At 38.7% G+C, this 72,089-nt stretch overlaps 2 protein-coding genes and 1 pseudogene across 2 annotated transcripts; all 3 read right to left on the bottom strand.

The window, feature by feature from the left end:
* Window positions 1-21,561: 21,561 nt before the first annotated feature.
* On the bottom strand, window positions 21,562-22,803 carry LOC149837856 (WD repeat-containing protein LWD2 pseudogene; annotated as a pseudogene).
* Window positions 22,804-30,605: 7,802 nt separating this feature from the next.
* Window positions 30,606-58,993, bottom strand: LOC149837855 (Cyclophilin-like peptidyl-prolyl cis-trans isomerase family protein). Its single transcript, XM_090006228.1, has 6 exons — window positions 58,813-58,993; window positions 58,389-58,484; window positions 58,247-58,308; window positions 58,041-58,174; window positions 55,436-55,520; window positions 30,606-30,952 (listed from the first exon to the last, which is right to left on the bottom strand). The coding sequence occupies exons 1-6, from the start codon at window positions 58,882-58,884 to the stop codon at window positions 30,907-30,909; spliced, it is 495 nt and encodes a 164-aa protein (XP_089862354.1). The 5' UTR covers window positions 58,885-58,993; the 3' UTR covers window positions 30,606-30,906.
* A 5,562-nt stretch (window positions 58,994-64,555) lies between these two features.
* LOC149837854 (transcription factor DIVARICATA-like) lies at window positions 64,556-66,210 on the bottom strand. The gene is made up of 2 exons (XM_090006227.1): window positions 65,852-66,210; window positions 64,556-64,984 (listed from the first exon to the last, which is right to left on the bottom strand). Exons 1-2 carry the CDS (start codon window positions 66,193-66,195, stop codon window positions 64,660-64,662), a joined length of 669 nt encoding a protein of 222 aa, XP_089862353.1. The 5' UTR covers window positions 66,196-66,210; the 3' UTR covers window positions 64,556-64,659.
* Window positions 66,211-72,089: the final 5,879 nt, after the last annotated feature.

Genomic DNA, 72,089 nt, shown 5'->3' with positions numbered 1-72,089 from the left:
TTTTTGCTCTTACAGAAGAAGGGTTTGGGGGCTCCTCCCAGCGTGGGTAGCATCGTTCAACTTGATTCGTTGTGGAGCCTGATTTAGAGTTTTTGCCCTTACAGTAGGGGGGTCCGGGGGCTCCCCCCCCCCCCCTGGCGTGGATCCCGCTGCGCGGTCAGCGGGCGGGGGTCCAGGGGGGGGCGCCTCTGACGAGGGCTCGGGGGGCAGCGCCCTCCGGACCAATTTTTTTTTGGCCTTCCAACAGCGATTTTTAGTGTTATCGGACTTTCCTACAACGATTTGTAGTATTTTCGGGTCTCCAACGAGCCCCACAACGATTTATAGTGTTATCCGGCTTTTCAACAGCGATTTGTAGTGTCTTCTGCAAATCGCTATAGCGATTTATAGTGTTTTTGGATCTCACTATAGCGATTTGTAGTGTCTTCCGCAAATCGCTATAGCGATTTATAGTGTTTTTGGATCTCACTATAGGGATTTGTAGTGTCTTCTGCAAATCGCTATAGTGATTTATATTGTTTTTGGATCTCACTATAGCAATTTGTAGTATCTTTCGCAAATCGCTATAGCGATTTATAGTGTTTTTGAATCTCACTATAGCGATTTGTAGCGTCTTCCGCAAATCGCTATAGCGATTTATAGTGTTTTTGAATCTCACTATAGCGATTTGTAGTGTCTATCGCAAATCGCTATAGCGATTTATAGTATTTTTAGATCTTACTATAGCGATTTGTAGTGTCTTCCGCAAATCGCTATAGCGATTTATAGTGTTATTCAGTAAGCAAATCGCTGTAAATCGCTACCCGAATTAAGACCAACTTGTCAGGGCCATATCTCCTTAACCGAAGGTCATATTCCAAATCCGTAAAAAATGGTGTCTTCGTTATTGAGTCTAGTTTATTCCTGTAAATTTTAAGCAATTTCTATTGTCATTTCATTCTCCATTTTAACTAAAAACCAGACCCTTATTATTTTGTGTTATTTGAGTTGCACAACACCATTCTCGCTTGACATCCACATCTTGATTCTGGCATGCTCCCTGTTGGATTTTCCATTGATTTCTTCTAACCTTGCTTGGAACAAACATATGTCTTTCTCACCACGACACCCTGTGCATTTTTTTACCACGACACCCAGGACCCATGCCGGAGGAGAGCCCCGGACCCCCCTCCTGTAAGGGCAAAAACTCTAAATCAGGCTCCACAACAAATCAAGTTGAACGATGCTACCCACGCTAGGAGGAGCCCCCAAACCCTTCTCCTGTAAGGGCAAAAACTCCGAATCAGGCTCCACAACGAATCAAGTTGAACGATGCTATCCACGTTGGGAGGAGCCCTCAAACCCTTCTCCTATAAGGGTAAAAACTCTGAATCAGACTCCACAACTCATCAAGTTGAATGATGCTACCCACGCTGGGAGGAGCCCTCAGACCCCCTTCTCTAAGGGTAAAAACTCTGAATCAGACTCCACAACTCTTCAAGTTGAATGATGCTACCCACGCTGGGAGGAGCCCTCAGACCCCCCTTTTCTGTAAGGGTAAAAACTTTGAATCAGACTCCATAACTCTTCAAGTTGAATGATGCTACCCACGTTGGGAGGAGCCCCCAGACCCCTCTCTTGTAGGGGTAAAAACTCTGAATCAGGATCTACAACTCATTTAGTTGAATGATGCTACCCACGCTGGGATGAGCCCCCAAACCCTCCTCCTGTAAGGGTAAAAACTCTGAATCAGGCTCCACAACAGTCAATGTGCAGGTCAGTCGGTGCTTGATGGAGCAATGTAAGATCTTCTGTTGGATGTGCATAGAAGCAGAAATAGAAGGGAGAGAGAGAGTGAGAGGGTTGATGTTCATGGCCTCCTCCAGGGGAGATTTCTTTCTCAGATAATCCTGCAGTGCAGAGACTGGGTCTTAAATAATCATCTTCGGGGCACTTAAGTCTTTACAACCACTCCTTTTCAAGAATCGTCATTTTTTTTTGGCACCAATGGAGGAGAGGGTACTTAAGTCTTTGCAATCGCATAAAACTCCAATGCTAATTAATGCTGACAAACATGGGGATACGAGACGCACATGCTTACATACGTGGTGCTCTTTGGGACCCCCGAACATGAGATGTAGCTAACTGCCCTGTTTGGGGGGGGACATATAACCTGCTTCGCATAAATTTGTTACAATCGATTGTACCCACAATTGGGTTGGGATCTTATGATGCAAGTTGTTTTGACTCAATCTAACCTCAGAGATGTATTCTGCTTCGTTTAGTTGACCCTTGGATCATGATTTTTTTGACAAAAAAAACATGTTTTTATGAGTTGAAAAGAATTTATCATTCATAACCGTTGATTATTTTTATGGCCGGAAAAAGCTGTATACATCTGGCAATGCAAATGCTGGTTCCCACTAATAAAAACATGTAGATCACGTATATGGTGTTAGATGTGAGAAAAAAAAATGTTTGCTAAGTTAATTATAAATACAATAAACTGTAGCAAACATTAACCCATATATATATATATATATATATATATATATATATATATATATATATATATATATATATATATATAGAGAGAGAGAGAGAGAGAGAGAGAGAGAGTTGCTGCTAACAAAAGTTAGGCAGGCACCTACGGTGAGTGAAAAGGGGTTCTTGAAGAAGTTTTTCACAAATCTGACCCTACAGATGTGTTTGGTATGGTTGATTTCTTAGGAAATGACACTTTGAATCATGTTTTTTGATAAAAAAAAGCATGTTTTTTAAACCTTTAATATTTATGAAAGTTTTAGACTGTTGATTTTCAAACCTTATAAAAACCTACCCAGGTGTAGGAATTAGATAATCTAAGAGTCGGTTCATATACAATCAAGCAATAGAAACACCTGTGCAGAATTGAGAAAAACATGAAAAAAAATCTTTCTCTCTCTCTCTCTCTCTGTGTGTGTGTGTGTGTGTGTTCCTGCAGACGTACTTAACTCTTTATGTCAGTTCGTAACTTTGATTTCTTGTTCATTACTTTTAAATGATGTAACTGTCATCTTGGTTTTTATAAGTTGATCAAACTCTATATACATATTTTCATTTTGTTCTTTTTCATTTTTTGAATATTGTTTGAAAAACTTAATGCTGGTTTCTTTTGTTATGTCAATTAATTATCATTTTAAAAGGTCAGTGAAGGGTGCTTAACGGCAAACTTCTTGAGGAACTCCAAAAAAATCTGAATATGAAAGTAGAATTACACGACTGGAAAGTTCCCGTGAGGAGGCTCAAAGGATACATGATGAACTTCGAAGGTGCAATAACACTATTGAGGACCCTAATAGACAATTATCCAGCTGTAACAACACCCTTTCTTCAGAAAACGGTGAATTCTTAGATGTTTGGAGTGCTCTCCGTGTGGAAGTATGTCTTTTACTTGGATCATCATTTTCCTTTGGAGATCAACAGTTACAATGACTTGGGTTGTCTTAATCTACTTTATATTCTTACACAAGTTGAACCTCGCTTGGATATGACAGGAGAGATTGCTTCTTGACTTGACTAAGGCTCGCAATAATCTACTTAATGAGCAACAATATTTAGAGGTAGTATGCTCCTGATGCTTTAGTTGCAGTGAGACATTTTTTTGTGGAGGCTGCAACAATAATTTTAATGTTGGTTGCGGCAATCTTTAATTCATGGCATATTGAATGTTTCCAACAGTTTCAGCTTATTTTCTGCACAACATTCTAGTTGCAAGTGGTATGTATTCTATCATCCCAAAGTGCCACCCTCTGTTGATAATCTCTATCATGTCCTTTTTATTTCTGCCATGAATATTTATAGTTGATCAGCCTGTGTAACTGAGATCAAGCGAAGCATTTCTTCAGGATATTCTATGGTTGTTGCTTGCTTCACTACATCACTCCATAATTCAATTTTTTGTGCAAGTATCACATCTATTACATGTTTAGGACATAGTCACTAGAGTAGTGGCTTTACAGTAGAGTAGATGGGGCTGGGTTCAGATTCAGCTAACAGCAAAGTCAGTTATAGGAAAAATCATTCCCACCCATATTTTTTTTTCCAAAATCTCAAATTTGTATTTGTTACCGGTATATAAATATGTTGTGTGTCAAACTGTGGACCTGAACTGTTTTTTTTTTTTTCATGACGAAGGAACCCTCACCAAGAACCCAGGCCACTAGCGGGCCTTCCTCCCTGCAAGGTGAAACTCCAGGTTGGGGACACAACCACCCAGCATTATGTGCCCCACCTGTGTAAAAGCAACAGCAGACCCATGTGACAGCGGGATTGGAGCCTGGGCCTTCAGCTTGACACAGGACCCCGTTTACCACATGGGATACTGGTACGGATTCAGAGTAGGGGTGGCAATTTCTGACACGACCCGCCAACCCGACCCGCCAACCCGCCTCTTAGGCGGGTTCGGGTTGGGCTTAAGCCAACCCGTTTAATAAACGGGTCGACCCGTGTAACCCGTTTATTAAACAGGTCGGGTTCGGGTTGGGGGTATGCCAACCCGCCAACCCGTTTAATAAACGGGTTAGGCGGGTGGGTCGACCCGCCAACCCACCAACCCGACCCGCCAACCTGCCAACCCGCCAACCCGACCCGTCAAGCCGCCAACCCGACCCGCCAACCTGCCTACCTGCCAACCCGATCCGTCAACCCGACCCGTCAACCCGCCAACCCGACCCGTCAACCCGCCAACCCGACCCGCCAACCTGCCTACCTGCCAACCCGATCCATCAACCCGTCAACCTGAAAACCTGTTTACCCGACCCAACCCATTTATTAAATGGGTTGGCGGGTCGTGTCGGGTTACCCGTTTATTAAACGGGTCGGGTTCATGTTTGCCACAGCCGACCCGTTTAATAAACGGGTCGGGTTCGGGTTCGGGTTGAGGTATGCTGACACGCCAACCCGCCAACCCGACCCGATTGCCACCCCTAATTCAGAGTGGTTATTGGGTCTCACACATGGAACCCATAAGTAAAAAATGAATCTAGGTATTAAATTTGAAATATGAATATAAGTATTAGATCTAGATTAGTGGGTCAGAGATTCTTTTAAGAATCCAATAAGACGATTATAGCGGGGTCAGCCCTTAACACATAGAGCTCGATAATTACACCAAGAAATCCTTCCTAAAGCAGGCATTAATCTCAACCTTATTCCCTTCTCTTCTGTCACCTAGAGCTGGCCTTAAATGCAGACACTATTAAATCCAAGCCCAAACTCTACTTTACCAGCCAGGATCAAGTTAAAAGACCAAGTAGTCAGACAGTTTTAGTTAATTACATTTTTTAATTTCTTACCAGTCATACAAAATTTTCAAGTGTCTTTGCTGATGAGTAAATGATTACTCGCATATAATAAGGCCTGGATTGAATCTCATTATATACATGTCCAATGTGTTCAACAAGTCAAATTGCCAAGCATCGGCTCTTGGATCTTGTTTTTTTTTTACAAAGGAATAGATCTTTTTGGTCAAACACTTAAGCCGTTGATTTTTTTAATTACCGGAAAAACCTGTTAACACATTGGAATCCGGTGATCGAGGGGCTGATCATCATTAAATAAAACATGTAGATCACTCTACAGTGTCAGACCGAGTCCAAATAACTCACATGTATGAGTTTTGACTCATTGACACCATGCAGACATGCAATTTTGGATTACTGTTGGTCTGTTGGCAGTAGGGGTGTCAACGGGTCGGGTTTGGTTCAGGTGGAAACAAACTTGGATGAGATTTTTGGGTATGGTATCGGGTCCAGACCTGGGTCTAACTGGGTCCAGTATAAGGAAACCATACTCAGACCCTATAAGAACTACATGAACCAAACCCAGACCATACCCTGTAAAACCTTTTTTTTTTTATCATTTTTACATTGAAATTTTGCAGGTCTTAATCGGAACTCGGGTTGGGACCAGGTCTGATATAAAATTTCACAAACTATACCTGGGTCCATGTATTAATCGGATCTTCAGGTCAAGACTCGGGTGTTAATTGGATCTTCTTATTTATCACCCTACCGGACCCTATAAGGTTTGGTTCGGGTCGGGTCCGGGTAAACCAGGCCAGTTGACACCCATAGTTGGCAGCGCTGTAGGCAGATGCCATGCGATGGGATTCTCATGTGGATTCAGATATGATCTAATATCCATTTCATGTACTGATCCTACTCCATGTTCATGCAAAATCATTTGGAGAGTCTGCTTCTTGTTTCTTAATTTATTGAAAATGGGGGCTGATGTTAAAGTGATTGGATTGTCACCTAAATGCTATTAGGGACATAATATGCCAACTTCAGTCCTCATATCCAAATTAATTTGATCTCCACCAGCATTCATGATTCCTTGCATCATCTAAAAGTGTGTCTTCATTACACGGAGAACGATCCCAAGCATTGATTTGTTATCATGAAAACCAAACATTTCCATATACTCCTTGCACTCATAGTGACAAATATCGCGAGATTTATGAAAATCTCGTGTTTTTTAAGCAAATAATACTCTAAAAGTTAAAAATTGCAATTTTTTGCGAGATTTACAAAATATCGTGAGATTAATATTTGTGATGTTTGCGAGATTTTGTAAATCTCGCTATATATCGCCGTATCTTTTGTCTTAGGTTTTCCAAATTTTTTTTGCCTCGATTTTTCTCATCGTTTGCTTTTTGATTTGCTCAGTCTGCAAAAAGGGTTTTACAGAGAGAAGGAGGTCGTGGGCATCGCCCTCCTCTCCATGTACAATAACAAGAACATGGATCCCATCGATGCCGATGAATGCAATGAACCTACGACATCATCGTCCACGCTGCCGATGAATGCAATGAACCTACGACATCATCGTCCACGATGCCGCTGCGGATGATCGCGGTAAGGATGACAGAGATCGAGGCAATGACAACAGTGATGGCCATGTTCAGGATGTCGTTGATGTGCCGATGAAATCCCTGGTTCTAAGAACTCCCTAGAATGCGGATTCTGCTCGGACCAAGAGGTTGCCCCTCAGGAGCCCTTCGAAGTCGCCGATGATGACGATGCCAAATCCGCCTGCGGAGGCTGTTGGGGATTCAGATGTTAGGAGGTCAATCAATGGTGGAGGTTTGGCAAATTTTTATTATGCTCACGATAAGAGCGCGTTGTGGCCTAGCTTGAGGCGGAGGTAATTCCCTGCCTCCTTATGTTTTTATATTTCGGGAGAAGATTGAAGCCCTCTTTTCCATTTTTTTTTTGGTGGTTCAGATCGTGATGGCAAATCATGCGTGTGATTGACGAGAATTAGGGTTTTGGTAGTTTCAGTTCAATGTGTTTTGACATTTGAATTACTAGAGCTCAAATCTGATCCTGGTTTAATTTGATTATTGTTATCTTCTGTGAAATTTGTTTATTGTTAGTATCTTCTTGTGGGTTATTATTGAAAATTGATTAGAATTAGGGTTTTGTGGAATAGGTTGGTACTTCTTAGATATGGCTAGTGGGATTGAAAATAGATTTTATATTTTTTTGCATATAAAATTAATTGTGTAATTAGTTTATTTATTTGAATTTTTAAACATTTTTAAAAAATTTGAGAATTCATTTGATTTTTTAATAATTTTCTCGAGATTTTGCCGAAAAAACTTGAGAAATATTCAGAAAGTTGAAAATCTCCCGAAATTTTGCCGTTAAGAATGGTTTAAGGCAATGTTGTAAAAGGATAAAATACAAACACTAAAAAAGCAAAAATATGATACACCCCCTGAAACTAGTTTGAGGGATGTAACTGTTTTTATATGTACGCACTACGTATATGAGGTGTATCATAATAGCCCTGAAATGCAAGACACTCACTTTTTTTTTTTAGTAATTTTTGTTATTGTTAGATGCACTCTAACTACTTTTGGTTGGTCTTTTTAGTATAGAAGGGTTGTTTTGACCCCCAAACACATTTCTCATATTAGGTGTTTTCTGTAGGGTTTTCTAGAATTAGGGATTTGGGGCTTTCGTGATTTTTGTCTCTAATTCAGTCTATGATCCAATTGGGGAATGGAAAGAATACCATCTCTACGTACCCTTTGTGGATAAAGAAGTTGATCTCTATTCCTCTCTTGCATCATTCTCCAGTTTTAGGTGAGGATTCTTTGTTTTTATGTACAAGAAATCCGAAGTATGGGTCTAAAACTTCCAAGAGTGGTGGATGAGGGAAAAGATGATTTATTAACCTAGTTTTTTAGGTGCTCCTATAAATTATAACTTTTCAGGTCTTTTGAGTTTAGATCGATTGATGGCATCAGGAGCATGAGATAAAACATCTAGAAATGACCCAGAGGAGTGATTCTATGAACAAGCTGGGGAGAAATGACTGTCCTTTTTTATGGAATTGTAGTTCATGACAGAATGTGCTAGTTCAAATGTCATCTTGCAGGTTATGGCAATTTTGTAAAGCGATGCAACTCAGTGGTTCATGTAGATATGGTAGCTAGGGGTGTCAACGGGTTGGGTTTACCCGGACCTGACCCGTACCAAACCCTATAAGAACTGGGTATGGTGATAAATAAGAAGACCCCATTAAGACCCGGGTCCGGACCCGAAGGTCCGATTACTACATGAACCCAGGTATGGTTTGTGAAATTTTATACCAGACCTGGGTCCCACCGAGTTCCGATTAAGACCCACAAATTTTCAATGTAAAAATGATAAAAAAAAATTGTTTTACTGGGTATGGCCCGGGTCTGATTCATGTAGTTCTTATCAGGTCCGGGTATGGTTTCTCTTAGGGTGGGTCCGATTAGACCCGAATCCAAACCCGATACCATGCTCAAAAATCGGGACCAGGTCTAACCAAACCCGACCAGTTGACACCTCTAATGGTAGCTAGTTTTCAAGAAGTAAATAAAAGAAAAAACACAATTATTGCCCGAAGTCATAGCAGATTTTGAAGAAGAAATGCTTGAGAAGGATGAGCCATTATGACCAAAAGATGTACATGCCACTAGCTTTACAAACAAAGGAAGTTTTCGAGCATATGAAGAAGCAAGGGATAGAACCATTATTGAGATGTTAAACTTTACTTGGGAAAATATTGTAAATAGTTTAGTCTTAATGTGTTTAGTACTAAGAGCTTAAAAAATTAAGATATTAGGATATTAGATATTTAATATCCATTCAGATCAGTTTGATTGTTATCTAACGTTGTCCATTTTGTCTGTCACCCTAATAATGTTTTATCATGAATTGCGACCTTATAAGTGTTTTTTTTAGAGAACAATTGTGACCTTAAATGTTATGAATGATGAGATTGTGCACTAGTTATTTATAATTATGTTTTTTGCCTAATTATTTGTGTTCAATTCTTTAGTTGTTCATTATTGTGTATTTGTTTATTGACTTTATCAAATATTTCCTGCATTATTTAGCTTCATCCATAATCATTTCCTTTTTTCTTTTTCTTTTTCTTTTTCTTTTTAAATTCTGTTAAAACCTAAGTTTATGCCGCATACATTTTTTGATACGTACAATACATTATGTTGTGTTACGATACAACACCATTTCTTGGCAATTATGACATGAGTTATGATACATATTTCACAACATTTGGTATAAAGAATTCACTTCTAAGCATGAGCGCCCCTCTTTGTGACCAAATAACTTTTATTATTTTATTATTTCTTTTTTTGTTCTGTGAAAAAATTAACTTCTCCCTAGTATGTCTTAATATTTAACATCTGTTATCAAAATTTGTGTTTTACAAAACTCTCTCTCTCCCTTTTTGTCAATTTTATGGTTTATTTTAACTAACAGTGTGCTCTAGATTATGACAAACTAGTTGATATATGGAGATGCTCATAAATTTATGACAGCCATCACCATACAATTTCCATTCATTAGAAGAAATTTTCAAGTTAACTCCGCCTGTGTAGTTATACACTGCCGGTCCCAAGCCCGGATAAAGGAGGAGGGTTGCGGTAGGCCTGTGACAGCCAGCATAAAAACTTTGTCATATCCTATGAAAATGAACCAATATGAGAATTTCGTTGGGGCGTTCCCTACTGAGCGACGCGCTGTACTCTCTAGGCCCGGAGGCAGTGATAAATGTGCAAGGGTTGCTAGGTCGTCGCCCAGAAGCGACGCGTCACACCGGCGCCCGGGTGTGGTGTCAAATAGGCAAGGGTTCCCTCACTTTGTTGGACGGGTGGGGGTAAAGAAGTTAGTTCAAGACCATAAAATTAGGTTAGCCACTTGGAACATAGGGTCTTTAACTGGTAAGTTGGTAGAGTTAGTAGATGTTATGTGTAGGAGAAAGATTGATATTTTATGTCTTCAAGAGACCAAATGGGTAGGTGAGAAAGCTAAAGTGATAGAACCTTGGGGATATAAGATTTGGTATACAGGAATAAATAGGAATAGGAATGGAGTAGGGATTGTTATGAGTCGTCAGTTTATAGATAATGTAGTTGAGGTCCGTAGGAAGGGTGATAGAATTTTACTTATTAAATTAGTATTAGGTACGGATATTATTAATATTATTAGTGTTTATGCACCTCAAGTAGGTTTAGATGATTCCATTAAGCATCAATTTTGGGAAGATTTAGATGGAGTAGTACAAGAGACATCTTATGGAGAAAAGCTTTTCATCGGCGGTGACCTTAATGGACATGTAGGCATTAGTAGGGATGGATTTGAGAATATCCATGGAGGCTATGGTATAGGAGAAAGAAATGAAAGTGGAGAAAGGATTTTAGATTTTTTTTTGTCCTATGATATGATCTTAGCAAACACTTGGTTTAGGAAGAGGGAGTCTCACCTAGTAACATTTAAAAGTGGGGTTAATACGAGTCAGATAGATTTTTTCCTACTTAGAAAGAGAGATAGGGGTTGTTGCATCGATTGTAAGGTTATACCAGGAGAAAGTGTAGCTACACAACATAGAGTCTTAATTTTAGATCTTAGAATTAGACAATGCCGCAAAAGGGATAGACATAGGATAGATCCTAGAATTAAGTGGTGGGCACTGAAAGGAGCTAAACAAGGAATGTTTGTAGAGCAGGTAGTTAAGGAAGTTGATTGGTGTCTCGAGGAGGATTCAGAATCAATGTGGAATAAGATAGCGGGTGGTATGAGAAAAGTAGCTAAGGAGGTATTGGGTGAGTCTAAAGGCGGTGCACCACTAGGTAAGGATACATCATGGTGGAACGAGGATGTCAAATTAGCTATTAAGGTTAAAAGAGAGTGTTATAGAAATCTAAGTAAGAGTCGTGATAATGAGAATTTGGAGAAGTATATGATAGCAAAGAAGGAAGCTAAAAAAGTTGTTCGAAACGCGAGGGCTAAGGTATATAAGGAGGTTTATGACAAGTTGGATACCAAAGAAGGCGAGAAGGATATTTATAGGCTTGCAAAGATGAGAGATAGGAAATCGAAGGATTTGGGTATGGTTAGATGTATCAAAGATGAAACGCAAAGGGTTTTAGTCAAAGATGAGGAGGTTAAGGAGAGATGGAAAGATTATTTTGATAAGCTATTTAATGATAGTCATGCTCAAGATCTTGGAGACTTCTCCATTCCTTTTCATGAGATAAATCGTGACTTCATGCGCAAGATTCAAAAGAAAGAAATTGCAGAGGCTTTGAAGAAAATGAAATCAAGAAGGGCAGTTGGCCCAGATGGTATACCTATCGAGGCTTGGAAATGCTTGGGAGAGAAAGGTTTAGAATGGTTGACAAATCTTTTTAACTTGATTTGGCGAACAAATAAGATGCCTAATGAGTGGAGGAAGAGTACTTTGGTGCCTTTATATAAGAATAAGGGTGATATACAAGATTGCACAAACTATCGTGGTATAAAACTCATGAGTCATACTATGAAACTTTGGGAGAGGGTGATTGAGTCTAGGTTGAGGAAGGTTGTCATGATATCGGAGAATCAATTTGGTTTTATGCCTGGAAGATCAACTATGGAAGCTATACATCTTCTTAGACAACTTATTGAAAGATATAGAGAGAGGAACAAAGATTTGCATATGGTTTTTATTGATTTAGAGAAGGCATACGATAGAGTACCTAGGGACGTTCTCTGGTGGACAATGATGAAGAAAGGTGTTTCTCTCAAGTACATTAGTATAATTAAAGATATGTATGAAGGAGTAGTAACCAATGTCCGCACTTGTGGAGGGGTGACAACCAATTTCCCGATAACGGTTGGGTTACATCAAGGATCTGCTTTAAGCCCTTTCCTATTTGCAATAGTGATGGATGAGCTTACGAGATCAATTCAAGAAAATGTACCGTGGTGTATGTTGTTTGCTGATGATATTGTTTTGATTGATGAGTCTAGAGCTGGGGTTAATGCTAAGTTAGAATTATGGAGACAGACATTGGAAGCTAGAGGTTTTAAGTTGAGTAAGAGTAAGACTGAATATATGGAATGTCGGTTTAGTAAGCAACGAAGTAGTGATGGGAGTGTAGTGAAGCTTGGTGAGCAAGATATACCGGTGAATGATTATTTCAAATATTTGGGATCCATCATTCAAAAGTATGGAGAAATTGATGGAGATGTAAATCATAGGATAAAGGTTGGGTGGATGAAATGGAAAAGTGCTACTGGAGTGCTGTGCGATCGTAGAATGCCATTGCGGTTGAAGGGAAAGTTTTATAGGACGACTATTAGACCCGCTTTACTATATGGTACGGAATGTTGGGCTGCCAAGAGACATCATATTCAAAAAATGAGTGTAGCTGATATGCGGATGCTTAGATGGATGTGTGGAAATACAATAAAAGATAAGATTCGGAACGAAGAGATACGTAAGAAGGTAGGTGTTGCACCCATTGAAAATAAGATGCGAGAGAATCGTTTACGGTGGTTTGGACATATTCGGCGAAGGCCTAATGATGCTCCAGTTAGAAGGTTGGAGAAATGGGAAAATATATTAGTTAAAAGAGGTCGGGGTAGGCCTAGGAAGACTTGGATGGAGATGATAGGAAAGGATATGAATGCTTTGAACCTCACCGAGGACATGGCGTTGGATAGAAATGATTGGAGGAAAAGGATTCATGTGGAAGACCCAAAATGAATTTCTTTTTTGGTTCATATCGCTGACCCCAATTGTTTTGGGATGAAGGCGTAGTTGTTGTTGTTGTTGTTAGAAGAAATTTTCAAGTTAAAATTTTGTAATGTCACTTGTGTTGATAATTATTCATATTTGTTGTTCTTATAATTTAGGATCAATTACACGCAGTCACTTGAAATAGAAAAAGTTGCAAGTTCAAAACTCTACAACAACAACTACGCCTTCATCCCAAAACAATTGGGGTCGGCGATATGAACCAACAAAGAAAATCATTTTGGGTCTTCCACATGAATCCTTCTCCTCCAATCATTTCTATCCAATGCCATGTCCTCGGTGAGGTTTAAAGCATTCATATCCTTTCCTATCATCTCCATCCAAGTCTTCTTAGGCCTACCCCGACCTCTTTTAACTAATATATTTTCCCATTTCTCCATCCTTCTAACTGGAGCATCATTAGGCCTTCGCCGAATATGTCCAAACCACCATAAAAATATCTCTCTCATCTTATTTTCAATGGGTGCAGCGCCTACCTTCTTACGTATCTCCTCGTTCTGAATCTTATCTTTTATTGTATTTTCACACATCCATCTAAGCATACGCATCTCAGCTACACTCATTTTTTGAATATGATGTCTCTTGGCAGCCCAACATTCTGTACCATATAGTAAAGCGGGCCTAATAATCGTCCTATAAAACTTTTTCTTCAACCGCAATGGCATTCTACGATCGCACAACACTCCAGTTGCACTTTTCCATTTCATCCACCCTACCTTTATCCTGTGATTTACATCTTCATCAATTTCTCCATACTTTTGAATGATAGATCCCAAATATTTGAAACAATCATCCACCGGTATTTATTGCTCACCAAGCTTCACTACACTCCCATCACTACTTCGTTGCTTACTAAACCGACATTCCATATATTTTGTCTTACTCTTACTCAACTTAAAACCTCTTGCTTCCAATGTCTTGCAAGTTCAAAACTCTATTTGGAAAAAAAGTTTGAAGAGGCAACACGACAAAGAAACAATGTCTTGCAAGAGATTGTCCATTTGAAGCAACAGTTGAGAGACAAGGCAGCAACTCTTTTTATTTTCTGAAAACTTTGTTGTTTGTGATGTGTGTCTGCAAAAGTGCAAACTCTGGATGGAGATATGTTACAATGATTAGTTCATTTGTCTTGCCAAATTCTATTTAGATATCTTGTATGACATGCTGCTTAGATCTTGATATTGGTCCATTGATGAACCAACACCTTGTTGGTTGATATCTGGTATTCATGTTTTGCTCAATGCCCACCAGAAAAGGCCTCTGGTCTCTTTTCAATGAGGTTTCTTTCCTACTGAATTGTTTGTCACTGTTATAATTGTTTATATGACTTCATGATCTCACTGTGAAGACTTAAAGCAATTCTTTTAGATACTGGAATGGGTATAAAAAAATGACCTCATCTTAATCTATGTGTACTGTGTCGAAAATATTAGGTGCAATATGATTGAACAAATATTACCGAGGTGGTATCCCATGTGGTAAGCGGGGTCCTGTGTCAAGCTGAAGGCCCAGGATCGAATCCCTCCACCACATGGGGCACCTGTTGTTCTGGTAGGGGGTCCGCTTAACCCCAACTTGCCTTTCAAAAAAACAAAAATGATTGCACAAATATTTGTGCATTAAGCATCTGATCACCCTCCATCTTGGGGATAGGGCCTGTCTTGCACATATATAGACAATTAGAATGAAAAATTCGTTAAGAGTTTTGCATTGGTTGTTGTGAAAGTGTACTTTTGATGCGGAATTTGTGAAAAGTTAAGCAATGCGAGATTTTATTTTAGCATGTGAATTTACATGTATATGTATAAGTGTTTGTATTCATTTTTTTTATTTTTTTTGTATTTGCATGTGAAAAGAGTGGTAACCCTTTTCCCTCTATAACCCTAACCCTTTTCTTGTACTCTTACAATGATTTATGTGACAGTTTTTTTGCTTCATTCCGATGCTCATAGACTTTTTCGGTTAATTTTTTCTCTTCTGATTTTTTCCTTTTTTTGTATATATGAGCAGTTGATAGCTTGTAGTGTTTTTGTTTGGTTGTTATTATATTTATTTTCTTATTGTGGATGTTTTATTTAATTTTTATCGTCGGATTTACCGTTTAGGATTTATTATGTTTAGTTTTTTTTTCATATATATATATATATATATATATATATATATATATATATATATATATATACATATATATATATATATATATTATAGTCAAACTGGGTTAGATAGACCCTTACCTGTTCATTGATCCAATACTTGTGATTTATATACAAAAAATCACCCTTTTATCAATGGTTGTTAATCGGGGGGGGGGGGTTGATCATTCTCCCTCACTATAAGGACGTAACTCAATAGTGGTGATATATCTAGCCATTATTGCTTTATTTCTTGCCACTATAGGCCTATAACAACAAGAATTCTCGCCGACAAGTCATCGAAAAAAATAGCCTTTGTTGAGTAATAACAGTAACATTTATAGCTCACTATTAAAGGGTGAACCAACACCAGGGACGAATCTCGTTGGAACTGAGAACACCAATAGCGGCATGACAATCTTTAATGGTGAGCTAAGCTATAACAGCGAGATCCCTGGCTCATTGCTATAACGGCGAGATCCCTATTTTGTCGTTATAGGCTATAACATAGAAAATTTATTGGTTGTTATAGGCTATAATAGTAAGACAAGGATCTCACCGTTATAGGGTATAAACCTAAAAAAAATAAAAAAATAAAAATAACGGATGTCGCCCTATGTATTCTAGGCCCTACTACAACAAAACATTGTTGAAGAAAAAAAACATATGTAAAAATATAATACATAAAAAACACAAAAACGAGATAGCAATATAAGCATAAGGTAGAAGAGGATATAGAAGGAAAAAAATAGTTGCACTCATGCTTAATATAAGCTACACACTTTAAACAAATCAAAGATAAAAGATCATCTTCCAACATTATAACATAGCTTCAAGGAGAAAGAGGGGTGGGGGGGAGAGAAATAGAGAAGCGAGATAATTAAAAGGATAACACAATGAAAAATCTTTCAATAACTACACATAATACCAAAAACTATAAGGATATGTATGTGAATGTGTGCACATGTGAGTGTATGGCTGGTGAAGTGGCAAAGAAAAAGATTTCATGGAGATCCACGTGAATCCTGCTTCTAAAACATGGCAATGAAAAACCACCAAAAATGTGGCCTTGATCTATCGAAGGTAATGTTGATAGTTCATAGGCTAGATAGTGCAGTTGGAATTTGAAAGATGTTTGCTACATTCCAAAAGATGAAAGTTTGATGTGGCGGACCACTCATTGTTATTGATGAAGCTAATAGTAGCGAGATTCATAGTCGTAGTAGAGTAATAACGGTGAGATTCATGGTTCACTGTTATTGATCAAGCTAATAGTAGGGACAAAAATCTCATCATTATTGATGAAATTAATAACAATGGCAAAAAAAAAATCTCGCTGAAAAAAAGTTTTTGTTATTGATCTTTATCCTTGTAGTGTCTCTCACCAATCTGGGCTAGGGTTGATTGCACACAAACATTCAATTATTAGATGTGATTGGGGTTGATTGTGCACAAACATTGAATAGGAGTTACAAGAGTTATTGTGAGTTGTTGGTTTTTTGAGTAGTTGTTAATTGAACAATACGTTGTCTGGTTAGTGTAGGCAGTTATGATGACTTCTAAAAGGATAGGAGTATTTTACTATAGCATAGATCAACTTATTTGGAGATTTATATTGGTCTCTAAAAATAGCAGCTATAAAGAACTTGTAGCATTGATGCCTCATAAAACCGGATATGTGGAAGAGTCAATGATCCTCCGATATAAGTATTTTCTAAAATTAGATGGCTAAAATATATAAATACATATATTGGATAATGATGATGTAGAATCAATGTTATATAGTGGTGATGTTTACTTAGTTGCTAGTAAAGCTATAAGTGGTAGTAAAGGTAGTAGAAAAGTTATTGTTTGTAAAGCTAAACAAGAAGTTGTTGATTGCAAAGTTACACAAAAAGCAAGCAGAAGTGATAAATAAGTGATTTTTAATGAATTATTTCTTTGTTATTTATATAGTGTTTTTCAATAAACTGCTTAAATGTCTTATGTCTGTTGTGTATATCTTAAATATCTTGCAAAAAGTACTATGTATTCACATGGCAAAAGAAAAACCGGAAATCTCATGTCACTGGCCTCAACGTCACCCTCATACCCACCCCTAAGCAAAGACGCAATTGAGGTAGTTGAGGTATAATTATTAACATCCTAAGTTATGTATATATACAATCAAAATATAGTGAAGTGCTTCTCTTCCGAGAAGAAACATTAATGAATTAATGAATTGTTTGTTTATTTGTTATGTTTGTTATGTTTGTATTTTAACTCATTTAATGTTATTTTGATGATGCAGCACTTAGAAAAAATCCTAATGGGTCATTTAATATATAAAGTTGGATATGGTTTGTGAAATTTCATTCCAGACTCAGGTTTGACCCGAGTTTTTATTAAGATCCATAATTTTTTAATATAAAAAAGATAAAAAATATTATTTTATGATGTATGGACCAGTTCCGGTTTATGTAATCGTTATAGGACCCAGGTATGGTTTTTTATAGTGAACGAAATCGGACCTGATACTAGCACCTCAAAGTCAGATCTGGATTCAGATTCACTGGGTCCAAACCAGACCTGACCCATTGACACCTCAGGCTTGGTAGCAGTGGACATGATTTTAAAGAATAGATCCCATTATGGATCTAGTTCACTCTATTCAAACATCTAGGATCTAATCATTGTACAAGTCAATCTGTTATTGGATCCATTGAAAATATGTAAAATGTACCTATTTCTAGGCAAAAAAGGTAAAATAGGTTAGACATAATTTTTTACCATATTCTAACAGAGATTTAACCATACCCATCTATGTATACATTTTCCCAATAAGATATGGATTTGGATATACAGTATATGGATCTTCAATATGGATTGGATTTAGTTCAACTGACAGAGAATCTCTGACCCATTTATCATTTCTAATACCCAACCTCTAAACCTGCTTTATATCATTTTGGGTTTGTTTAGGTCTAATTCTAAATGTGATGTGTAAAATGACTAATTAAAATTTGACCCATTAAATATGTCAAAATCATACTAAAGACAAGCTCAAATCCAAATCATAATGGGTAGGCTTTTATGCAGTTTTAAAATCGTATTTAGGTATGGATTTGGTGAGGCCTACCTTACTAAACCTAGTTACACCCCTCATAAATAATAGATTTGAAAATATGATGGATATGGTTCAGGTTATGATAGATCCAATACTGGCTCCAACTTTTGAAGGATGGGTTAGGTTTCATATCAGAATCCAACTTGAATCTTGCAATAAAGCTCAGGATCCAATCCAAAAATGGGACCCTATATTCCTTGATCCATGAAAATGGATAAAACAAACAAATTTTTAAGGGGAAAGATAAAACGATTCGGGTTTGGCCCCATTATGAGCCAGAAACCATCAAGGTATGCAGTGTATGCTTATTTGATTTCAACCACGGATCTGGATAGACCCTAACTTTATCTATTCCAATTCTGAACTAGATTCAGATATACACTATCCGGATCTAAATCAAGTAATGTGAATTGAATTCGGTTTGCACTTAGGTTAAAACTCCCACCCATTTTCATCCATAGTAAATAGGGCAAAAAATGGTGTTTGTGATAAGCCCTAAGGGGTCTGGTGCAATGGAAGGGGGTCTCTACATTGGTGGTCAGGATTCCATTCTCATAAGCGCCAAAACCCTTTCATTAATGAGAGCAAGGGATAAGGCAGGTTACTCCCTGAGGGCAAGGGGTGTACCACGAGTTTATACCATCAGAAAGCGATCGTAAGTACGACAGGCTTAGCAAGTGTGATCAGGTCTATGATCCCGAGATGATTTCAGCAACCATGGAAAAAATGGTGATTGTGATGCCTCAAAGCAAGAAAGAATTTTAGGTTTAAAGACAAAAAAGAGTAATTTTAGTTGAGTAAAAAGATAAGCACAGTAAGTTGCAACATTTTTAAGGGTAAAATGTGAATCTCATACCATGAGTTAAATGGAGACTCAGGGTTAAGCTGTCGGTGGTTGATGGTTGGGTGCATTTGCTTGGAGGATTCTTTGGTGGACATTTTGATATTTACACTAAGAATCTGCCCCAAGAACAGAGAATTAGCCACACTGGCTTTGCCTGCCGTACTTATAGTCACTGTCCTGGCAGTGTAAAACTCCATGAGCTTACCCCTTATATTAGATAGAGAGAAAGCTTTAGTGGTTATTTGAAAATTACCCACAAAAAATAGGAAATTTTTTCAAATACTTCTCAAACATTTTCGGTCTAATTCATCGGCACACCAAAAGTTTTAGACTTTGCAAATGCTCACCAAATAGATTAATCAAATGACCCTAATCATAAACTAATGTTGAGTTGTTCTTTCTTTAACCTAACTCATGTTGTAAAGTTATCATTTTACCCCTATAACTAAGAAAATAAAATTATTAGTTTAGCAAAATAAGTTTGATCATGTGAGGGATGTTAACTAAATGTATTTAACAAAAAAATTATTCATTACAATGATACTTAAAGCGTTTGACCTCCCTAACAAAAAGCACAACTCTAACCACTACACCATGAACCTTGTTGTTGATTAATTTTCAATATATATATATATATATATATTGTGATAAGCCAATCAACCCAACAATTACTCGACCCTCTATAACGCAATTGGGTCCATTTGGTTCTTGGATAGTTGATCTCAAACTAAATGAGTTTTCATTTGGACCCAAAAGCCGATGTGGTTATATACAGTTAACAAAAGTTTTACTAATTCATGAATCAAGATCAATTAGTTATTGTTATGATAATAACTATACGAGTTTTAAGGTTTTCATTTAGATCTAACAACTTAGCCCACTTAATTTTGAGCCTAAATAGATTTGGGAAAAGTGGTAGCTGCCTAATACTTTTTTAGCCTATTGCGAGCCTATCACTAGTAAATAGGGGTTTCGGGTTGTTTTCTGCAAATTTGACCTTGCAGATGTGTTCGGCATGGTTGATTTGCTAGAAAATGATACTTGGATCATATTTTTGAAAATTGTAGACTATTGATTTTTAAATATTATAAAAACCTAACTATGTATTATAATAAGAAGATTCAAGAGTCTATTCTTAAAAAATTAAGGATTTAGATCATGTATGTATGATTAGATTTTAGTGGGCTAGAGTTGTAGTTTTTGTTAAGAAGGTCAACTGTTCAAGTATTATTGTAGGTTATAAAGTTTTTGTTAAATACATTCAGTTCAAACTTACTTTGCTCGTCCTTATAAAGTAAGGGTAAACAAGTTATTTTATTTTCCTAGTTCCATCAGTAAAATGGTAACTTCACAACATGAATTAGGTTAACCCAAGAATAACCCAACATTAGTTTATGATTGGGTCATTTGATTAACCCAAGTAAAAACTTTAGTGGACACTTGCAAAGTCTGAAAAGTTTGGTGTGCTGATGAATTAGGCCGAAACATTTGGGGGCATTTGAAATTTTCCTAAAAAAGAATGACCAATTCATCTCTTGTATATCTAGAAAGGGTAATTTTGTTAAAAATATAGCAGTACCTAAAATGAGATGTTGGTGTCCAAATTCTTTGATATTTTGAATTAGAAAATAAAAAACAAAATTCTACAAAGAAAAATTGAGAAATTTATAAATTAATTAGTTAAAAACTAGAAAATTAATTTCTCGTTGATATTTATGTGTTTATCGGCTGGGTAATATTACATGTTTTCATGACACAGTCCCCTCTCTCTCTCTCTCTCTCTCTCTCTCTCTCTCTCTCTCTCTCTCTCTCTCTCTCTCTCTCTCTCTCTTATGACATACACAAGCTAAAAGCATAAAGTATGAGTGGGGAAAAATTATGAGATACTTTGGAAAATGAAGTTTTCCTTAGGAATGCCTCTAAGAAATATTAGTAGATAAATATATATTTTTCTGAGATAATCGGGGAAGAAAACCACCTTGCTAACCGAGTTCATTGGCATGAAACCCCAGGTCCCTCCTCGAGGCAAAGGATGCACAAGAACTCATGACTTCCTGTCAACTGGGTGATGTTCATCTGTCACCAACCCTATCAGACTTGTGAAATTCTTGAGGGTAATATGTAAATATATATAATATATAACAATAAAAAACTAATAATTAAAAAACCCAGCAAAAAATGTTATTATCACGTCGATATTGGGTAAAAAATGAGATTAAAAAATGTCACTTTTGTTGGGCATAATATATATCATCCATTGGAATATCACAAACAAATTGCTATAATTTCAAAATATTGGCAATATTCGTGATCCAAGTTAAAAGGCTCCAAAGTGTTACAATCATATCCACGGCAGCACCATTAGATTTTAATTACATCTAAAATTAGCTCGAATCTGGAAAAAAATGTGAAGGGAAAAAAAGAGAGCCATTTAACTAAAAGAACACATTTTCATATCATTAAATGAAAAAAAAGGAAAGACACTATATTCTTAAAAGTTGCATCTTATTGGATAAAGCTATTGCAATCCAATCCGGCTGTAGGGAAGACCACTGCACTTGGTTTACCTCCGACTCAGAATTATAAAAAAGAATCGGTTTCAGATCATTGTTGTCGAGAATCGGCTGGTTAATGAACGGCAATTCCCATATGAGTGTGCGTGAATCATCTCCGACCGAGCACAGATGGCTTGTGCTATGCGGCGCCCAAGCGACACCATTCACACTTGAGTGATGTCTCTGCAGTTCCGATACGGGATATGTGGGGTATCGGATATCAAGTATGACCACTTTGTTGCTATCCATAAGCACAGCTGCCATGAACTTCAGGTCCAGCTTGTTCCAAGCAAGTCTAAGGATCGGTGAACCGGGTTGCAGGTTCTCGTATATTATGGTCGACCGATCCTTATCTCTAAGATCAAATATCCGAACTGATCCATCACCCGATACGGAAGCAAAAGTTCCGAGTCCCCCCCATGCTACATCATATACTTCCTTGTCATGTGTTATCAGTTGTGCATCTACTAGCTCCCTCTCTACGTCCCAAACAGTGCATGTGGTATCTATGCTAGCCGTCACGATTCGCCGGTTATCGGTCTCGTTCCAATCGAAAGACGTTAAGGGCGACGAGAATTCGCTCTGTTTGCTGTTGCTGAGCAAGCTTTTGAGCTCAATTCGGTCATCAAAGATCTCCCAAACACGAAGGTAATCGCCAGAAGTCGAAACCAGATCGGGTTTGGAGCACTCCTTATCAGGGATGAACATGAGCTTAGTAGGAGGGTAAGGGTGATCGAACACGAGCCGCGGGTCTAGCACGAACTCACCCGAGTCTTGTTCCAGTTCGATGAGCTCAACCTTGTTGCCATACTCTTCCAGGAAGCTTCCAAGTGCAAGCCGGAATTTCTTGTCTTTTCTTATGGACCAGTTCATGCTAAAGATCTGCCATGGGGCTTCATAGGTGTAGACATTCTGTTTCCTTGTTTGGTCTCTGTGGGGATGAGTCTCCATTGCCTATAAACAGAGGAATAGAGACTTGTGAGTATGGGGGTTCTGGTTATAGAGGGAGAGAGAGTTGGTATTTCTAATACTGGCACGCAGGATTGGCAGCAGGTTGTATGGTGGCCGGAGAGAGAGAGAGAGAGAGAGAGAGAGAGAGAGAGAGATGGTATTTCTAACAGGATTGGCAGCAGGTTATATGGTGGTCATAGAGAGAGAGAGATGCAGAGCAGCACAGGTTAGATGAGGGTTGATCATCATGAGCATGTGGAATGGAAGGTGAAGCTATAAGTCAACAGTCTAAGTTGACCACTTGGGGGGAACTACCTCCCTCGTGTCTTTGATGTTAACCCCTATGTCACGGACTTGTGGACACGAGGATGGGTGACGTGGGCTTAATTAGCAAGTTGAATTTTTTTTGGATAGTTTAATGAGAAAACTTTTTACTCACCAACCAGCTGAAAAAAGTGATTTGACATCCTCACCGTTCACAATGTACACAAGAAGCATGAGGTCCTTGTGGGATGAAGCAATGGACGGTCAAGATGTTTGCAATTGACTGGCTTTTGGTTGGTAAAACCCTTGAGGTTTTCCTGCTCACCGGGGAGTACACTTATCTTTAACATTGCGCCAAGAGAAGCCACTTGTGGGTTTAGAACTTGTGACTTCCCATAAACTTGGTGACATTCACATAGCTCCTACCCAAGCGCTTGTGGGCAGCTCAATTTGTTAGCTTTTAATCAATAAAAAGTCATTGTTTATATATTAATGTTTAAAATATATTTTTATTGAACTAATGCTTTCAAATATTAAAATATTATCCATACATGTCAGTGTGCGTGTCTAAGTTTATCTGCTCATGTAATGGGGGGCATGCCACCATAATAGTGTGTTCCTATGACATAGGCACATACCCGAGATGAAAAGGGTCGGCTCTAGAATAGAGGTTTTTGTAATTTTTGGCTGTTCTGGATCTAATTCTGATCCGAACCTCCATGTATTATACCAGGAAGTAGGCTCTTAGAAAAAGAGCATGAACAAAAAGATGCTTGGCACTTACTGCGTCCATTTTTATAATCTTTGGCAGCAGTTATGAACTTGTAAGTTTTTTTTTTCCACAGAGAAAGCTGGGGTTAGGGCAGACCGTTACCAGTTATACAAACATATCATTTGGGATTGGAACTTGCAACGTCCCAACACAAGGTGACCTGCACTAACTGCTCCTGCCAAACAAGAGGAGCCCCCGTTGCTTATGAACTCATGAGTTATGACCACTTAAAAGGTTTGCTTTTATGAGTTTTAGCGCCTTTGATCGTGCTCACTTTCCTTTGTCCATTCATCAGTTTAGTACACCCCCACTCTATTTGTGTGTGTGCTGAAAATATTAAAATAGACTGACAGTTTTAATATTAAATTGGAAACAAAATCTCATGAATGACTTTAAAAGCATTTTATTCTCTTTTTTCTCCCTTCTCCATTAAAGTTTCATCTCTTTTTTTTCCAACATGAGGTGACATGGGGACCACAAAAACTTAACAGATCAGTATATTTTAAGGATAAACCAAATGGAAAATTTCATTTAAAATCTAACTTTTTGGTCATAAATTCCAAAAATGAGCCTCACTTTTCTGAAATTTCAGATACCATACTTGAAAACAGTCAAATAAAGACCTTAGCTTGAAAAAAGTGATTCGTTTTTCGTTTCCTGTATTGTCTTTCAAAATTTGAAAAACACTCATTCATCCTCATGTTTTTGTTATTTTTGTAGTCTTTGTTAGGGATGGCAGTTGACCGGGGTCGGGCTGGGGCAGGGGTGGGGGACAAGGTCTCCACCCCTGCCCCGTTTCAAAATTCTTCCATCCATCCTCGCATGGGTTTTGACTTTAACCTTTGTCCTAGCCTCCATCTCTGTTTCATGTCCTTCATCCCCGGTCCAAACGGGACGAGGCGGAGCCCAGTTTCCCGCCATCCCTAAAGAATGATCGAGGATGGAGCAGGGCGGGGCGGGGCGGGGCGGGAAAAAAAAGTAAGTCTATCCCGCCTTCATCCCCGCAGGGGTTTTGATTTTAACCTCTATCCCCATTTCATGTCCTCCATCCCCGGTCCAAACAGGGCGAGGTGGGTTGGGGGGCTCATTTTCCCCGGTCCACTGCCATCTCTAGTCTTTGTACATATCTTTCATCAATGGTAGGGGACCTGGCCAGCTCTCTAATTGTTTTTTCATTCATCCTAATAGAAAAGAAAAGGCAAACAGTTTGAACTCTTAATGATGAAGGTTATTATTGTAATTTGGCTTATGATTTAACCCGAGCTAAAGGAATCCTTGTTTGGCAGTCCTAGAAAAAATAGAGGCCCCTATTTAAAATTTCATAGGTTAATATTGCAATTTGGCTTATGATTTAACTCGAGTTAAAGGACAATAATAATGTAGGTCCTTGTTTAGCAGTCTTAGAAAAACAGAGATCAAGTGCAATCACATTGCACACTTTGAGTGTGCCGCTGCACCTGACAGCCCTCTATCTGATGTTGAGCCCCACAACTGACAGGCTGACTGCCAAAGATACACCGACACTCAAAGTATGCAATGTGATTGCACTCGATCTGCCCTCCAATGGGCCCAAACCAAAATTACAAGATATCAAACTACGATCACTTAAATTCGTAGACTTCCAAAATCTAGGTTGGCTTATAACGCCAAGAACATATTCACCCCAAGATAGTTTGATAGTAACTACAACTAATTAAAAAAAACAATTGTTTTATAGATAACCGAAAAAATCACCATGAGTTCATTGGTGTAAAATCCCAGGTCTCTTATGCTTGCAAGAGAGGGCATCCAGTTTCGATCTTGTAGCAAGGGAGACACATTTAGATTTCGGACTTGTGAGTCCCTCCAATTAGGGGTGCATACGAGCTGAGCTTGAGGAGCCAAGCTTGAGTTGTTCAAGCTCAGCTCAGCCAGAAATACCATTGCTTGAACTAGGCTCGAGCTCGGATGCGAGCTTTACCGAATTCCAAAAATATATTGGTTTACATTCTTCAAGGGCGGGACAAATTCCAAAAAAAATATATTAATTTACATTTTTCAAGGGGTGGGATTTGAACACTAGGCTAGGTCATATCTTAGTAAATCTAAAGACAACATAAATTCTATAAAATATGTTGCACAGCTGGATTGTCCAAAACAATACACATTCTCACTGGCGGGATTTACACAACTGGATTAGGGATGGCAGTGGAGTGGGGCGGGGGGCGGGGGACAAGGTCTCCAGCCCCGCCCCGCCTCAAGATTTTATCCTCCACCCCCGCCCCGCCTCCCTGGCGGGCATGGATTTTATCCTCCACCCCCGCCTTCATCCCCGTTTCATGTCCTCCATCCCCGGTTCAAACGGGGATGAGGCGGGGAGGGGATATTGCGGGGAAAAGTGGTCGGGGCGGGGTTGGGGCGGGGATCGTGGCAGGGACGGGGCGGGGCGGGGAAAAGTGCACGTCCACCTCCGCCTCCACCCCCGGACGGGGATGGATTTTAACCTTCGTCCCCGCCTCCATCCCCGTTTCATACCCTTCATCCCCGGTCCAAACGGGGCGAGGCGGGGCGGAGCCCCGCTTTCCCCCGGTCCACTGCCATCCCTAAACTGGATGATTGTTAAAATTAAAACGAATTTAGACAGACATGGGATTTAATCCTATCAACTTTTGACAAAAAGGTTGTCTAAAAATAATTTTTATATCACATGACAAACAAAAATATACATACTACATACTACCCAACCAAGTTTTTTGAGCTTTATCGAGTTTAGGAACTTGATCAAGCTCAACTCATTTATTTAAGTCGAGTCTGGTCTTATGTTCAAGCTTGGCTCATTTATCTTCGTGGGCAAGTTCAGGATTGAGCTAAAAGAAGCTGAGCTCGAGATAGCTCAGCTCATTGTTCACCCCTACCTCCAACTTGGTGACCTCCTGGAGTTGCCCCTACTAGAGAGGCAGAGGCCACATGGGTAATAAAAAAATTTATTTTATCTATATAAGCAAAAGTTGGGGCCATTGCCTTTTGAAAATTTTATAATGTTTGGTTTTTCATCAAATTATGCTAAAAATTTAGGTGCCATTTTGAAAACTTTCCTCGGTCAGAAAGGAAAAGCCCGCCATGCAACGAGAGGGTGTTGTGTGTTCTCCCCGGAACACAAATTCGCGTGCTCCGGTGTGTATGGAGGAATATCTTGGGACCCGCAATAATTCACATGACAATGTTGCCAACAATGACTTTATAATAAAATAATATATCAAAAAGATAGATATGCTTTTGACGAAAATGTCCTCCCGTAAGATAGATATGCATTGAATGAAAATGTCCTCCTGCTCCTCGTATATAGATTTGCATGTTCCGCATTTGTTTTTAGCTTGTTACAATACATGGCTGTAACGACCCCAACTCATACCCCTTAAAAATGCAGATTTTTTTTTTAAATAAATGCAGAAATATTATCAAAAATCTGGAGTTTTACAGTTTCACTCTGAATTGGATAATCAAACACACCACAATAGAGCTTACACTTATCACTCATACCAAACCAAACCATTATTCATCAATGGGAGCTCCTGTTACAGCAGATGGCGCATCGTCAAAGGGTAATCCAGAACGTTTAGGGCAACATATTGCGAGGAACTCTTGTTAAAGCAGAGGAGTTTACTCCTTAGGGAAAAAAAGATGATGATTTTAACCCTTTCTCTCTTCTGGCGGGATGATATTTTTGTCCTTTACTCGAAATGTCGTTTCATGGCTCTAATGGCGGGAAAGAGTACTTAAGTCTTTGCAAACAAACCAGACTCTGATGCTAAGTGATGCTGACACACACGAGGAAATGAGCCCCATGTGCTTACATACGTGGCGCTCACTTCGCCATGCAACACCCCTAGTTTTGAAACAAACAAAATTGCTTATTCATTACTAATTTATTGCAAGCATTCTTGCAATAAATGAAGAAATAAAAGACACACCATTGGTGACAAGATATGAGGTATTTGTTTAGGAGAATATCATGTGCTAGGAGGAGTCTTGCATGCTATTAAGTGTCATGATTGTAAATACTTTAAGGATATCATAGCAAGTATGGTAATATGATTTCAACGCTCACAAAACTGACAAATAACTTGTCTTTCTTTGTTGGGGGAAGAGCATACTGACCTTATTATTTTTATTAATAAAATTTAAAAATAAATAAATAAGTGTTCAACTCTTCTAAAACATCATTTTCTACAAAAATTACCTCTTTCACTCCCTCTTTGAGATAAGAAAGTTGTGGTGGGCAACTCTTTTTGAGGTGGTTGCCTGCCAATCATTTGCAACCTTTTCTCTTTTTATTCAACAATAATTCATAGATCTTTATAAATGTAGGTAACTTGTCATGGGTAAAAACAAAATTAATCAAACTCTCGTAATCTCGAGAGAGACCATTCAAAGTGTAGTGAATAATATTTTTATCAAAAACTGATTCACATACAGAATCTGCAAGAAATTTAATTTGGTTTAAATATTCTACCATGCTTTTCTCCTTCATTTTGACCTCTTTGAGGGGTTTTTTCAGTTGAAGGATTCTAAGACTTGATTGAGAAGCACATGATCATTTCAATGTGACCCATGCTTCATGTGAGAAGGATGTGTATGATCTTACCAAGCATGAGCTTTGTAATGATGACACGAATCCAGCTTAGAGAAAATTGATCTGTCCATTTTCACACCATGTACTTGGGATTTAGTTTCATATATTCTCCTTCTCTCATGAACTGACTTGGAGCAGGAAAAAATCTAAGTACTTGATGAGAGATATTGAGAAAACATCACGGATTCTATCTATAACCTTTATAACAAATAGTTGTACCTATCGAGCTTGATCGACACCAACGATGAAAACGTATTCCACTAAATTGCAAGTTTGGGCATGAGAGAAGAGAAACCAGACATTGAGGAAGTTGTGTTGGACGTCATATGAGGATCACAGACTTTGTACACTGAAAAATGGTATGAGCCGTTGGCTCTGATACTTTGAAAAGGAAGAACACACGCACAGCACACTGACAAACACTCATAATTTTAACGTGGTCCGTTCTTAGTATGATCTGCATCCACAAACTCTCTCACACACACACATCAGAGAGGAAGAGGACTCTATTTATATAGGCATATACAAATCCAACGTTGGGTTGAACCTCTCAAGAGTGCATCCAGTTTTGTTAAGCTGATTACAGGCTTGTTCTCCCTTGGAGTCTATGTTGGACGATCCACTGGGCATCTTCTCTCTATTTGGATTCACGTTGGGAGGAGTTGTCATATTGGCAAGTGGCTTCACACTGGGACTTCCCACCTGGATTAATGTTGGAACATATGTCTTCCTTCTTGGAGTCATATTGATGTGACGTTGGATCTGGATTCGGATCACACGGTGGAGCTGGAACTCCTGTTATCTTAACATTTCTCACACGAGAGGCATGGGAAAGATATTTCATATGAAAGCCATGGCGGTTTCCAAAACATGTACTCCTTCATGCAAGAGGGAGTTCCCCCCTGAGCACTCCAACAACTGGTTAGAATTTGGTTCAAAATATGAAAACCTCAACCTAATAAAAACGTTTAGGGCCTGTTTGGATAGACCAAATTATTCGGATAAACAAGATATTAGAAAATTAAAATTCTAGGACTTTTATTTTCTGTTGTTTGGTTATTAAAATGGGATAAATAAAATTCGGGTAGTAGCGTAAAAAGCCATGAAAATAACAATTCCAAGTAGTAGCTGGAATTATAAAAAACTGGAATTTTTTTTAAAGTATTTACCCCAAAAATGCGGGGTCACTTTCTGCCCAACATTCCTCTCTCTCTCTCTCTCTCTCTCTCTCTCTCTCTCTCTCTCTCTCTCTCTCTCTCTCTCTCTGTGTGTGTGTGTGTGCGCGCGCGCACGTGCGTCCCAGATTACTTGCCTTTTCTTCTCTAGCTCCCCCTACTCAGAACATCTTCCTCTACGACACCATCATTCGTAGCTCATACCAACTCTACAGATCACGCCCTTGACTTCGAATTCTACAACTCAATGATCTGTGCGGGTGTCGAGCCCAACAATCACGAGTTCTCCTTACTTCAAATGCATCAGAGAGCAGAGATGTACCATGAAGCTCGATATTCAGTTGTTACTCACAAAATAGGTGTTTCGATGAGGCAGGTGGGGTGCCTAACGAGATTGTGGTGGTTACCATGTTGTCGATTTGTTTAAATGTTTTAAGCCCTGTTGCGACAATTTGGAATGCAAATTGTAGATATGTATGCAAGATGCGGGGATTCAGAATCTGCATACCAAATGTTTGATGAAATACTTGTCAGAAACAAAGTTTGTGGAATACTATTATTTTAGGGTCCTCTTAAAAATGTTGTAATCGAGATTAAGATGTTTGGAAGGATGTTGGATGTAGGTGTGAAGCCCAATTCAATCACCACGGCAAGTCTTCTTCCATCACCTATGCAACTGATCTCCCTAGGCAAAGGACATAGCTTCATGTAATGGAATACCACGATACTGTGTTATAGCATACAGCATGGACTAGAATCAGCAATTCATCTGTCCAAAAGTATGAAAAATGATGGCAGAACACCTGCGTTGAGGGTGAAGATATTCTATAATTTCAAATAAATGGCCAAACAATGGAAAATTTTAATCTGGTACCTCTTTTAGACTTTTGAAGTGCATCCAAACACTACTTATTTTCCATATTAAAAAAAACTAGTTTTAAAAATTCAAAAGACCAGAAAACATAAAAAAATAAATTTCTATATTTGTATCCAAACAGGCCGTTATGGGCAGGATCAATAAGACAACTTTTCCCAGAAGCATCAAATATGCAAGTGCAATTAAAAAAAAACAATTGCAACTAATCACTTCATGTGCAATATGGGACATTTCAAAATCTTCAAGTGATTTTCCCTGTATAAATGCTCATTTCATTGATCTAGCTTTTAAAATATCGTAAGGCATAAACAAGACCAAAGTATCAGTCGCTTATCTGAACTTGATGAACATCAAACTTCAATAAAACCAAACAGCACTTTTCTTTCAATAATCTTGGAAAAGATCACCTCTTGACATTTTCTTCAAAGTCATTTTATACTCTGATTTGGTAGGATATATGGATACAAAGATTGAGAGTAGCAGCTGCCACTGCCACTGCCACTTTATCAGATCAATCTTTCACAGTGGTTCTCAGAATTTTAACATCATGCACAGGCCTGTCGCAGAAGAGACAAAAAATTTAACAGTTGCTATTGCGGCACAAATTAGAACCTTCTACAGGTTCAGATGGTATACACACAATATGTAAGAATTTACTATAGGAACAATAAGCACCACAAAGAAATAATGAGTAGCTTCTCAATGAAAACTTTTTTGTTTTATGAACAAGTCCTTAGATAAAGTGTAAGCTCCCCATCTTTCTTCTTTTAAAGTTCATAGCATGGCCAACCATAATCATCAGAACTTCTGTTGATACTTCATATACCGTTAAGATTTAGTGGTCAGTAAGTCATAAGTTGTTGATATAGAAGATTATCTCAATCATGTCAGCTTGAGATGATTTCACATAACATAGGCTTATTCTTAGTAATTCTAAACAAAGTTTGAGAATCATATATTACAAAAACACAAGCAATCATCTCAAGCATAAATTCAAGGTCTGTCAATTACGAAATCTTCTTCAAACTACTTACTGAAGTTGACATGTAATCCTATAAATTTTAAGAGAATTTTTGAAAAATAATAGAAGCACAAGATAAATGCTATTAGATTCTTCACATGACTATAATAACAAGGGCTCTCTTTCTTATCCAATAGCAGATAGAGAAGGAAACATGGTATGGTTTTAACATCTTGTATCAATTATGAGATTTGAAAACTCTTGAATGGTCATCAGAGAAAAGCCCTGAAGTAGGAGAATACTTCTATCCAAGAACAATAAAATTGCCAGAGAAAAATCTGTTAAGATTGTGTATTTAATATATATATATATATATAGTCTATGTAATTGTATGTAAACCGAAATACCCATGTGGGTATTTCAGTCATTTCACATTGTAATAGTGGTCAGCCCATTAAGGGCTGACCTTGTATTTTCCTTTTATTTTTATTATTCTTTTTTTTGTAACATATGTGACTGAATGGGGGCAGCTCCAAGTAGCTGTTAGGCTGCTCCCAATGGTCACAAATATGACTGTTGGGGGCTAGCCCAACAGCTAGTTGGGCTGCATCCATTCTCCCTCTCTTTGTTGTTATAAATAGAGGTTCTCCCCTTGTATTCACTATGCTTTTCTAAGCATATCACAATATACAAGTGTTAAATTTTACTTGTGTTCTTTGCTCATTAGTGGCTTATGTGTATGTTCTTGACCCATAAGTGTTCCACTGAGATTTTGTATTGTGTTCTTGTAAGCCCATAAGAGGCATTCTATTGTTCTTGTTCTTGTTTCATTACTCAGTATCAGAGCCTTGGTACTCTTGGGTTGTGATTTATTTGTAAAGGCCAAAGAGAGGATTGAAAGATCGGTGAAGTATCAGTTTGTAAGATCGTTGCATTGGAAAGCGTGTCATCAAGCCTCTTCATCAAATTTTTTGTTCTCTCTCTCTCTCCTTGTAAAAATGGAGGATGAAAGAAAAGTTGTCATCTCAATTCATGTGAGACTCAATAATTTTAACTATGTTATATGGGCCATAGTAAAGCATAAAATATGAGAAAAAGGTCTATGGGGTTTGGTTGATGGCACCAAAAGAGAGACCAAATTTAGGTTAACCAAGGTAAAAAATGAAAAGGAATTGGCTCTCCAAGGAGAAGATATGTCTAAGGCCGTTACCAAATATTAGAAAAAATGGAAAGAATAGAGGATGGGTCACTTCAAGATTATTGGGTAGCTCATCAATAGTGTTGATATCAAAAAATGCTCAAGCTTAGCAAAATTTGATTTTGCTAGTCTAAAGGACATAGCTCATATATGCAATGTGCAAAACAAGGTAAGAACCATGACCCAATGAGCATTAGCGAATATTATGCCTTATCTCTTTTTTTGGATGAATTGGCTCTTTTAGAGTCTCAGTGACATTGTCCTCAAGATGTAGAACTCCGTAAAAAACAAATTAAAACATTCTACTAATTTGTGAATGGGCTTAAACCCGAATTTGAAAGGACCAAAGCAGTCGTCTTCTTCATAGAGAAGGAGTACCTACCATAGTGAAAACACTTGAAGAATTGACTATCGAGGAAAATAGGCTAAAGAAAACTCTTACTAAAGATTATGAATATGTGTTTGCTATGTCAAGGCCCAGAAACCACACAAGGGCCAATAAGCCCACTCACTTTGAAAGAAGTATTCAGAATGAAAGAAATTCCAATGACTATGGAAGGAGTCTAAATGATAGAAGAGGTGACCATGAATACAAGAAGAGTAACAAATTAATATGTTATTTTTGCTATGAACTAAGTCATATCAAGCCCTTTTACCTTAAGAGGAGAGAATTTAAGAGATAAAAAGAAGGTAGCTTTCGTGGGACCATCTATTGAAAGAAATGGTGTAGATGACAACTCCAAAAGCGTGGACTCATTGTTTTTGGCACAACTCATGCAAACACTGCAACTAATGTTCAAGAATAAAGTTTCTTCTCTCTCGGGTGCGGTCGTATCCACATGTATTGATCTCGGTAAGACTTCTTGAATTCTTGATTCTAGCGTTTCTCTTCATGACCCCAAATGAGTTCACACTATCTGAATGCTATATTAATCCAAATGATTCTTATGTTTTAACCGCGGATGAAATTTATTTAAAAATCAAAAGTTTTCAAATTTTGCAAAAACATCAAACTTTTTATTTACTCAATGTTAAAATAGTACCAAAATTAAATTTAAACATTTTATCGGTTTCCTAAATTATGGATCATGGGTGCAAAATATCTTTTTCTTCTAATGATTGTTTGATACAGGATCTTCAATCCTAGAAGTCGATTAGGCGAGGCCATAGAAGAGAAGATCCTTGTGTTATGGACAATCTTGAGTTATCAAAACATACTTTTGTAATTTTGTAGAAAAGAAAGATATAGAAAATTGGCACAAGCGACTAAAACATTCTAGTGTGTCAAAATTACATTTGTTTCCATTTCTTGCAAATTATAAAGAAAAGGATTTAGTTTGTGAAGATTGCATTCTTGGTAAAACGAAATCTTTACATTTTGGACATAGTCATTTCATATCAAAAAACCATTTGAGTTAGTGCATTCGGATGTATGGGGACCGGTTCCAGTTATATCCAAAGGAAGAGTATCATATTATGTTATTTTTATGGATGACTATAGTAGACACTCTTGAATATATTTTCTTAAACACAAATCCAAAGTATTGGATTGTTTTCAAAAATTCCATTGTTATGTAAAAACTCAATTTAAAGCCAACATTAAAATCTTTAAATCTGATTTCGGTGGAGAATTGGTATCAAAAGATTTCAAAAATTGTCTTGATTTGCATGGGATTATTCACCAAAAATCTTACCCTTATACTTCTAAAAAAAATGGACTAGCCGAAAGAAAGCATAGGACATATTGTTGAAACTACTAAAACACTTCTTATATCAAGAAATGTTCCAAAAAAAATTGAGTCGAAGTCGCCCTTATAGCGGTTTATTTGATAAATAAAATGCCTTAAAAAACTATCGAAAACATTTCTCCCATTGTGATGCAGAGCAGGACTAGGTCCAGTTTACACCAAATGACCCCAGCAAAGAACCGGGTCTGCACATGGGGATTGACGATCGGATCCTGGTGGTGGACCCGATTCAGATGGTGGTACCAAGGCGCCATAATAGAGCACTCCTGACGAGCCCGGGTCAGAGCTTCTCGGATCCAGTTTCACTGCATAGGCGACCCGGATAACGTTCCGGGTCCGACCCGAGACCCGAGTCCACCCGTAGCTTATAAACCTACTCCTAGGGTTTTGTGCGGGCAAAGAATATTGAATTTGGCAGCAGTCGTCCTTTTCTTCAGCAACTTTTCTCCTTTGAATGTTTATGATTTCCCTTTCTTTACAGTACTCAGTTTTTTTTATTCATCTCATTGTTCATTTTTGAATTCCATTGAAATAAAAGAAAACTGTAGCCCATCATTTTGGGTGATGTTTCCCTTATTGTTGCTCATCGCCCGATCGTGAGGATCGGCCCATCTCATTCAGCCATCAGGTGTTGCGCAACCGACACCCCTCCCACTGCATCAAATGGTATCAGAGCCTCGAGTATCCTCCGTCGCCGGCAGCATGCCACCAAATGTGAGGAACGATCCAGTAACCGGAAAGGAGCAGGAGGACGTCGGTAGGAAAGATCAAATGGTGCAACTGATGGTCATGATGACCAATGTTCAAGAGGGTATGACGTGAGTAAGTAAAGACGTCGCCGGCCTGTCAAAACGAATGGACGAGGTCAAGGCACGGTTGGGAGCGCTTGAGTCCAAGGTGGATGCGCACATGGTGCAACTGAATATGTTAGGCGCGCACGCGATCCATCCTGTTGATGCTACTGCCATCGACCCAGCTCCGGTGACGCTCCAGCAAACATCGCAACGTGAAGTCGTTGAAGAAACCCTGCACAGGGATGCAGGTTGCGGCAGCCCTCCCCATCGGGTACACCCCCTCCAACTTGAGTCTGCAGCGACAGTGGGTCGCCCGTGTTCGGGTACTCTCCAACTGAACCGCCAAGGTGCGCAGCGGGTCCCTGCAACTGCGTCGCAGGCCCGGCTTAAGTTGCAGGACCACAACATTGCGTTGGGTCCTATCCCAGGCCTGGGCTCATGGTCACGCACCCCACGCTGGGTCGGACCTGCAGGGTCCCGGCGTCCCACCGAGACATGCTAGGGACCCGGGTTCTTCTGTCCGACCCGGGAAGGCCGTGATTTTCCCCCTTGAGCCCGCACATGGAAACCATAATATCGTAAACCCATGAGCGGGAGTAGTGGGACCCGAGTTTGCGAGAATAGGGCCCAGGCCCGAATCTCGAGGACCATCCTTTGGGTCCCCGGGAGCAGGTCCGAGTTCTGAACCTACTTACCCAACCTACCCAGCTGGATTTGGTTCGCGGTTCGCCCCGAACCAGACCCAACCTGTTAGTTTTGACCGACAAAATGGATCCTATACCGACCCAAACCCATATCGGACTCAGACGGAGCTCCAGTTTGAATTTGAATTGGGTCAAAACCAGGCCCAAAATCACGTGGATCGTGCATCGAGTTCAAACCAAGCCTTTTATCCCCACAACTCCATCATCGACCAAACCTATCCAAATCTGGGTTCGACGAGTAGTTTAGGAATAGACCCGATCCACATCCAATCGGGCGAATCAACCCAATATTATACCAACCAGACCCTATACCCGAACCCAAACCAACCCATTAACCCAACCCCGATCCAGAACCCAATACCGTATCCGACCCAACACCACTATCCTGGCCCGACCCAAACCCATATGATCCCATTCCTACCCACCTAGAGCCTGAGACCCGACCAGTCTTTCCACCTATAGCAAGACCTCCTGTCATACCAGTGTCACAACGCCGCCCACAGATGGCTCCCGCCCACAGGCAAGCCAGACCGAGGCAGATTCAGCAGGGATCGGCGCGACCGGAGCGCCGACCACAGGTTATCGGAGTTTGTCAACATCAATTATCAGGAGAGCAGTATCGTGGTGAAGGAGATGAGATCGTGATAGAACGAGTACCCCACAGGCATGGTGGAGGCCCGTCAACAGAGAGCACCAAAGCGCCCCTCCACGTACAGGGTGATGCTGGAGCTTCTAGAGTTCGCAGGTCGGTTCGATACGGAGTAGTTCTTCGACTGGTCTTATGTCGTTCAGTTCTTCTTTGAATACCACGATGTCGTAGCATGGTTTTAAAACTCGCCGAGTCAACTCGTTGACTCGGCTGACTCGGCTCGGCCCTCCAACGAGTCAACCCGGCAAGGCAAACTCGGCTTGCCAAGACTCAGGCCTGACTCGGCTTGACTCGGGCGAGTTCTGGGATGTTTGAAATTTGATTTTTTATTTGAGTTGAAACAAACATGGGATGAAGTACGGTTGTTATGTTTTGTCTGTTATGTTCTAAGGGTCTCTCCAATCTTGGACAAGCAATCAGACAGACACTTAGGGTCTCTTGTGAGTGTGTCCTTAGTGGTCCTTGTGTTGGCTGATTTGGTGGACTGATGTGCTCATTGGATTTGTGGTATGTGTGCTCTTGGATCTTCCCTTTGTGTGTGTTAACTTCGTAACAGGTACTAGGTATCACTAACATAGCATAATCAACTATAATATTCATCATGTATTATCCGAAGCATAAAATTAAGGAACTAAGTATATGTTCATAGGGAAAAGAGTTTAAGCTCTATTTGGGAGTGAACAACCAGGATTTTATATGTTGCATCTCTTTCGAGAATTTTTGTCATGCCACTTAATTTCATATTTTTCAACTTACACCATAGTTATTCTTCAATTTACTCCATAGTCCTTTGTCTAAAAAAGAAATTTGAAGGCTATTTAGCAGGCTATCCTAGAGTTTTTGCTACAGCATTAGTTGCTTTTAATGACCTTTGTTCATTTGTGACAACAAAAAGGACACATGGCATGCCATTGTTGTTCAATTTTTCATTAAGAATACTGTATAAGGGGGCATGACACAAGGGTAACTGGTAAGTTGGGAATATTCCTGTGAAATAGTCTGGCAGAGATCAGCCTATGCATTTTTCAATGCTACTGCTCTCTATGAATGGTTTAACTAGAAAATGACAAACCCAAGAAGTAATACAAGCAAAAACCAAGCTAATTTAGTTGATGCCAATTGTTATCAGTTCAAAAGCAACCTAAGAAAGAGTCACATCTCTCTCCCAGTTTCAGTGATTACATTCCTTAACACAACCCAAGGATCTCTTGTTTACTGAAAAACATGGTTTGAGACAAATTATAAATTGTTTTTCTTTTAAAATCAAAAGTTAACAAAACCCGGTCTGAGTCACCGAGTTGACCCACCGAGTCACGAGTCAATAAAGAACGAGTCGAGTCCCGAGTCACAGGTTTTAAAACCTTGTGTCGTAGAACACCGTCGTGTCTCTCTAGCCTCTACTCGGTTGAGAGGCCTAGCACAGACATGGTGGGTTGAACTGTAGAGGTCAAGGGAGCGACAGGGACTAGAGCGCGTACAGACTTGGGAGGAGATGCAAAGGTTGATGCAGTCTAAATTCGTGCCGTCAGATCACACTGAGAGGGCCTACAAGGAGTACCTGACCCTGCGTCAAGGCCTCAGTACTGTGGCAGAGTACACTGTTGAGTTCCATCGTCTTTCCTTACGAGTGCAGATCGAGGAGACCACTCGCCAGCAGGTCACGAGGTATATTTCTGGTCTCCGTTCTGCTATTTTTGATGACTTCAATTGTATCACAGTCGAGTCATTAGATCAGGCAAGCAGTTATGCCATGAATGTGGAAAAGAAATTAAAAAGGAGGCAAGAACATAGAATACCCCATAGTGATCAGTCCAGTCAACCCAAGTCGAGTTTCCCAATCAAGGGAGTGAGTTCCCCTAGGAAGGAAGACTCAAAGTCCACCCCTGGAGTCGACCCTAGCAAACTCGATCAGTCTAGACCCGCGTACCACACCAGATCCAAAGGTAAGCCCAGTGAGTCTACCATTCATTGTTTTAGGGGTCAAGAGTTAGGTCATGTTGCATCCAAGTGTCACACCGTGAGTAAGAACACCCATCTAGCAAAGGGCATTGTTGAGTCCGCATCCGATAGTGAGAGCGAAGGTGAGTCGCCCGTTGAGGGAGATGACGAGATGAAAGTCGTAGAGTTCGATGGCAGCCTTGAAAATTTGTTAACCATACGTCATGTTTTGACCACATCCAGAGAGTCGGCCCCGACAAAATGGTTGTGGCATAATATTTTTAGAACCCGGTGCAACTATGAGGCGCGCGTGTGATGTTATCATGATACCGGGGCGTGCGAGAATATGGTGTCTGAGAGTATTGTGTCCACCTTGAACTTAAAAACAGAAAAATTGTCTCAACCCTATAAAATGGCATGGTTCAAGAAAGGGAACGAGGTACCATCACCCTGCGTTGCTTAGTCCGATTCTCCATGGACCATGGTGTTAAAACGTAAACTGTAATATATATATATATATATATATATATATATATATTATTTAATATTATTATATTTTCTTTTATTATTTTCTTTTTCTATTTTTCTTTATTTTCTTTTTTAGCATCTAGTTCAATAGAAACTAGATATTTGATCCAGTCAAGTTCCTGTTGGAACTTGACTGTGCAAATAGTTGTTGGACTGTAGTCCAACAACTATAATAAATGTTGTTGGACTATAGTCCAACAGCTATAATAATAAATGTTGTTGGACTGTAGTCCAACAGCTATATTAAGAGACGTTGGAATCCAACGTCTCTTTTGGAGAGCTCAAAATGAGCTCTCCTCTCTCTTCCACTTTTTTGTATATATAGGGGTGAACCCCTTCAATGTAAGAAACTATGCTTCTTAAGCATTTTGTTCATGAATAAAGTATTATTTATTTTTCAAGTGTTCTTCCTTTTATACCCTTTCAAGGGTCATGCTTGTAGTGTCTCCAATAGACACTTGTTTGTGAGTTATTTGTGCATTTGTTGAAGACCACCATTTCATTACATGGTATCAAAGCTACGAAATCCTTAGATCTTGAAGTGCTTCCGCCTCGATTTTCGTGCCACATTTACAAAAAGTGTTTCATCACCTTGTTCTTGGCTCAAGAAGATTTGTTTGAAGAAAGGCGAACTTGTGCTACAAAAAATTTTGGTTTTGTATCCTCTCTTATTCCTTTGTCTACTCTTTTTCTTTTCTTTTTCTTTTTCTCTCTCTCTCCTCCTATTTATTCCTCTCTTACCCTTGTAAAAGATGGATGACAATGATAAGATCACCATCATTCATATGAAGCTAAATGATACTAACTATGTAATGTGGGCTTCGATTATGAAGCACCACATTTGGGGAAAAGGTTTATGGGGTATAGTGGATGGTTCCGATTTGGAACCTAAACTATCTCTTACCAAGAAAGAGGGTGATAAAGAGGTTCCTCTAACGGAAGAAGAGAAGAGTAAGGCGTTAGCCACTTATGAAAAGAAATGGAAAGAATGGAGGATAGGGCATGCAAAAATTATGTCATGGCTCATCAATAGCATAGACATTAAAAAATGCTCTAGTCTAGCTAAGTTTGAGCATGCCAATAAGGCTTGGGAATACCTCAAAAACATGTATTCCCTTAAAGATATTGCACATGTATGCAATTTACAAGATAAAGTTCGGACAATGACTCAAAAAGATAAAACTATTCGAGAATATTATAATGAGTTGTCCGGACTTTGGGAAGAGTTGGCTCTTCTTGAGCCCAAATGGCATTGTGCCGAAGACATCGAGCTTCGCCAAAAGCAACTCGATATGGAACATTTCTATCAATTTGTGAATGGTCTAAGGCCGGAGTTTGAATCCACCAAATCGGCCCTTTTACATCGTGGAAAAATTCCTTCTATTGTTGATACTATAGAAGAGCTCACTATGGAGGAAAATAGACTTAGAAAAAGTAATCCAAAAGTTGATGATGACCCAGTTTTAGCTGCATCTAGACCGGGGAATCATACTCGTACTTACAAGCCGCCTCATTTTGGAAGGCAAAACGGCGACTTTGATAAAAGAAAAGTAATTTGTCATCATTGTCATGAACCGGGGCACTATAGGCCTCAATGTGCAAAGTTAAAAAGAAGAGAAGAAAAAAGAGTTGCATCTGTTGAATCTGAGTCAAAAGATCAAGATGCACCTGTGTCTATGGCTCAACTGATGGAAATCCTTCAACCTCTTCTCAAAGGGGTATCCTCCTTAACCGAAGCCTCAACTGGAGCGGCAGTTGCATTTTTCTCCGGTCCAGGTAACTTTCCTTGGCTTTTAGATTTTGGTGCTTCTTTTCATATGACCCCAAATGTTAATAGTCTATCCGAATGTCTTAAAAATAACTCAAGTGTGTCAAAGTTTTTTACAGCCGATGGCACATCTCTTGAAGTAAAAGGAATAGGATGTTTTGAAAATCTTCAAAAATCCAAAAGATGTTTTATCCCAGAAGTTAGATATATCCCTAAACTTAATTTGAATCTCTTATCTGTCTCGCAAATATCTGATTATGGATGTAATATCTCCTTCTCTTCTCATGGTTGTTGGGTACAGGATCGCCAGTCAGGGAAGCTGATTGGGGAAGGCCATAGAGAAGGACTTTATTACATGGACTTTTTGGAATTACCCAAGAATGCATTTTGTTATAATATTCAGAAATTAGAATTGGATTTATGGCACAAAAGGCTTGGTCATCCTCATATGTCTAAAATTCAATATTTTCCAAGTTTGAAAAAATTTTGTAATTCTGAAAATTTTTCTTGTAAAGACTGCATTCTTGGCAAAATGAAAAGGTTACCATTTCTTAGTAGAACTTTTGTTTCCTCACGACCACTTCAGTTAATACATTCGGATGTTTGGGGCCCCGCACCAGTTATTTCCAAAGGTGGTTATACATATTATGTCATTTTTGTTGATGACTTTTCTAGACATACTTGGATTTATTTTCTTAAACATAAATCTGATGTCTTTGCTAACTTCCAAATATTTCATAAAATGGTTAAAAATAAGTTTCAAAATGATATTTCTGTTTTTCGCACTGATTCAGGGGGAGAATTTATGTCCAACGAATTCAAAGACTATCTCAATTTACATGGTATTACACATCAAAGATCATGTCCACACACTCCACAACAGAATGGCCTAGCCGAACGCAAACATCGGCACATTATGGAAACTACTAGGACATTGCTAATTGCAAATCAAGTTCCAAAAAGTTTTTGGGCTGAAGCGGTCCTAACTGCCACCTACCTCATTAATAGGATGCAATCTTCCTCATTAAAGAATACAACTCCAATAGAAAAGCTTGTTAATTTAACTCCAGATTATTCTAGATTAAGAGTCTTTGGATGCAAATGTTTTGTTTTCACCAACAGAAATGACAAACTCTCTCCTCGTGCAATCCCATGTGCCTTTTTAGGATATGCTGATAATCAAAAAGGCTACAGGTGTTTCGATTTTCAAAATGACAAATTATATGTGTCAAGAAATGTATTTTTTTTGGAAAAAGAAAGCTTCTTTGAATTTGAAAAATCCAAGGATGTCACTGAATACTCGTTTTTAATTGATCCAACTTCAAAATCCAATGAATGTGATGTTGGATGTGACCTTGACAATTATCAAAGTCCTATTGTTGTTGAAAATGATGATAATGAAGAGCAAATCCATAGGGATGTTAGTCTACAATATTCAAGACGTAGAGAGCAAAATCTTCCATGTGCATTACAAAAATACTCTGAAGTCTCACCTAGAAGAACGTCTAGAATCTCTAAACCTCCAGAAAAATTTGTGTCTTATGAATCTTTTTCACCCACGTATAGGGTCGCCATTACATTAATACAATCATATGTTGAACCATCATCCTATTCTCAAGCAAAAAATCATATAGAATGGATAGAAGCCATGAAAATAGAATTGGATGCACTAGAAAAGGCCAATACTTGGACGATACAAGATATTCCTCCGGGTAAGAAACCTATAGGTTGTAGGTGGGTATACAAAGTCAAAACCAAAAGTGATGGGACCCTGGAAAGATATAAGGCCCGTTTAGTAGCAAAAGGATATGCCCAAGAGTATGGCATCGATTATGAAGAAACATTTGCTCCTGTGGCCCGTATGACCACTGTTAGAACTTTAATAGCCTTGGCCTCCATTAGAACATGGCCTATCTTTCAATTAGATGTCAAAAATGTTTTCCTGAATGGGAATCTCGTTGAAGAAGTATACATGGAAGCCCCACCTGATATTAGTATCTCTAAGGGTAAAGCTCTTCGTCTAGAAAAAGCTCTTTATGGTCTTAAACAGACTCCAAAAGCCTGGTATGACCGATTTAGTCATGTTATGCTTGATATTTGTTTTCAACCTTGTTTAACTGACACTGCTTTGTTTGTTAAGAAATCTGATGCAAGCATCATTATTCTTCTTCTCTATATGGACGATATGATCATCACCGGAGGCGACAAACAGGGAGTTGCAAATATCAAATCTCTTCTTAAAACTCACTTTGAAATGACTGACTTAGGTTTATTAAGATATTTTTTAGGCATTGAAGTTGCTTATTCCCCTCGAAGGTATTTGATATCTCAATCTAAATTTGCTCTTGATATCGTTTCCAGGTCTGGAATTACAGATGATAAGAAAGTAGACACTCCAGAAGTTGTCAATGTTAAAATGAAAATTGATGATGGAGAACTTCTTGATGATCCTACTCCTTATAGAAAGCTTGTAGGAGCTCTTTCTTATCTTTCCATTACTAGGCCAGATATAACTCATGTGGTTCATACAGTCAGTCAGTTTCAGCATGCTCCCACCTCCGTGCACATGGGAGCGATTTTGCGTATTATTAGATACTTAAAATCCTCTCTTTCACGAGGACTCTTCTTGTCTGCTTCATCTTCATTAAATTTAATTGCATATACTGATGCTGACTGGGGAGGTGATCCCAATAATAGACACTCAACTACTGGGTTTTGTGTGTTCCTAGGTGAAACCTTAATTTCGTGGAGGTGCAAGAAGCAGCAGAAAGTCTCTCTTTCCTCCACCGAAGCTGAATACAGAGTCATGGCAACCACCACTATGGAGGTTGTTTGGCTCAGACGATTGCTAGCGGATATGGGAGCTAAAGCAACGCAAGCTTCAAAGATGTGCTGTGACAACAAAAGTGCGATCTACATTGCAAGCAACCGGACATTCTATGAGCGCACTAAACACATTGAGATGGACTGTCACTATGTCAAAGAGGAATACTTACATAGAACCATTGATCTGCCATATGTTACATCAGAATATCAATTAGCAGACTTCTTCACCAAGCCTCTCGCTGCTCCTAGATTTCACTTCCTCTTAGACAAACTTTCGCTCATTGTACCGTAAGTTTGAGGGGGAGTGTTAAAACGTAAACTGTAATATATATATATATATATATATATATATATATATATATATTATTTAATATTATTATATTTTCTTTTATTATTTTCTTTTTCTATTTTTCTTTATTTTCTTTTTTAGCATCTAGTTCAATAGAAACTAGATATTTGATCCAGTCAAGTTCCTGTTGGAACTTGACTGTGCAAATAGTTGTTGGACTGTAGTCCAACAGCTATAATAAATGTTGTTGGACTATAGTCCAACAGCTATAATAATAAATGTTGTTGGATTGTAGTCCAACAGCTATATTAAGAGACGTTGGAATCCAACGTCTCTTTTGGAGAGCTCAAAATGAGCTCTCCTCTCTCTTCCACTTTTTTGTACATATAGGGGTGAACCCCTTCAATGTAAGAAACTATGCTTCTTAAGCATTTTGTTCATGAATAAAGTATTATTTATTTTTCAAGTGTTCTTCCTTTTATACCCTTTCAAGGGTCATGCTTGTAGTGTCTCCAATAGACAATTGTTTGTGAGTTATTTGTGCATTTGTTGAAGACCACCATTTCATTACACATGGGGGAGCATTACCACGATGAAGTGTGGTGTGATATAGCCCCTATGAGCGCGTGACACATCCTATTGGAACGTCCCTGCAGTTTGACCGTAAGACCATCCATGATGGACGGAGGAACACGTACACATTTGTCTTTAAAGGTCATAAGATAGTTCTTCTTCCCACCAAGGAGACCGGGCTTCCCCGGCTCGCGGGCCTATTTGACCAGTCTTACCTCCTTGAGCTGCCCAAAGATTGGCACCATTCTCCTATATCTACTATGTCTGTGGAGACAACAAGTCGTCAGAGCCGACTTTTTCCCAACCAGGGGAAAATGATGTAGAGCAGGACTGGGTCCAGTTTACACCAAATGCCCCCGGCAAAGAACCGGGTTTGCACATGGGGATTGACGATCGGATCCAGGTGGTGGACCCGATCTAGATGGTGGTACCAAGGCGCCAAAATAGAGCACTCCTGACGAGCCCGAGTCAGAGCTTCTCGGATCCAGTTTCACTGCATAGGCGACCCGAATAACGTTTCGGGTCCGTTATTGGACCCGAGTCCACCCGTAGCTTATAAAACCTACTCCTAGGGTTTTGTGCGGGCAGAGAATATTGAATTTGGCAGCAGCCATCCTTTTCTTCAGCAACTTTTCTCCTTTGAATGTTTCTGATTTCCCTTTCTTTACAGTACTCAGTTTTTTTTTTATTCATCTCATTGTTCATTTTTGAATTCCATTGAAATAAAAGAAAACCACATCCCATCATTTTGGGTGATGTTTCCCCTATTGTTGCCCATCGCCCGATCGTGAGGATCGACCCATCTCATTCAGCCATCAGGTGTTGCGCAGCTGACACCCCTCCCACTGCATCACATTGAAAATTATTTAAAACATCTCTGGATTACAATAGGTTAAGAGTTTTTTTGTTGTAAATGCTTTGTCCTTACCAACAAAAATGACAAACTTTCCGCTAAAGCTATCCCTTGTGTTTTCTTGAGTTATGCCGAAAATAAAAAAGGATATAGATGTTATGAAATTAAAAGGGACAAGCTATATGTCCCAAGAAATGTTACTTTTCTTAAAAACAAAAATGGATTTTATAAAGATAAAGTCCAAGAGCATTGTGATTCTTTCTTTCTTTTTTATTTTGTTGAGCATGATAAGTGGTGAATTGTGATGACATTCATGATGTGCATGGGAGTGACAATGAGGAGACTCATGATGCACATGGGAATGAGAATGGCAATGAAGGTCTTGATAATATAGATCAATCTCATAATGAAATTCAAATCTATACTCGACGTACCGAAGACCATCCTTCATGTGTTTTAGAAAGATATTCTCAAAATCAAGACAGATTTCTCTAGTATTAGAAGATCCATGAGAATTTCAAACGCATCTAGTAGATTTGTATTATATGATTCTTTTGAACCCAAATATAGAACATGTCTAATGGTCATGTAGAATCATCCTCTTATAATAAAGCTAAAAATCACCAAGAATTGATTAGTGCAATAAATAATGAATTAGAAGCTTTAGAAAAGGTACCCAAAGGAAAGAAAACTATAAGATGCAAATGGGTTTATAAGATTAAAACCAAAAGTGATAGGACATTAGAAAGATATACAGTCAAACTAGTAGCCAAAGGCTATAGTCAATAAGATAGAATAGACTATGATGAACCTTTGCTTTGATTACTTGAATGACTATTGTCAGGACCCTTATTTATATAGTATCAATCAAAAAATGGTTCATCTTTCAAATAGATGTAAAAAATGCATTTTTGAATGATAACCTCAATGAGAAAGTTTACATAGAACCCCCACCAGGATTAGGATTAGCACATGAAAAAATTATTCGTTTACGAAAAGCTTTGTATGATCTAAAATAAGATCCTAAGGCTTGGTATGATTAATTCAGTAGCGTGATGACACAACTTGATTTTAAAACTTGTTATACTGACACTGCATTGTTTATGAAGTTTTTTAATGTAGGAATGGTGAAATTACTTCTTTATGTAAATGATACAATTATCACAAAAGGTGATAAGCAGGGAGTTAGTCATATAAAATATGTGCTCAAAGCCAACTTTGATATGACAGAACTTGGCTTTTTACGATACTTTCTTGGAATAGAAGTGACTTACTCACCTCATGGTTATTTGTTGTCTCAAACTAAATATGCAGCAAAGATCATAAATCAATCAGGACTCTCAGATAAAAAACGAGTTGACACTCAAGAGGTCATCAATGCAAAGATAAAGAAAGATGATGAAGAACTTCTGAAGGATCCAACTCCATATAGATAAATGATTAGAGTCTTATATTATCTCTCTATTACTTGTTCTGATGTCTCTCATGTAACTCATTCTATTAGTCAATTTTAGCATGCTGATACTACAGTACATATGAGTGTTATAATGAAGATTAATAGATAAATTAGAAACTCTATAAATTATAGATTATTTTTTTCATCTTCTTCTCTATTAAAAGTTATTGCATATTCTGATTCAGAAAGAGATGAATGATAGATGTTTAACCACGGTTATTGTCTTTTTAGGTTATTCTCAAATTTCGTAGAGATGCAAGAAGCAGCAGAAGGTATATCTTTCTTTCACAGAAGCAGAGTATTGTACCATCGCAACAACTACTTCCGAATTAGTGCGGTTGAAACAACAAGACTTAGGAATTCATATTGCAGAACCCTCAAGACTACGTTGTGACAAGAGCGCAGTATACATCGCAAGCAATCATATATTTCATTAAAGGACCAAACACACTAAAATGGATTGCCACTACACTTGGGAGAAATTTCTAAAGAAGACCATCACGTTGTCATATGTACCATCTGAGTATCGACGGGTAGACTTCTTCACTAAAGCACTCCCGTCACCTAGATTTCACTTCTTCCTTGGCAAGCTCTCGATTGTTACACCATGAGTTTGAAAGGGGGGTGTTAAAATTGTGTATCTAATATATATATAGTCTATGTAATTATAAGTAAACTGAAATACCCATCAGGGGTATTTTGGTCATTTCACATTGTAATAGTGGTCATCCCATTAGGGAATGACATTGTATTTTCCTTTTATTTTTATTCTTCTTTTTTTTGTAACATGTGTGGGCAGCTCCAACTAGCTGTTGGGCTGCTCCCAACGGTCACAAATATGACCGTTGGGGGCTAAGCCCAACAACTAGTTGGGCTGCCCCCATTTTCCTTCTCTTTGTTCTTATAAATAGGGGTTCTCCACTTGTATTTACTATGCTTTTCTAAGCATATCAGCAATATACAAGTGCTATATTTTACTTGTGTTCTTTGCCCATTAGTGGCTTATGTGTATTTGCTTGACCCATAATTGGTCCATTGTGATTTTGTATTGTGTGAAATGAAATGGGGATCTTCGAAACACGAGCTTAGATTAACAAGGGCAAGTGTCAAGAATGACACTAAAGCATAACCCTTAAAAAGGGTATAACTGGAAAGAAAATAAAAATAAAAATGTATTCTTTATTGATATGAAAAACCAATTGCTTAAGAAGCATTGGAATAAAATACAAGAGGGGCTGCACCCCTTTATATATACAGCTGAAAGAGGACTCAATAGAGCTGTTGGACTGTGTCAGTCCAACAGCTCTATTGCTAGTCAAGTCTGGACAGGACTTGACTAGCAACAGTCATTCTAGTTCAAACTAAACTAAATGACATAAAGGCAAAAAATAAAAATAAAGGAAAAAAATTACAGAAAAGAAAGAAATGAAAAATGTATTTATATATATATATATATATAATAATAATATAATATTATTATATATACATATATGTACAGTTTTACATTTTAACACTCCCCCTCAAACTTACGGTACAATGAGCGAAAGTTTGTCTAAGAGAAAGTGAAATCGGGGAGCAGCGAGAGGCTTTGTAAAGAAGTCTGTTAACTGATATTCTGAAGTAACATATGGCAGATCAATTATCCCGTGTAGATATTCCTCTCTGACGTAGTGACAATCCATTTTGATGTGTTTGGTGCGTTCGTGGAATGTTCTGTTACTGGCAATGTAGATCGCACTTTTGTTGTCACAACACATTTGTGAAGCCTTTGTTGTTTCAGCTCCCATGTCAGCAAGCAGTCGTCGGAGCCAAACTACTTCCATGGTCGTGGTTGTCATGGCTCTGTATTCAGCTTCGGTGGATGAGAGAGATATCTTCTGCTGCTTTTTACACCTCCACGAGATCAATGATTCCCCTAAAAAGACACAAAAGCCAATGGTTGAGTGTCTGTTATTGGGATCACCTCCCCAATCAGCATCAGTATATGCAATTAAATCAAGAGAAGAGGAGGAAGATAAGAAAAGTCCTCGTGAAAGAGAGGACTTGATGTATCTGATAATACGCATGACTGCTCCCATATGAACAGAAGTAGGAGCATGTTGAAATTGACTTGCTGTATGAACAGCATGTGCTATATCTGGTCGGGTAATGGATAGATAGGAAAGTGCCCCGACAAGCTGTCTGTAAGGAGTAGGGTCTGCAATAAGTTCTCCATCATCAATCTTCATTTTAACATTAACAACTTCTGGAGTATCATCAATAATACCAGACCTGAAAACAATATCAAAAACAAATTTAGTCTGAGATAATAAATATCTTCTAGGAGAATAAGCAACTTCAATGCCTAAAAAATATCTCAACAAGCCCAAATCAGTCATTTCAAAATGAGATTTAAGAAGTGTTTTGATTGTTTCAACTCCCTATTTATCGCTTCCGGTGATGATCATATCATCCACATAGAGAAGAAGCACAATGATCCCTGCATCAGAATTCTTAATAAACAAAGCAGTGTCAGTTAAACAGAATTGAAAACCAATATCAATCATAACACGACTAAACCTATCATACCAAGCTTTTGGTGCTTGTTTAAGTCCATAAAGAGCTTTTTCTAAGCGAAGGACTTTACCCTTAGGAATACTTAGACTAGGAGGGGGTTCCATATATACTTCTTCAACTAGCTTTCCATTTAAAAAAGCATTTTTGACATCCATTTGAAAAATAGACCATTTTTTGATAGAAGCTAAGGCAATTAAGGTTCGGACAGTAGTCATACGAGCCACCAGAGCAAAGGTTTTTTCATAATCAATCACATATTCTTGGGCATAACCTTTGGCTACTAAACGGGCTTTATATCTTTCAAGAGTACCATCACTCTTGGTTTTAATTTTATAAACCCATCGACATCCTATAGTTTTCTTCCCTGGAGGAAGATCTTGAATATTCCATGTAGAAGCCTTTTCAAGTGCATCTAATTCAGCTTTCATGGCTTCTATCCATTTGATATCATTTTTTGCTTGAAAATATGTGGATGGTTCTTCATATGAGTGAATTAATGCAATAACTGCCCTATATGTGGGTGAGAAAGACTCGTATGATACAAACTTTCTTGGAGGCCTCGAGATTCGGGATGATTGTCTAGTTGTAATGTTAGAATATTTCTCAAGTGCACATGGAGGATTAGACTCTTGTCGCCTGGAATATTGAATACTAGTATCTCTATGAACTTCTTCATTTTCAACATTAAGATCAATAATTCTTTGATCATCATCAAAGTTACAGTCAAGGTCATATTCATCAGATGTTGATGTTAGATCTAGCAAAAAGGAGTACTCAGTGACGTCTTTTAATTTTCTAAAATCAAAGAAGCTCTCCTTTTCAAGAAAGGAAACATTTCTAGACACATATAGTTTATTATTTTTGAAGTCAAAACATCTATAACCTTTCTGGTTTTCAGCATATCTTAAAAAGGCACAGGGAATCGCACGAGGGGAAAGTTTATCATTTTTGTCAGTAAATATGAAACATTTGCACCCAAATATTCTTAGTCTAGAGTAGTCTGGAGAAATGTTCATAAGTTTTTCAATGGGAGTGATATTTTGTAACGAAGAAGATGGCATCCTATTAATGAGATAGGTGGCAGTTAAGGCAGCTTCTGCCCAAAAGTCTTTCGAGACTTGATTTGCTATTAATAAAGTCCTAGTGGTTTCTATAATATGGCGATGTTTTCGTTCTGCCAGTCCATTTTGTTGAGGTGTATAAGGACAAGATCTTTGATGTGTGATGCCATGCAATTTAAGATAATTTTGAAAATTTGTGGATAAAAACTCTCCCCCTGAATCTGTGCGAAAAATAGTAATATCATTTTGAAACTTGTTTTTAACCATATTATGAAAAGTTTGAAAGTATGAAAATACTTCAGACTTATGTTTGAGAAAGTACATCCACGTATGTCGGGAGAAATCATCGACAAAAATAACATAGTAAACAAATCTTCCTTTAGAAATTACTGGTGCAGGACCCCAAACATCCGAGTGTATTAATTCAAGTGGTCTTGAAGAGAAAAAGGTTCTGTTCTGAAATGGTAATCTTTTCATTTTGCCGAGAATACAATCTTTACAATCAAATGATTCAGAGTTACAAATTTTTCCTAGATTTGGAAAATGTTGGATTTTGGCTATATGTGGGTGACCAAGTCTCTTATGCCACAGTTGCAACTCTATTTTTTGAATATTATAACAAAAAGTTTTCTTCGGTATTTCCAAAAAATCCATGTAATAGAGTCCTCCTTCTCTATGGCCTTCCCCAATCAGCTTGCCTGACTGGCGATCATGTACCCAACAACCATGAAAAGAAAAAGAAATATTACACCCATAATCAGGAATTTGAGATACAGATAAAAGATTTAAATTTAATTTGGGAACATGTCTAATTTCTGGAATAAAAAAATTTTTTGTTTTATAAATTTTTTCAAAATTTCCTATTCCTTCTATTTCAAGAGAAGTCCCATCAGCAATAAAGACCTTTGACACACTTGTTTTATTTTTAACACATTTGGATAGACTTTGATTATTTGGGGTCATATGAAAAGATGCACCAGAGTCAAGAAGCCAAGAAATTTTACCTAGATCAGAAAAAGATGAGGTTGCTGCGCCGGTTGAAGCTTCAGATGAGGAAGAGGCACCTTTGATGAGAGGCTGAAGAATCTCCATTAGTTGGGCCAGGGAAACTGGTGCATCCTGATCTTTAGGCTCCGATCCAGCAATTGCAGCTTTTTTTTCTCTCAGCTCCTTAAGTTTGGGACATTGTGGCCTGTAGTGTCCCGGTTCATGACAGTGATGACAAATAACTTTCTTCTTATCATAGTCACCATTTTGTCGGTTAAAGTGAGGAGGCCTATATGATCGAACATGATTCCCTGGTCTAAACACGGCTAAAACGGAATCATCTTCAATTTTTAAAGAACCTTTCCGGAGACGATTTTCTTCCATTGTTAACTCTTCAATAGTTTCAACAATAGAAGAAATTTTTCCCCGGTGAAGTAGGGCCGATTTAGTGGTTTCAAATTCCGGCCTTAATCCAGTGATAAACTGGTAAAAAAGTTCAGCATCGAGTTGTTTCTGACGAAGCTCGATGTCTTCGGCACAATGCCACTTTGATTCTAAAAGGGAAAGTTCTTCCCAAAGTTCGGACAACCCATTATAATATTCACGAATAGTTTTGTCTCCTTGTGTCATCATTCGAACTTTTTCTTGGAGGTTGCACACGTGTGCAATATCTTTAAGGGAATACATATTCTTAAGGTATTCCTATGCCTTATCGACATGATCAAATTTGGCAAGACTTGAGCATTTTTTAATGTCAACGCTATTGATAAGCCATGACATTATCTTCGCATGAGATATTCTCCATTCTTCCCATTTCTTCTCGTATGAGGCAATAGCCTTGATTTTCTCTTCTTTCGATAGAGGGACCTCTTTATCTCCCTCCTTTTTAGTAAGAGATAGCTTAGGTTCCGAATCGGAACCATCCACAATCCCCCATAAGCCTTTTCCCCATATATGGTGCTTCATGATTGAAGCCCATGTTACATAGTTCGTATCGCTTAGTTTCATAGGCATGATGGTGACTTTATCATTGTCATCAATCGATTACAAGGAGAGAAAGAATAGGGATAGAAGAGAAACAAGAAGGAAAATGAAAAAGAAAGAAAAAAAAAAACAATACAACAAGATGTGAAATCTTCTCCAATGAAGTGATAAAACACTTCTCTTCAAGTGGCAAACACTTTTGCAAACGGGCACGGAAACCGAGGCAACTTTTTCTCAAGATTTAGTACTTCCGCGGCTCTGATACCATGAAATGAAATGGGGATCTTCGAAACACGAGCTTAGATTAACAAGCAAGTGTCAAGAATGACGCTAAAGCATAACCCTTAAAAAGGGTATAACTGGAAAGAAAATAAAAATAAAAATGTATTCTTTATTGATATGAAAAACCAATTGCTTAAGAAGCATTGGAATAAAATACAAGAGGGGCTGCACCCCTTTATATATACAGCTGAAAGAGGACTCAATAGAGCTGTTGGACACAGTCAGTCCAACACCTCTATTGCTAGTCAAGTCTGGACAGGACTTGACTAGCAACAGTCATTCTAGTTCAAACTGAACTAGATGACATAAAGACAAAAAATAAAAATAAAGGAAAAAAATTACAGAAAAGAAAGAAATGAAAAATATATTTATATATATATATAATAATATAATATTATTATATATACATATATGTACAGTTTTACATTTTAACATTGTGTTCTTGTAAGCTTATAAGAGGCACTCTATTGTTCTTGTTCTTGTTTCATTACAAAATCTTCCAATGACTTTCCTCAAAAGTTGAATATTTTATTGATGGATAAGTCTTGGTGAGATTTGTACACAACATATCCTCCTTATTGACATGGAAACTTTAGTAATATACTATTACATTCAACATTAATTCTCTCCTAGGGTTTTGTTGAGATGACATCAGAGCTATGTCACATAGGTGCGGGTGAGTAGGGGTGGCAATCGGGTCGGGTTGGCGGGTTGGCGGGTCGGGTTGGCGGGTTGGCGTGTCAGCATACCTCAACCCGAACCCGACCCGTTTATTAAACGGGTCAGCTGTGTCAAACACGAACCCGACCCGTTTAATAAACGGGTAACCCGACACGACCCGCCAACCCATTTAATAAATGGGTTGGGTCGGGTAAACGGGTTTTCAGGTTCGCGGGTCAGGTTGGTGGGTCGGGTTGACGGATCGGGTTGGCAGGTAGTCAGGTTGGCGGGTCGGGTTGGCGGGTTGACCCACCCGCCTAACCCGTTTATTAAACGGATCAGCCGGGTTGGCGGGTTGGCATACCCCCAACCCGAACCCGACCTGTTTAATAAACGGGTTACGCGGGTCGACCCGTTTATTAAACGGGTTGGCTTAAGCCCAACCCGAACCCGCCTAAGAGGCGGGTTGGCGGGTCGTGTCAGAAATTGCCACCCCTACGGGTGAGGCACTTTAAAAAAACTTGGGTGTGGGGGTGCGGGGAGGATATATATATAATTTTTAACAGTTTTAAGTTAACACTATGTGTATTTGTGTGCATTTATGTATTTATATATATAATATAGATAAAAATGGACTTGATTAGGGTTAACTGAATCTACTTTTGGATAGAAATGGACCTCATTATGGTTGACTTCACCTAACACAAAGGAAGTTGTATCCAAGTGTCGCACCCGCCTAGGTGCGGATGCGGTGCCCTGTTAGAAGAGGTTGTGTGACATAGCATCAGAGCCTTTAAGGAGAATACCTAGAGAGTGTTTTTTGGTTACTGCAAGCACAATCGGAATGGAATAAGAGAAGAATCACCAGATGCAACCAGACAGTGAATGGTTTGATTAGATAGCAGATATGACCCGTCCTTGGAATGCTTGACTTGGAGAGAATGTGGTTTGAGTTGAGCTATTTTTAAGTTGTTAGAGCATTTAAATTCTTGATTTCAGAAATAAATCCCATCTCGCTTGAATCAAGTCACACAGCTTATACACTCACCATTAAAAATGTGGCGTGAGTTGAGGTACTGATACCTCGATGCAGATTGAGCAGGTGATCCTGCCACTAGAAAATCAGGTATGACCATATGGGCTATGGAGTAAATCTGATGTGAAAATAGTGGCAGCAACATGTTCGTTTGTCCTTTTATCCACATGCACTTTAATGTCCATCGTTTCTTGTACCCTCATGTACTTAATTGGCCATGCAACTCACTTTTTGTTTTTTGTAACATTCTCAATAAGGATTGCCTCTCTCTGTGATATTCTTTATTGTAAATTAATTGACTATTCTAATCAACATTCATTATCGCTAATCTCTTTTTTCCTAGGATTTGTTGAGATGGTATTATAGCCTAAAAAAGACGACCTAGGGAAGTTGGTTCAGGAAGATACAACCAGAGCAGAAAAAGTGAAGAATCCCCAGCTGCAACTAGGTACAATGCAAAGTGTGACTACATATCTGGCATAATTGTTCATTGTAATGCCTGACCTGGAAGGAGTATAGTTTGAGCTGTGTTTTTTTTTATAGAACATCTGAAAATTTGAATTTAAAAGCAAATTCTATCTGGTTTAGTATTGAGTGGGTAAAGTTTCTCTCTCATAGTGGATAGTATGTATTTGATCAACAGTTAGGAAGATGAGTAGAGGAGAGGACATTTGTATTGCCCTGACTCGTTATATTTGAGACCTTAGTCTTTTACCAATACTTGAGGTGCAGTTATTTTAGATTCCTTAATGTTGTGGCATCAACATCTTGGATAGGTGTCTAGCTGAAGACTTTCACATGTTTCTTCTAATGTCATTGATGAGTTAAGGACTATTGCTCAATGGGAACTATCAATGTTTCAACCTGTGTGACTTTAAGTGAAAGAAGAGGTGCCGCTCATCATAGTTCCCTTCACAAGAGCTGGTCAGAATTAGTTTCTCTGCCATTTGGGAATGACAGATCATCATATTGATTTCTAGATGGACTTTAAATGTTCATTGCACTTAGCAGAGACCATTGTTTTCTCAAGAACTTGAATACAGACATGGTTAACTCAATGTCAAGTCATGAACTAAGCATTCTTAAATGCAATAAAAACAAATTCAAATAGACAATTATTTATGGTTTGTGATTTTGGAGATGATAAAACAAATAAGCCCAGTGAAAGTGGAATGATTGAATGACATGCCTATCATTTTTATCTGTCTGAACACTTCCAAGTCGTTTGACAATTTCCATCCCTTTACAAACCCTGCCAAAGATTGTATGTTTTCCTGCAGAATATACAAGCTTGCATGACTGACATAGAAGAATGTTGTTGCGCACATTTAAACAAGAATTCCTATCCATTTTCTAGAATAGAAGAGTAAACAGCATGGTTATTAGAATGAACAGCACAAGCAGCACACACAAAGATCACATATAGGTCTAAACTTATGCATGTATGTATATGTATGTGTATGCATATAAGCTAAACCATAGTATATAACAAGAAGATAAATGAGAGTCCTTTATATGGCAAGAAAAACAAGCTGTTATGGATATGGTACATGCTCAAAAACCTGCAAGTCAAGTGTACCATTTATAGAAAAGTTATGCAATCTTGTAAACATTGTAATGTAATATTATTTAAAACCCTTCTTAGTGATAGTTGCTACCATGATTTATTTCTTTTCCGGTACTTTACAAACAAGAATATCCAAAACCGATCAATTACCAAAAGCAAATAATGATTCTTTCTAGACCATGTTGATCGCTCCAAACTTTGCTCACCTTTAGAGAGAAAAGGCACATGAACAGATTATCAACAATCTAATATTGAACTGATTACATGCTTTAATTATTAAACATGCTAAACAGCAAGAAAAAGTCTATGTCAAATGAGCATTGCTTGCCATTGACATGCAATAACTTACGGAGCCATGTATCTGGGCACTTCATAGTGCTGAACATACCTACACTGATGCAGATAAAGCTGGGTGGTTATACAGGATATTGCTGGGTATTGCCATACATATTAGCAGCCACAGTTGTCTCATATGCATCAACTCCCAAGCAGCATGGCTTAAAAAACACTTAATTTTGCACACAAGTCATACATCTGGGGCGTGCAAGTTTCAACCCACAAAGAAACTGAAAACTTTATGAGAGTTTACCAGTTTCTACCATAGTATTCTTAAACCCAAATGTTCTCCTAGCTTTTGAAAAATCTGCACTTTTTATAATAAACAGAATTTCAAAATTTTCACCTTTGAAATTTGTCACAAGCTCCATTGTTTCATTCTTTTTAATTTAATCAAATTCATGACATTAATGTCTATATCTCCGTTCATATTTTCCACATTGAAGACTAAAAGAAAAGAAGTGGGATTAAAAAAATCATGAATATCTTCAGAGATAAGCCGAGCCAAGAAGTAAAATACTTCAATGATGGAAGCCAAGAACAAGGAACTTGCTAGAGAAAAATCTTCACAAGATTATCCTGAAAATTCTCATTATCTTATTGGTTTTGCAAAGTATTCAATATGGTTCCAGTCATTATTAATTCTAAGTTGATCTGCTTCAAAATGCTAAGGTGAAACGACATCCCTATTGGAAGTCCACCACAAACAGTTGTTGAAAGTATCACCCTCTGGAACTTTCTACAGTCAACATCAATAAATTCCTTGAATGAATATAATAAAGCACAAGTTATCAAGGTAAATCTGTTATGTTCATCACAGTGTTTGAACAGCTGCCTATGCTCCGAATAGGTAATAGCTTTGGGTGTAGCCCACAGTAGTTCTAACTAAAACGGCCAAAACTACTGATGTGGCAGCAGTTGCTGTCACAAGCATGCCTCCCTGCCAGCATACTGACAGCATTACATACAATTTGAACAATGCCCTGGCCTCGTAAAATCAGAATGCAGCTCAAAATAGTTATCACCCTGGTTCTGCAACAATGTTCCCAACAAAAGACGTTAAGATTTTGAAGTTTAAAGTTTTCCTACTATACCTATCGTAACATCGTTCTAGCAGTTCAACTTTATTCCACTCCTGTGTGTGTGTGTGTGTGTTTATTTATATGCATGTATGTACGCATGCATGTTTTTCTTTGTGTAATCAGACTATAAAATTACATGATATGCTACAATACATCAATTCTAAAGGATTTCCTTTTGCTTTGTAGAAGATGTTAAAATATCACTGCTCTAATACATGTTCTCTTTCCATGGAGACCTTTTAGCAGAATGGTCCTCTTATTGATGCGAAAGAACATTCTCTAGCTCTCCATATGTATATTTTTGTCAAAAGATCATGGTGAACATTTAGGCACCTCTCAATCTACTAAGTCCCACCCATTGGATATGCATAAGTGGGCAAAGCCTTATGATTGCAACAAAGCCCTCGATGACATTACTACAGAAACTATCAGTGAGCGATTCATATACATGCTAAGTTCTATAAATGTAACTACCAACTTGCAAGCTCCTCTAGAAAGACCACTTCTTGAACTGGTAATTCTTCCATCTATAAACTAGTTCTGTTCGACAAGTATGCTGTGTATAACATTTCTTCCAAGAACCACCTTACTTGCTTCAGCACATTGCTAACATAAAACTAACATGCCACCGAATCTATATTTTTCCCAAACTCAATGATACCAAAACAATCCATTTACAGCAATCCACTTCTCCATGAATCTTGGCATTTGAATTGGGCAAAATTTGATGAACATGGCGCCGAAGAAAATTGGTGTAAATAATAAAAAAATCAAAAAATTAATAAGTGGGGAAGAGAAACAGATGTTACCATCCAACCAAGGGACGGGTGCCAAAGTTATGAAGAACTGGCTCCCGTTCGTATTGGGACCCGCATTTGCCATCGACAGAATCCCAGCCCCTGTGTGTTTGAGCTCGCTCTGTATCTCATCTTCAAACTTGGACCTTACGACAAAGGAAAAAAAGAAACAAATGAGAGACAGAGACAGAGACAGAGAGGGAGAGGGAGAGACTCACCCGTAGATGGATTCTCCACCGCGGCCGGTACCCGTCGGATCCCCACCTTGGACCACGAAGTTCTGAACCACCAAGTTGAGAAATACAATCATTCACCAACCAAAACCAAGATTACAGAGGGACAGAGAGAGAGAGAGGGTGCCTTGATGATGCGGTGGAACTTGACGTTGTTGTAGTAGCCACGCCTCGACAACTCCATGAAATTCCTGCACGTCTTCGGTGCGTGCTTGTGATACATCTGTTTTCAAAGCATCATCATTGGACATTAGCTCTCTCTCTCTCTCTCTCTCTCTCTCTCTCTCTCTCTCTCTCTCTCTCTCTCTCTCTCTCTCTCTCTCACACACACACACACACACACCGTTTCTCAAATCAATGGAACAACATCAGAAACTTAGAGCCTAAAAGCGATCAACATTACTTAAAAGTGAAACTCAACAAAGCGTTGAGTCCCACAAGCACAAACACAACAGCAAAACATGAAAACACCATTTACACAAAAAACAGAAAAAAAAAACGAACACAAAACAGAAAACTCATCAGAAACTTAGAGAGAGAGAGAGAGAGACCTCGACGGTGATTGGACCCATAGAGGTCTCCAGAACGACCTGCAGAGCTTCTTCGCCATCACCCGACGCCATCCTTTACTCTCTTTCTCTCCCTCACTCCCCTTATCTCGCTTCTCTGCCCTCTCTTTCTTCTCCCTCCTTCCCCTTTTTACTCTCTCTCTCTCTCAAATGAACGAGCGACTTGGCACGACCAAAACCATCGCTTTACATAGCATTGAACTGGACCCAGTTAGACTTCTAGTCCGAGCCTACCATGGTCCCTTTCTAGGGATGTAAACGGTTCAGGTTCAGGTCAATACCATATTAGCCTAATCGGATGTTCAGATTCAGATTCAGGTGGTGAAAAAAGCCATATAATTTGAATTTGAATATTCATGACAGTGGTTACCCTTTTTATTTTTGAAAGGCAAGCTGGTGTTAGGCGGAACCCTATCAAAACAAAACAACAGCCGCCCCCCATGTGGCAGAGGAATTCGATCCTGAGCCTTCAGCTTGACACAGGACAGGACCCTGCTTACCACATGCAATACCACCTTGGTGGTTACCCATGTGAATCATGTGTCAAGCTGAAGGCCCAAGAAGAATCCCTCTAGCGCATGTCATTGTTTGGGGACATATGGCTGAGTGGTAGCATCCTCAACCTGGAGTTTTACCTTGCAGGGAGGTGGGCTCATTAAGTGACTTGGTTCTGGGTGAGGGTTTTCCTTCTTCATATTGGGGCAAGGACTTCATCCCCAAAATCGTTCCAATCTTAGTACCCCTCCTTAAGATTTCATGGCTGTGGGCGTAGGTAACTCTGTGATCTTGTACAGTCTTCTGAAGCTCGACCTACTGCCAGCATGAGTTAGCCTAAGGTGACTTTAATCTCCAGAGGAAAGTTGATCTTTTTTACTGTAGCACCTGGGCCTTGGGCTTGGCACATATATCTCTTAAGCCCCATGTGGCAGAGGGATTAGAACCTGGACCTTGGGCTTGGCACAGGACCCAAATAGATACTGATCTTTACTTCCTATTAAACTTAGAATAAAGTATAAGGTTAAGTGGCATGTCTACGATGGAAACCTTAATTTATTTAAGTACTAGTGGGGGCCCCTTGGTTGGTGTGAACTCAAGAGTGTAGTCTACCAACCCACATCAGGGATTGAAGCCCACAATTCATTTTGTTTAAGTGGATTTTAGCCCCCACCACACAATCTTCAAGTGCAAGCTGAAATCCTAAGGTGGGTTCAGCTTTTTTAAGATCTAAAGTTGGCTTTTCTTTAATTTATCTTTCTGTTTTTTTTTTAGCCACTACTAGTTTTTAGTGTACACGAGGGCTGTCATCAGGTAGGAGCCGCCTGTGCATGTCACCAAGTTGATGGGATGTCACAAGTTCAAAACCCACAGATGCCCATCCTTTTGCTATGATACCGAAGCCCGGGCCTAATCCCTGTAGGCAAGGGAGGCTTTGGGGTTTTATGCCAATGAACTTGGTCAGCAGGGTGGCTTCCTCTCGGCTATATATTTTCATGTGGAGCAAAGAGAAGAGAAACTCAAGAGGATGTTGACAGAAAGGCTATATGATTTGTTTTGGCCTATTGAACAATTAATGGGCTAACCATCATATTATCTAAAAAAAGTTCATTATATTTTCTCTTTATTTTTTGAGGTTTTTAGTAGGTTTGACCGTGTAGATGTGGTCTATATGGTTTGTTTAATAGAAAACAAGTTTTTGCATCATGATATTGTAACATATGTGTAGGTTTTTCAAGAGTATAAAAAGTCAAAAGCTCACAATGTGATAAAATTCCACAATTTGGTGCATGTTTGCAATGCCTGTGATTTTGGAACTTTCACAAGTTTCTTGTGAATGTGACTCACAATCTCAGAACTTTCACAAGGTGTTGCAAACATGTGAAAATGCACCTTGTTAAAGTGATTCCATCAGTGAATGTTGAAGACCCAAAACTTATAAAAGTTTTACACAAGGCTAACCCTCTAAATAACTTTCATGATGCTTAGCTGTGAATATGATAAAAGAGTGACATGACATGACACAACATATTTTCACATGTAGATTTTCACACAAGCCAAATTCACAACTTAAAGGCAAAAAAATGAGAGTTGTGTATGAGAAAGTGAGGCATGTGAGAGATATTTACAGGGACAAAACTTTCACATCCTTTCCTAGCTGTGCTCAAACAAAAGGGACTTTAAAAGATCATGTTTTTTGTTGAAAAGATGCAATCTAACGGATCTCCAGGAAAAGGACCATGTTTCATACATCTATGGGGTCAAATTGAGTCAGTGTAGCTTTTTTTCATGAGAAATGGGAAAACTATTGTTGGGATCAGAGACCTAGTCGCGCTGACTATGCCTGTCGTACTTATGGTTGTTGTTCCAATTCCGTGTAAACCCGTGGCACACCCCTTGCCCCCCTGCAGGGAGTGACCTTGCTTTGGCATAAGCAAATTAAGGGCATGATACTCTTATTTTTTATAATGCAAGGGTTTGGCATCCGTGAGAATGGAACCCTGGCAAAGGCCCCATCCCACTAAACTAACCCCTTGAGGCCAAATTACGCGAAACGAGTCAGTATAGCTTGCACCTATGATTTTTTAGCTAGATAGCATGTAAAGTCAAGTGATAATTGACATTGGGTCTACCCACAACTTTATGTGAGAGGACTTAGTGTCAAGGTTTAAATTTAGACTACACCAACACCCAAGGTTTGATGTACTGGTGAGAGATGAAAGTCATCTCAAATGTGGTAAGCTTTGCACCGATATTGAGATCAACCATCAAGGTTGGCACTTCTCACATAGATTTGTTTGTTCTATCTATGCACGGAGAGAGAAAATATATATATCCACAAGTAGATGATAAAAAGCACTGAACAGATCAAGTGTCATGGCCCAACGCAAATTGTACATTGCCACATATACCGCAGTGGCAGGCATAGAAGGGGATTTGGTCATCCCCAAAGTCATGTCTATCGTCATATCCCCCCTTAGGATCTCATTATGGCAAGTTATATTTAATCAAGTTATTTTAATCAAATCTAATCCCATAAATGGATTTAACATAGTAATTTGATAGAAATTAATCAACCATCTAATCGTGTTTCTTCAAAGGAATGATTTTGATTAATTAAATTTTAGCTTTTCTAATCATTGATTTTTGAATTGCCGAAAAATCCCACCGACAAGTCGATTCCAGCGATTCAAATGCTGATCTTTACTAAATGGACAGCATAAATCGCATTTATAGGGTCAGATGTGTTTGATCCATTCTTTATTTTTGTGAATTTAGGATAGTTTATGAGCATAGTGTAAAACATGTTCAAGTTGCTCAGCTTCAATATTGCTTCTATTCTATTATCAATTTGCGAAGTGTTTAATCTCTAATATTGACTCTAGTACTGAATGTATATGTGATGTAAATCTGACACTAGATTTGGGATAACGCTACAGAACTAGGGTTATTTCTACCAATTATCCAAGAAAAGTTGGAAAAACCAGGAAATTGCAAGAAATTAACTGTAAATAGAAAACAATTTAAATAACTAAAAATTAACAAATCTGGATTTCAACTCAACTGCGAATAACATGAACTACTCCTAGACCTGCACAAAAATCGTGGCTTAGATCTATTTATTTCTACCTACATCTTTCTATTATTTATAGGAAAAGAGTTTTAATCCTAATCGATATAACCTACTTATTTTAGATAAACATTAATAAAGAAACATACTAATCCTAATGACTAGCTAAATTGGAATATGGATCAATTATTTGGATCCGATATTCATTAGAAAGATGCAAATAAAAAAACATCCAAAACTATAAAACTGGATCCAAATGGATATGTTTTGTTCATGCTCCTGCGATGCGAGGGAAAGCGTAAGTCCATCCCCGTTTCATGTCCTCCATCCTCAGTTCAAAGAGGGGAGGCAGGGCGGGGCTCCGTTTCCCCCGGTCCACATACATCCCTAGGGACCATTTATCTAGAAAATAAAGCACTTCACGTATACATGATGATTCCAAAATAAATAAGAATAATTCTTATCTTATTATAAATAATATAACAGTCCAAAATGGGTGCACGTCAAGCCCATGGTTCCTGGTGCTAGGGATGTAAACAGTTCGGATTTTGGTTCAATGTGCCCTTTTACTGAATCTGACGTAATTGAATATCGTTGGACATTAGATGCAAAGGAATCCAATTTTTACCTATAATCGGATTCAGATATCTGTAGGATTCGATAGCATAATCCAAAATAGAACCTGAATCCAATTATTAATTTGATTTAATTTAATTTGGCTTATTGAATCAGAGTCATATTTGGGTCGAATGTTAAGATTCATTGGCATCCTTATAATCTTCCAGACACAAAGGGTCATCAAGATTGGATCCTGTCCAAGACCCAACAAACCCCATCAAGTCGAAAGATGAAGGTCATGAACAAAGAGCTGCTTGTTATGAAGCTTGAATTGGTCATTCCTATGCAGAAAAGCTGTGAGTTTAACCAATTGTACTTTTGCACTGACCCACAAGTTTTCAGTAGCCATTAGTCTCCATTAGTTATTCATAAAGGAAATCTTTTTAAAGGCCTCACATTTTCTTTCTTTTTCTTTTTTTCTTGTAAAGCAATCTGGGGTTACAGGGAGACCCCCACCAGTTACTATTCAAAGTACCACTGGGTTTTGAACCTACAATGTCCCACTACAAGGAGACGTGCACTGACAGCTCCTACCAACATGGCCGAGCCCCCGTTGGTGCCTCGCATTTTATTTATTAATGACAAAGAGCCTACTAGAGTCGGAGCGGTAATTGGCCCAACCTGATAAAACCCCGGGCCAGCCCCCACAGTATTACTCAATAACTATTGCTGGTTTGATCCTAAGAAAATCGAATTCGTGGAGTGTTTGATGACTTGGATAAGTTTCAACACAGGGAAAAACTTATCTAGGAAAAAGTCTGTGTTGTGTTGTTTCCCATGCGACTCAGTTTTACACTCATCCCCAAAAACCGGTGGAAGAAGGAAAGATCAAATTGTGTGTTTGATGGTGCATGTGGGTCCCACAAAAAACCTAAAGGTTTTTCTTCAAGCGAAAACTTTATCCCACGCCATCAAACGCACCTTTCGGGTCTTAAGATATCCGGATGCCAAACCTATAAGTTTTTTTTTTTTATTAACCCAGCACAAAGACCTGGTCATGGAAGCTCAGCCTGCCATACCTACAGTCGTCGTGCCGGCAGAGTAAAACTCGGAGGCGAAGACCCCTGCCCCCAGTGTCTATGCTTATGTGTTGGGTTGGTCAGGGGCAACACTCATGGGGATTCAACCTTGACTGCCTATCTAGAAGCCAAGGTCCCACCCCACCTGGGGCTTTTAAAAGCATACCTTTTTTTATAAAGTATGTGTTTAGTGGAGATATGGGACCCACTCCTTTAACAAGCAGACAATTAAGAAAGATGAAAAGATGTGCAGGGGGCACAAGACTTGTGGTTCATAACATAGAAACATCAATATCATGGCGTGGGGTTGTATAATCCTGTGATACATGCCACACTATACATGAGTACTATTGGTTAACTTATGAACCAATATGCACACTAGTTAGGGAGCGTTTGCATCATTGGAAGCAGGTGTCCAGGGTACACTTAAGTGTTTGCATCCTGCGAATCAAACGGGCCCTTATGAAAGAACAGCCAAATTAATGAACTCATTTTACGAAAAGCTACACCCCGGAATCATTACTAGCTAATTTCCACTTGACCATTCACTAAGAATTGGTTACACACTTGAATACATTCCTATATGTACAAAAGCATATTGGGTACATCAACCATATTATGGACTAGCTATGAGTCATAACCAAAATGCTCAAACCCAGAAGAAGCAGAGGCTTCGTATGGATCATGAAGCATTGCTTGGAGATCATCCAAGCTTGAGGATGGACCAACATTGCTCATTATATCAGGTGGGGATTGAGACATGGATGTGTCATCTACAGTAGTTATGTCATGGATGCTTGATCTCTTCTTCTCCTTCTTCACTGAGTTAAGGCGCAGGTAGTACTTCTGAGCATGGCTAGCCACTTGGGTTGGAGTCCTTGAGATCACTGCATTCCTAGAAATGCTCCTCCAATCCCCCTTTCCATACTTCTGCAATCCTATTAGGAACAGCCTGACATAAAAAGATCAAGTACACCAATGAGAAAAACTCTTTGAGAGATGGATGGTATGTAACATAGAGATCACTAATTAAACTCAGAATTTAACTACCACTTGTTAAAACGTAACAAAGTGAAAAAGTAAGCATGCATCTTTCACTATAGAAGGCCTCAGAATTCATATGTCATCAACTTTTACACAACTTTCAATCCTTCATGCTCAAATACATGATTGGTGTGCGTGTCATGTTATAGCTTTTAATGCCAAACAGTAAAAAGCTTAGCCCACAAGGGCTTGGATCATCTGGAAAGGGGTACTTGTGAATATCACCAAGTTGACGAGACGTCACAAGTTCGAAACCTACGGAAAGCATCATTAATTTGCACACACGCACAAAACAGTAAAAAACATATAACATGCATGCACATCATCACTTAGTTAAGACTTACATTGAGGATGCATATGTGTGCGTGTGTGTGTGAGAAAGAGACGATGATGACATGTTTTTGTTGATAGTGACACACTAGAAAATGCCTCATGCATGCATGACGCCATTATATATCGCAGGAACAAAGAACTCTCCCAGGTGGAGGAAAGCTAAAAATTTCAAAAAACAAGAAAAAAAAAATAAAGTTTTAAAAAATAACCACTAATTCAAAAAAATAAAATCGAATTTACAACTCGTAGCGTACAAAAATAATGTCAAAAAAGTGCCAAACGAATAAAAAATATTAAAAAAATGGACATCAGATGGGTCCCACTCAAAACTCTTTTGGCCACCTATTTGTGGGATTCTAACATGGGACATATATGCTTTATAACGGTCTCCGAGCATATAGAGAAAGATATTGTCGAGGAAGGAAACAAACACTTGGCTCACCTGTGCTCCTCCTCCGTCCAAGGCACCCCCTTCCTCCTCTCACCCTCACCGACCTTGGTTTTGGACCCGGACGACGTCGTGACCCCACCCGGTTGCTCCCCTTGACCCCAGCCTGATGTGTGCGGGCCGTCGCTGTAATTCGGCAATCCGAACCGTCCGGACTCGATCTCAGACAAGTCGTGAAGGAGCTCTTCATAGTGCCTCTGGACGTCGGCCGGCGACTTTCCGGCGATGAAGCCTGCGGTCCGCCGCCAGCGGTCCGGAGCGTTCTCGGGGATGATGGCCAATGCGTGCTCGAAGAGCTTGTTCTGCTGAGGGGTCCAATTACTGGAGTAGTGATCCATGGTGAAGGAGTGGCCGGAAAATTCGTCGGAAAACATTAGGGTTCAGTTGAAATTGACGCCAGGGGAGGGGGGTTGGTTGTATTTATAGAGAGAGAGAAAGAGGGGAAGGCACGGGGGGGCGGCCGGCCGTCTTCACAAAGAAAAACACGTTTTTGGCTGGTTTGTGCATTGAACAGAGTGGATAAGGTTTCTTTTGGATCAGGACGCGTGACAATGCACGTGCTCTTTTGGTACGATGAACGGCAGACATGGTTTGGGGAATTACGAGATTGCCCTGGCTCGTTTTTGGACGATTCAGATTCTCATTCTCGGTTGGGAGAGAGAGAGAGAGACGAGTTTTTATGTTGGAACTCATTAATTGCGTTTCACACAGGGAGACTTTGTCATCTTCGTAGAGGGTCTAACTCGGAATTGCGAAACCGATTCGGTTATTTGAATCGGTTGAAGCGTCTTGGTTATTGAACTTTGGCTGGTTGAAGCTCCTCTTTCAGTTGACTAGACTTAGTCAAAATGAAAGGAGGCATTGAGACTGCGGGAAGACCAATTTTGTCCTTGATCAAGTAAGTGGTCAAAATCTGGGTCCAGGTATGGTGACAAATAAAAAGACCTGGGTCTGAACATGAAGGTCCGATTAATTAATACATGGACCTGGTATAGTTTATGAAATTTTGTACCAGACTTGGGCCCGACCCGAGTTCCAATTTTAAGACCCGCAATTTGTCAATATAAAAAAATGATAGAAAACATTATTCTACCGGGTCTGTTTCATGTAGTTCTTATTGGGTCTGGGTATGGTTGCTCTTATAGTAGATCTGATTAAACCTGAGGACCCCCGATACCATACTCAAATATTTGGTCCAAGTCTTATTTTACCTGGGTCCGAACCAAACCCGACCCGTTGACACCCTTAGGTGTGCCGCTTTGTTTCAGTATTAGTGGTGTAAAACTCCATAAATATTCCTTCCTTTCATAAAAAAAAAAAACAACAACTTTTCCGTTGGCTTTGACCTTACATCTCTTGAATTCACAAAGCTAGGACAATTCTCAACACAAACACGTAGTTTGGTCACTTTCGTAAAGGGTGGCGTTTTTTTACATTAAAACAGGGGACTCGCCCGTCCCATTGTTTAGCTGCAAAGACTAGGATCCAGTTGTTCAGTCGGGCTCATGTCAGAGTACCGAATCGGTCGTGTTTCTTTCTTCCGGTTCTGGAACGTAGTCCAATCCAAGTCCAAAACCGCGAAATGGCCGCGGGATTCGTCAGACGGTAATTGTTTTGGGGGGTCTTTCCGCCTACCCAATTATTGTCCGCCACGTGGATGAGAGAACCGGCGACGATCAAAGTTGATAAGCTCACTCGGGTCGTGACACAGCGGTGGGGCCCGCCATTGGGCCCCGCAGTAAAATTTGGGTCGACGTGGGAGGACGATGGCCACGTCACGTGATCGCATGTGGTGAGGTGGACGACGGAAGAGATCTCGTGAGCCTTTTGTCGTTTTCCTTTGGGGGTGGGCCATAGTGGATTTCTGGAACCGTCTTTATCTTTTATATATATATATATATATATATATAAATTATTTTTTAAGCACAAGCGAGAATTTTGCCTGCGGGCTTCCTCAATTTCACGTTTGTGTTGATTTCTTGTAAAAACAAAGACAAAAAGCAAACCTTCGGATACCGACTTGTACGGACGTTATTTTAATATTATATTTTATAATATTTAAATAAGAATACATAATATATTTAAAATAAAAATAGGTTTTAAATCAATTATAAATTTTTTTTAATCTACACGTTTCCACTTACAGTCACAAGTATCGGTCTCATCTATATCTCAGCGATGAAAAATATCGGGATATTACTATTTTTTTTCTAAATATCAAGAAAATCTGAAAAATAAAAAAGGAAAAAAATACAAAAAATACATGTTAAGTAAAGAAGCAATAAAGCATGGACATTAATATAAAAAAGAAAAAATATATTTTAATCAAAGAATAAAACAGGAACATAAAACATTAAATATAAGTTTTGGAAGTTTTATCAATTAATATTATACTGATATTCTCACGATATTATTGGTAGAAATTTAAATTCTCGATATTTTCAAAATATCATGAGATTTGCTTGTAAAATCATGTTTTGATTTTACAAAGATAATATCATGATATTTTAAAAATATCACCTATACCTGTGATTATGGTTTCACTTAAAGGATTTTTTAAGAGACTTGTAGTCTACGTCCCACACCTAGGGTTGCAAATGGGTTGGATCAAAGAAGAGAAATTTTGCAAAAATTTGGCTGTCCCAGATCCGAACAGAACCCGACTCCCCAATACTTTTTGAAATCTAAAACCCGACCCGTTTGCATCCCTACACACCCACTTGAGTTGGCTGAGTGGCAGTGGGGCTGAGGAGAAGAAGGTGCTGTGACCCCTTTGTCTGTGTGTGGGTGCCTTTAACTGGTGGGCTTCATAAGAGCTTGGGTATCGGTGACCTGACTTTGAAGTTTACTTCACAAGGGGGGCATGCCCATATTATTAAGTGACCCAGTTCTGGGTGAGGGTTCCTCATCATTTAAAAAAAAAAAGACTATGCCCCATTGTACTTTCAGATTCACCTTGCTTTGAACATCTTATTTTTTGTCTTTTGATGACAGGGAACCCTTTCCGAAGCAAGGAAAAACCCTGGGTGGGGGGCACCCCAGTGAGCCAGTAGAATTTGATTTGGTGTCCTTCACAACTCAACACCTTCAACAACAACTACCCTGCTAGCCATGCAGAGAGGCAACACATTGATGGCAAAGAAGGATACAAATAAAAATTATATGGCTCCATAAATGAACCAACACTTAGAATTTTTGCTGTGTGTGAATATCTATGCTCTATATCACATGTATATTAGGAAATGACCAAAAATGATATGATGACAAAATATGAATAAAGACAACCAGAAAAAGCATACAACCTACAGCCCCACCACATGAATGAATGATGTACCTAAGTGTCTACTTTAACAGCCCCAAGGGTGGTTGGCCTAGTGGGGTGGGGGCCTTGGCTACTAGACGGGCAGTCAAGATTGGATTATCATGCTGTCGCCCTCCTGCGCAAGCCAATGCATAGCATAGGTCCCCGAGGTAGAGATCTTAACTTCGAAGTTTTACGCTGTCGGCACGATAACCATAGGTATGACAGGCTGAGTCAGCATGACTAGGTCTTCGTGTTGGGTGCGGTTTCTTCAGGTTATAAATTAAAAAAAAAATGGCTACATTAACTCTTACAGTGAATTCTACATAGCCTTGTTTCTCCTACAAATTTCCTTCATTCTGAATACCAACAAAATCTATGGTAGTTTCTATAACACTGGAAACTCTAGGGTTGCCTACTAGAAAAATGATTTATTAGTAAATCCAACTAGGAATGTCAGTGAATCAGGTTTTATTTGATATCTGGCCGAGTTCAAATCCATTTAATTGCATTTGGTAAGCCAAAAACATATCTGATTACAATCGGATGCAGATATGATTTTGATTTTTCGCAACCGAATCTGAGAAATATCCGAATCCGTTTACCTGTTAAAGCTGGATCTTGAACAAGTTTTCACCATCCAAATCTGAATCTTAATTGGAATCCGTTAACATCGGATTAGTCGAATGTGGTATTGGACACATCTTATCCAAATCCTAACGGTTTGCATTCCTAAATCCAACCAAGCTAATGCCCGAGATTTTGTAGTTCTTTATTTTAAATAAAAGATCATGTACTTCATAAGCAGTAATCTCAATTTCTAACTATGACTAATGTACCTATAATTCATTCAAGATTAGCTTTCAATTAGTGTTAAATCAGACAATTAACAAAACTACAATGATTGCCAATTATAAGAACTACCACTTTTGCATGATGATCGTTTAGATCCAGTAGAAAAGCCAAGTAGAGCACTGGACATGAATACTAACTCTTGACCCACATCTTATGCAGGTTGCTTTCATGTAGCTGCTTCACTTTTCTCTAAAGCAATGTTGTCAAAATCGTATAGGCTATAGAATCGTTCGGCCAACAATTCAGGTGAATCGGCCCCATATCGATTCTCAAGTGAATCGTTCTGAATCAGCTAAAAAAAAAATTTAAAAATATTGTGTCAATCAGAACATGACACATGTTAAAACTATTAAAATAATAATAAAACATTAGTTTTAAGCATTTTTTATATTTATTAAAAAATAGCCGATTCAGAGGTTAATATCCTATCGATTTTCTGCTGATACGATACAAATCGGCCAATTCAGGCCAATTCGTACTAATACTGTCAACATGGGTCTAGAGTAGTAATAAAAAAAAGCAACATCGGTCTAGAGTAGTAATAAAAAAAGCTTCTCATTTCCATATCATTTTATTTGGTGTCTTCATCCAAGCAACTGGATACAATGTTGTCAGTATCGGTATCAGCCTCATATCGTTTGGCCAACCGATTCAGGTGAATCGGGATCCATACCCATACTCAAGTGAAACATTCTGAATCGGTTCAAAAAATAATTACAAATATTACATGTCAATCAGAACATCATGACACTTGTTAAAGCTATTAAAATAATATTAAAAAAATTAAATTTAAGTATTTTTTATATTATTAAAAAAGCCGATTCAGAAGTGAAGGGTATCGAATTTTCTCAGACGATACAGGCCGATACGCACCGATACTAACAACATTGATTGGGTATGCATAGATGTCATTTTTCAGTATTGTGGCTTGCACATGTCACATACAAGTGGTGCTTGGATGCTGCCAATTTTTTTTTGGAATTTCTAAGCAATAGAAAAACATTCTCATCTAATTTTTAATCTTTGCCATCACCATCATTTGCCTTTGGACTACAAGAAGAAAATGACAAACTTACGGATTGTTCGATGTTGAAAGCTTTATATATATATATATATATATATATATATATATATATATATATATAGATAAGGCAAGCTGGGTTTAGGCAGACTCCTACTAGATATCTCTTAAACCCCATGTCACAGAGGGATTCGAACCTTGGCATTCAGCTTGACAATGACCCCCGCTTACCACATGGGATACCACCGTTTGAAAAGCCTGGTATTGGGATAAAAATAGAAATAGAAGTTTCATGTGGTGCCAAAATATGATATTGCCAAAAAATGTGGTATTTGCCAACATATATCATTGCCAAGATGTGAAGTTGGAATTGGAGTTGCCAACTTTGTGATTGGTGCCCAAATGTTTACCCCCACCAGGGGTCACAGTGGGCCTAGGGAGAAGAAGGTGCTGTCATCTCATGTTTGATTCTCAATGGGTATGCGAGTGCTTTTAACTGGTGGACTCCCTAAAAGTTTTTAGGTGTCGGTGACTCTACTCAAGGTTTACTTTGCATAGGGACAAGCCCATTAAGTGACCTAGTTCTCAGCCAGAATCCATCGTCGTAAAAAAAAAATGGTGTCCAATATACTGTTTTAGCGACACAGCTGTTCCCAAATAACAGAAATGCTAGAGAAACCGTAATTCTCCAAACCGTAAAAAAAAAATGGCGTCCAATATATACTGTTTTAGCGACTGCAATATACCTTCCATTCCAGAACCCCAAACAGAGCATAATTTTTCACAACTGAATGGTTAAATCTTTTGCACTATCATAACCAAGGGTGTGAATCCCATGGGGGATTATCCCCCAGTTTTCCTATTGAAAAGTAAAAAAAAAAAAAAGACACTAATATTTTTTGAGTTTTTGTGCAAATTGGTCGCAGCCTTATAGTTGATTTGCAAAATAGTCCCTGCCTTATGCCACATTTTACAAATCACGGTGACCAATTTGCAAAAAAAAAAAAACCTGTTTTTTTTTTTGTTTAAATTTGGTCACAGAATAGCATTTCTGT

Source organism: Nuphar pumila, chromosome 5 (genome assembly GCF_984573655.1).
Source record: "Nuphar pumila chromosome 5, dmNupPumi1.hap1.1, whole genome shotgun sequence".
NCBI classification, from domain to species: Eukaryota; Viridiplantae; Streptophyta; class Magnoliopsida; order Nymphaeales; family Nymphaeaceae; genus Nuphar; species Nuphar pumila.
This window is presented reverse-complemented; position numbering and strand designations above follow the sequence as displayed.

Bases quoted from the DNA above. Each gene is read 5' to 3' on its own strand.
- LOC149837855 (XM_090006228.1), bottom strand. From the start codon at position 58,884: ATGGCGTCGGGTGATGGCGAAGAAGCTCTGCAGGTCGTTCTGGAGACC. The intron at 58,175-58,246 runs GTGAGTCTCTCC...CTTTGTCGTAAG, and splicing joins GGTGGAGAATCCATCTACGG to GTCCAAGTTTGAAGATGAGA. The intron at 30,953-55,435 runs GCATGTCATTCA...CTTCTGCGACAG, and splicing joins CAGACAGATAAAAATGATAG to GCCTGTGCATGATGTTAAAA.
- LOC149837854 (XM_090006227.1), bottom strand. From the start codon at position 66,195: ATGGATCACTACTCCAGTAATTGGACCCCTCAGCAGAACAAGCTCTTC. The intron at 64,985-65,851 runs GTGAGCCAAGTG...TTTTTATGTCAG, and splicing joins TGGACGGAGGAGGAGCACAG to GCTGTTCCTAATAGGATTGC.